Raw genomic sequence first — 72,089 nt, 5'->3', positions numbered from 1 at the left:
TTGCTTATATTAACCTAAAGTATTAGTTTCGTTAAAAAATCTGACAGAATTTGTACATGTGCGAGCGCTGCAAAGACCGGACAGACAAGCACACGGACAGCCAGATGGACACATGAACGGATAGCAATCAAAATTTTAAGCAGACCATGTTTAAATTAAAAAAAATTAAATTCTATTTTCGATTTTTGATACGACCGCAAAAATTGAAAAAAATTTGGTCGTATATTGGTATCACGTTGGCGTCGTCGTTGTCGTCCAAAGACATTTGGTTTTCGCACTCAAACTTTAGTAAAAGTAAATAGAAATCTATGAAATTTAAACACAAGGTTTATGACCATAAAAGGAAGGTTTGGATTGATTTTGTGAATTTTGGTCCCAACGAATTAGGGGCCAAAAGGGTCAAAAATTAAACTTTGTTTGATTTAATCAAAAAATGAATTATTGGGGTTCTTTGATATCCCAAATCTAACTGTGTATTCAGATTCTTAATTTTTGGTCCTGTTTTCAAATTGGTCTACATTAAGGTCCAAAGGGTCCAAAATTAAACTTAGCTTGATTTTAACAAAAATTGAATTTTTGAGTTTCTTTGATATGCTGAATCTAAACCTGTACTTATATTTTTGATTATGGGCCCAGTTTTCAAGTTGGTCCAAATCGGGGTCCAAAATTATTATATTAAGTATTGTGCAATAGCAAGAAATTTTCAATTGCACAGTATTCTTTATAGCAAGAAATCTTCAATTGCACAGTATTGTGCAATAGCAAGAAATTTTCAATTGCACAGTATTGCGCAATAGCAAGAAATCTTCAATTGCAGGGTATTGTGCAAAAGCAAGAAATATCTAATTGCACAATATTGCGCAATAGCAAGAAATTTTCAATTGCACAGTTTTGCGCGATAGCAAGAAATATTCAATTGCATAGTATTGTCCCGTTTTCAAATTGGTCTACATTAAGGTCCATAAATAAACTTTGTTTGATTTCAACATAAATTGAATATAAGGGGTTCTACAATATGCTGAATTAAACCATGTATTTAGATTTTTAATATTTGGGCCCGGTTATCAAATTGGTCCACACTGAGGTCTAAAGGGTCTAAAATTGAACATTATTTGATTTCATCAAAAATTGAATTCTTGGGGTTCTATGATATGCTGAATCTAACCATGTATTTAGATTTTGGATATTGGACCATAATAGGTAGATGTCAACTTTAAATTTTTTTAAGTTTTTAAGTTTAAGTTCTTAGACCACATTCATTCTGTGTCAGAAACCTATGTTGTGTCAACTATTCAATCACAATCCAAATGCAGAGCTGTATCAAGCTTAAATGTTGTGTCCATACTTGCCCCAGCTGTTCAGGGTTCGACCTCTGCGGTCGTATAAAGCTGCGCCCTGCGGAGCATCTGGTTTATTTATAAAAATACTATTTTTGATATAACAAAATGGTCTTAAATCAGTGGTTTTGATAAGATAATAACACTCTGTAAAGATTATACAAATGGGAGTTTTAATCTTGGTACAGTATTTCCAATTTCATTATCTATGGAAAATACATTGCCTTGTATTGTTTCTTTTGTGGACTAGTATACTATTGCGCAGAGTCTGATTATGTACACATAATGGCTGCTACTATTTACCTTCCATGTAAATCGACATGTATCGAAACCGTTATGCAAACACTTATTTGTCACTATGTTGATTTAACTGTGCTAGAATTGAAATTGAAGAAGAAGTACAGAACCTTTCTTTCTATTCTAATATATAATCATATAACTTATCTTAAAGATTTGAAATAAATGCGGAATGTGTCCATTGGACACAGATGATCCTCATGAATGCTCAGATGAATTCAGTTAGGTAAAATAATAGACAAGCTGTACTTTTCCACCATATACAATAGAAACATTGACAAATTCTTGCACAATTTAATGTAGATCGTTGGTATATATTTCCTCAGATAGAACATGTAGAATTTGTATGCCCCCACCGTAGCAAAGGGGGCATTAAGTTGTACCCTTGTCCGTAAGTACGTCCGTTCCAGAGTTATACCCTTATACAAGTGGAAAAAAAATGCTGACTTTTTTGTTTCCGTTCTCTAACTTAAGTTTGCCACAACCAAATGTTTTGAAACTTATACACAATGCTTATTTCCATCAAATTCAGAACAGTTAGAATGTTATTGGTGTAGCATGTACTGTCAATAAGTTATGCTCCTTTAAAAATGGAAAAAAATGCTGAATTTTCCGTTTCCGTTCTCTCTTTTTCGTCTGTCTGACATAGTTCATCTTACCCTGAACTCATTTTCTTAGAACATTGATAATGTAAAGTTAATATGATACTTGTATTAAAATCTTTACATAACACTTACAGAGTTTCAAAAGTAATTCAATGATAAATAAAACCAACCAGACATTTCAGGGAGAGCCTCCTTGCTTATCAGATCTTAGTCTAGGGTTAAAGTTTTTAAAGCATCAATCTGTTTCAAAAACTAAAATGAGTTGCATTAAATTGTTACTGTAACTTCTTTATAGCCATTTTGAAAGAGAAAGTATCCTGAGCTATTTTTTTTTTTAAATGTTCATTTAGATTTGATTTATAGATAATCATGTTATGCTCATTGTTGAAGGATATATGGTGATCTGTGGTTGTTTATTTCTATGTCTTTGCTCTCTGGTGGAGAGTTAATTGTTAATTGACAATTACAACACATCCTCTTATCTTTATACATAGACTTACTATTATTTAAGTTTTGGTTTCAACATTATTCTTTTTCACTGACAGCATCAGTCTTAGACACGACAACGGGTTATGCGTATTACCATTTTTTTTTTAAACTTCTGAGAAATCTTACATATAAGATTGAAGGGAGGTGGTACATATGTTGCCCTCAATTTTAGAAGTTGTGTTATGCTTAAATTCTTAAAATACTTAGTTCACAAGTAAACACAATGAGATACCACATTTTTTTCAACAAATTTTATAATTTTGAAAAAAAAAAAAAAAATCGAAAAGAAAGGGGGGTGCACCATACCCATATTGATGATTTTTTCATTTTGTACAAGTACATCTTCATTTATCATATATTCTCGTTTAAAATTAACAAATGTGTGTCAGAATTGCACATATAAATGGAATATTTTAGCTTTATAAGTTCAAAATGTTTCAGTATTCATCTGTTTGGTAATCTGAATTTTGGTGAAAATTGACAATTTTTGACTAAAATTATTTTTTTAAAGAAAAAAAAACACAGGACTTTCTTTTTATTTTCTGAATATATAGAATGTGATCTTTCAAAATTTGTCAATGACATGTCATTGTATTGTTGGTCTTGGGAGATAAACAGATTTAAAATTTAGGAGTTTTTGAAATTTTCATTTTCGAATTTTAACACATTTTTGAATGGTTGCTATGGAAACAAACTATTTAGTAAATTCACAATTTTAACGTTTTTATATAGTTTGGGGTTCTGTTTGTCAATACTGTAAATATACATATTGTTTGTATTGATTAACTTTATTTCTATGGGACTTCAAATTCCCTTATTTTATTTTCCAAAAAGGCTCTTTTTTCACATATTCAGGCAAAATGTTGATTTGATAGTTACCATGGCAACGGGCATAATACAGGAAAAATAAAGACAGAATTTTACCCATCTACCAAAGTTCTTATGATATAGGGCAAAACAAATTACTTCTGTGACATGTCATGAATCACCTTCTGCATGATTTTTACAAAGACCGGTACTTAAATAATCAAGTTTTAGTTGATAAGAATAAGAAGTGTTGGAATTAAATTCCATATCCATGTGAGCAATAAATTGGTTGCAAAAGCGATTAGAATTTCAAACTGCTAGAATAAAGGTATTCAGTTTTAATATGCAGTGTACTTCAGAACTCATTTACTGCAACAGGAGAGCAATTGTTTCCTAGATACACGAGATACTAACACGATTATTATGATACATTTTTATTTTAAAATAATTGATGGTATATTTAGAGTAATAAGTCAAAATTGAATTTGCCAAATAATAGTTATGGAATTATAAATAACTCAAGAGTGTAAAAGCTGAAAGTGTAATTAATAAGCCAATCATTTGACCTACAAATTAAAGTTGCAAACATTCTAATACTATTCAAGCATTTCACAATGATGAGTAAATGAGGTTGTTATTAACATCGAAACACTTGTGTAGAGAGGTAATTTGTGAGATAACTATAAGGTAATATCAATTTACGATCGAAATATTTGATAGAATATTTTACATTTTGAAGGTAGGTACACATAATTCAAGGTCTTATTCTCGTCAATGTTATACTCTTTGATATCTATATACCTTACATCTCGGAGCAAAATACCTGTTTATATCGGTATTTATTGAAATAGATAAAGTTTAAGACAGAGGCTAATTTTTAAATTGTTTGAACCTAATGCCAGATCTTTGCAAATATATAGTGCGAAATTCAAAAAAATATATATATAGTGATGGGTTCTTGCTTAACAACTTATGAAAATTCAAAGAAAACGATTTAATAGATTATAAAATTTGTTCTAATTAAAGTGTAATGTATCATCCCTTTATTTTAGAAAGTTCACAGACTGCGAATATCTGAAACTTCCAATATCTTTCTTTTTGTGCATTACGCAATACGTGTTGCCACTACTGTAATTATATCTATTTGTAAATCTACCTATTTTGTATTTTGTTATATAACATGTCGGTGTCTAGTATCAATTAACTTATTGAATATTATGATAACCCACACCATACAATTCAAAGGTACTAACTTATTAAAACTGTGTGTGAACTGATTAATTTTTGACATCGCTGCAACGATTGAAGCTTCATATTGTATGGGTTTAAATAAGATGGTACACTATTGTTTCGGAGGTTATACATGTTATACGATAACAAATTAGACGAAAAAAGAGTGTTGAAAAGGGGAATGTGTTAAAGTGACAAAAAACCCGACCAAAGAGTAGAAAACTGCCAAAGGCCATAATTGAGTTTTCAACACAGCGAAAAAATTCCGTACCAGGAAGCGGACTTACGCTTGTCTTTAAAAAGAAATGTGTACAAGTTCAGTGAATACGGACGTCATATATAATTCCGAAACATCTCAATGAACTCAAATTCAAAAAAGTACACGAATAACAGAGTTGCAAATGCTGAATCCATATTATAAGAATAAAAAAACATGGATGTCAACAAAAACATTCCTGAACGGCCAATCATTTTAATCTCCGAAATACGAAACAAATATTTCTGTTGAGGAATGGAGTTTGATAATACTCTTGTCTAAGATACACATATATACAAGGTAGCTTCTAGGGTATTAGAGGGATATAACCCATGCAAATAAGGATATATTCAAATTTTAGGCACAGTTAAAGATATATGGAAGTATTTAATGTTTCTCACTCATTACTGTTTGTTTAAAGATAAAAACATAAACAAATATAATCAAGTAGTAATAACACCTCTGGTTTGCCTTTTTTAAATTGACACTTTTCAAGAAAGGGTATGTATCTTTGTTTCAAATAAATTAATGAGAAAATATTATCCTGACCAGTACTTAAGTAAAAAAATACAAATTACATTTCAATGCATATACGATGATAACTATAACCGGAAGTATACCAATCAAATTTTCACCCTTTTTTCCTTTGTAACTTGTTTTAGAAACCATTCAACCTGTTCCAAAATATTTAATAGAAATAGCAAATAAAAATAGAATGGTGCTGTTAAACACCAAAGATAAATGTTTCTGACTCAGAAATTTGTTTTCTGAAAAATAATGCAGAGTCATTTCATACAACTGTAAAATTCAAGGGAATAGATATTTGCGACCCTTTTTTGTATGAAACAAGATGTAATTACGTACTATATGTGATGGTATTACACTTTAAGTGCAACAAAGTTTAATTACAATCCTTAAACACACTTGATAAATGAAATTCTTCGAAATTTGATATCATTTTAATATGTAAGTCTTTGGTTTGACTTGGTTCGTTTCCGAACTCATGACCTCCCGCCAAGGTTGACAAAAAATGGACAATACTAGTTTTGACTATGCCGGTGGTAAAAACCGGTAAATACTGGCAAATAATGGCAAATACTGGTCGATTGACATTTTGAGTGGACATTACTATAAAAACCACTATCTACCCGGTCAATTACTTTCAGTAATGAAGTAATGGAAGTGTTAATTTAAAAGTCATTCTAAATGTTCTTATTTCTATTTTTATTGTAAACTGATTTATAATGATTTTTTTTAAGATAAACATGTTTTGTCCCTGGTAAGGGAACTCATTTGGTGGCTTTTACACTGACTATAACACTATATACTCTTTGGTTAAACTATAATAAATTACAGAATATAGATATCAGAAATATAAGAGTAAGGTCCATAAGACCTTACATTTCCTGCATGTAGATGATTTTTGTTTCAAAGTTAATAGGGAGTAAATATTTTCTTGTTTAATTAAGTTTTTCTTCAAATATAATGTCTACGACTTTTAACCCATGTTTTATCATCATTAATTGGAGGCAGTTGTTTAAGGAGTTAATTTTCCCTCCTAGCAATGCCAGGTTATCACTTGATTTACCTTTTGTTTTATTTACCTGTAAAAATTATGCATTTCAAAAAAATATTTGTTTGATTGCAAAATTGTTGTAATAATTAATTTGTCAATCCTTAGTAATCTACAATATGGACTTATAAGGAACAATTTAGTAGGTATAAGTGTTGAAAATGAATAAAACATAACAAATTCATTAATTTATTTTAACTTAAACATGCTTAAAGATATAAGTGTGAATATATCTTACTTTTTATTAAGTTTCTACTACAATAAATAGTTAAAACCACAATTTCAATCGAACAGTAATGACCACTTGAGGAGTATTTACCGCCAAATCTTGCCTCCCGCACTCGAGGTGAACACAATACCACGAAACCACATATGCGATTGCGCTTATAAACGATATCAGTCAAATTGCTTATTAGATCTGTTAACTTTTGATATAATTCTTCGTCAACTAACGACGAATTAGGCATACACAACTATGTATATGTTGCATGCATTTATAGTTAATGGTTAGTTTGATTATTTTTATTGTCTACACGATAGCAAATATACAGCATTTGACTGGTTGATATTTTTGTCATTGTATAATATACCGTCGAATATCGGTGTCACCCGCTCAGCCATGTGATAGAGTAAATTAACACATTCCTATTAGCAAATAAAACTATGCCATTTTAACGTAAAATATAATAAAACTAGTTGACTTCTAACAATAAGCAAAGAGCATTTATGCGGGGTTCACACAGTGCCGATTATTGCTCCCGTTTCAGATCATACAGCGCCAAGACACGAAAATTAAAAAAAGTCGGATTAGTATCCTCAATGATCTGGAATGTCCTATTATTGCCTGAACGCTTTAGTTTACGTTCGTAACAGATTTACAGCTTAGCACCCCCGACATTTAGGTGCGTTCCGTAACATTCGCAAAATCTCATCCTATTTTGTCTATTTGGATTACAATCGTGATTATGTCGTGACAGATTCTGCTGTATCGGATCAAAATCGTAACAATGTTCTGCGTTTTCTGAACGGTTGACAGTGGAACGGACAAGATCTGGAGAGACTTGTTATTGCTGTTTATTTGCCGATAGAGTCCTGATTGCATCCCGAATGCAAACCATATTTGAAGAAACCGTTCCGGAAAAGCCCCGTTATTGATACGAAATTCGGCAATAATACCCTCGTATGAGTCCCAACAATTATAGAACACGATGCGACTGAGTCTAGAAAAAGCCGTTTCCAATGCGGTACAACATACAGTGATAGGATTGCGTTCCGACAGTACCTGATCATCCCAAATATGACGACAGTTTTTAAACGGATATCTTTCGTCACCGTCGGTTCACTGTCCAATCACAGACTGATGTTTGTCTGATCGCATTCGGCATAATCGGGACGTTGTCGGAATCGATTCGGTCGTTTTAAACAATGGGTAAGATGCAAATCGGATTAGAACCGCAATAAGAACGGAATAATCGGGACAAGTTTGGATAGAAACGGCTGAATTTGGACGCTTCCTGAACAATATCTAATTGTTGTGATTAAAATTTTTTTTACAAATTTTAATAAAAGTTTTGAGTTTCCAGCCACGATTTGCAAGATCTTGATCAGACTTTTTACAAATTTTTATCGGGAAAACTTCTAACAATGACGGCAGTAAAGTGAATGTGTGACCCCAGCTTTATATAACATGCAGATTATTGAATTGTTACCTTTAACAGATTTTCAATGCAGGATGAAAAATTAAACATTATTAATCAACACAACGATTTCAAAAATTAACTGTTTGTGACCAAGCAGATGTCAACTTGTAGAATCAATTATCTGGAATGGTCACATATCGTAAAATATTTCTAGTTATACACATTATCCAACCAATCAAATATATACCTTTTTTCAATATTAATATTAGTATAATGATATATCGATACTGATTATGTTATAAGACAAAGGCAAACATGATAAACAGCAGCCAATGACTACCTTCAAAATATTTTTTCTTAATATCACAAACATTAATGTGGAGAGGTTAAAAAATTTAGCGTTCACTCATTCCTCTCTTAACATAGGAACACAACAATACAAAATCCGGACAGAAAAATCACAATCAGCTAGAAAGGTTTCAACATATTGATAAAAAGCAGTAGCAACCCTGTACGAAAGGATAACATACACATAGTAACGATCTAAGAGTACTAACGAAATTCTAACCAACTAATACAATAAGTCATATTTACCAGACTGAGATTTCAATCAGTACACATCAAATAGATTTATTGAATAGACGTCTTCGCGATTCGAAAAAAAACATTAACTTTTCCTATGGAAATGTTGATAGGCCCAATAGTGGTAATAACGGTATTGCTATACATTTTTATATATATCTTGATTTATTAATAACAAAATCACCTTGGAACTGGTTAATATAATCTTATATAAATCTTCATGCACATGCTCTACTTACAACATCTCCCAACAAATGTGGATATGTTATTCCTTTTTTTATAAGTAAGTGTTATATATTAATACATCAAGACTCTCAAACCATTTATATAATAGTTAACTTTATATTGGTTATAAGACATTAGTAAGTACGACATTAAATTACTACGCCTGTAAACCCACACTTCTTTGATAATTAAATCCAGGCTAAAATACCTGTACTTACGTATTACCACCAGGTATACTTTTAACTCTGAATCAAAGACAACATAAAACACTTATTTAACAAATTCAAGTTTGTGCACAAAAACAAAGTAAATATGTACTTATTTTTTTGTATTAACACGTGGCTACAGATTGAATTCGTTGAAATGTTGTTGATGTAAATTTAAACAAGAAATCAATCCGATTTTAACCTAAATTAAATGTTGCCTTAAACTAAATTCATAAAACATATACAATGCATATACTTCTCAAAGATTTCAAACGTCTTCTCAACTTTGGTTTAAAATTAACTGGGAACAACTATATCAAAGCACGGAATTATACCTCAAAACGCCTACATAATAATATACAAAATTAATTAACAATGAAGTACGACACGAATTATCAAGTCTGTCAGTTCAAGTAAATTGTGTGAATAAATGTATTTTAATTTAATTCATTCAAATGCAGTGCGTACATTTTGTCATTACGAATACAGAAAGGTATGTAGCACCACTTTTTTGCTATCCTTTGAGTGGTCGCTTAAGACAGGTTTCACGGTCCTTAGTATTAAGAAACTACATACAAACATATGCCAAAATTAACAACTTGTTAGTTTTGAATCTGTTTCATGAATTTATTTCAATTGTTCATCATCAATTTCTTCGTCTGTTGAAACCTTTCAGATTTTTCTCAACACCCTGTTGATTTTATAAAGGAACATAACACCCCAAATACTAACCATGTATTCAAATAAGCTGCGCCTTCTAACCCCATATGAAATATACAAGGTCTCCACCGGTTTTTTTTTACCATTTATATTCCTAGAAATGGATAGTAGGTAATATGAGTGTGTATCATATGATGTCAACCATTTAGTGAACAAAATAAGATGGGAAATTAGTTACTGTTCATAATTGTTTAAAAAAACCCATAAAATCATTGAAATTACCCAAAATATAATGATGAAGTTTTTTGACTGGTTTAAAAATTATGAACGATGAGAAACAGCAAAAGCTCTCACTTTCCCTTTATATGCTGTGATCTATCATTCATGTACATTAATTATTTGACTTATCTTTAATCATTTTATTTTCGTAAGTCAACAATACACTTTTTGTTTTAATTCAGATAGGAAAATTCCGTTTTAGACCCAAGTCAATACATAAAACCTTTATACTTATCTATGAACAACTTTAAAAGGATTCAATAGAAACACAATCCAGATAAAATTGGTAGTAAATATGAACAACAGATAAAAAGCGGGACCATTTGGCTACATAAACATCCTTTGTACAGTCCAATCTACATTGAAAAGGACAAATTCTGTTTTTAGACTTTGTCATCTTTAAACAATGAAAATTACAAATTTATATAAAGTCAACATTAGAATTAAAATGTTTAGTTTCAGATAATTTTCTAATCAACAAAGACTAAATTCATCCAAAGAAACAATGATTTGCTCCAGGAGAATAAAACTTATTTAATAATATTTATCTTACCTCCTATAGATTTATGGGGATATGATTGGTTAACGGAATACACGTGTTGACTATATATATTTGGTATAGGATGCCCTAAAACAAATACATGGTTAGTTACCATATAGGGTTAGCAAGCTAATGGGGTTAGTAAGGAGTTACTTCCTTTTCAAACAAAAAAGAAATCCGAAAGGTTTAAATAGACGACGAAACGTATAATGAACATATGAACATTGAAATACATTAATAAAACAAATTTAAAGCTAAAATGTGTTACTGTTGGCATTTGTGTTTTATGTAGACAAATTCTCAAACATGTTAAAACTAAGTATCGAAGACTCAATCACTTTAATAGGCCACAATTGTCACAGGTGAAGACAGTCGGGAAGATTAATTCGTTACACGGTGTGCTAGTGAACTAATGCGATATAAATGGGGTCAGTAAATTCCATATGAGGATTCGAGCTTCGATCTCACCTCATATGGAATTTACTGACCCCCATATATATCGTCACTAACACACCATGTAACTAATAAGATCAAGATTTTTTTCATCACTACATATATTGCTATTGGCGTCTTTAACAATTTCATATGTCATATTATATATAAAATTGAGAATGGAAATGGGGAATGTGCCAAAGAGACAACAACCCGACCATTGAAAAAAAAAACAACAACAGAAGGTCACCAACAGGTCTTCAATGTAGCGAGAAAGTCCTTCAGCTGGCCCCTAAACAAATATATACTAGTTCAGTGATAATGAACGCCATTACATAGTTTACGTTTTTTGTATCCAAACTATCAAACAAAAAAAGCCCATTACACTTTCGTATATTAGTTTAAATATACAATGAAGTTTTAAATATACCCAACTAAACAATAAACAATAGATTGAATGATCTACTTGTATTAATATCGAATTCTTACATTCGAAGAGTCACATGTTATAGTTAAGTAAATCAGTAATTTGATTGTATAATACAAATGACAGCAATATTGAAACACAATAACTACACAATTTTAGCCGCATCAATTTAGAGTGCCAGCATGTCCTCTTTTTATTCAAAATATTGTATTGTAAACATATATTTCAGTAGTTTTGATACCTCAGTCTGATTCGTTAAATAAAATAATTTGTCTGCATTTACCAAAACTGACCATATTTTCACTTTATTATGTAAACCTTATAGTCACATAGTAAATCATTAATATTTTTATGTCAGGATTGATTGTATAATACAAATGACAGCAATATTTGAATCCAATGACAACAAGAGTGCCAGCATGTCCTCTTTTTATTCAAAATATTGTATCTTAAAAATAATGTATCTTAAAAAAATTTATCTTTAAAAAAAATCACAAAAATGTATCTTAAAAAAAAATTCAGTAGTTTTGATACCTCAAGCTGATTCGTGTAACAATGTGTCCGCATCAACCAAAATTTACCATATTTGAACTGTATTATGTAAATTTATAAAGCCTCATACATGTCATAGTAAATCATAATATTTCTATATCAGGATGGATGGTATTATACAAATGACAGCAATATTGAAGTACAATGTCTACAAAAAATTGTTTTCGTCAATTTAGAGTGCCAGCATTTCCTCTCTGTATCCATAATAATGTACTGTTACTGACATAAGTAGTTTCCATTTTGACGTAATTAACGTAATTATGGTAAACGTGAAAATTGAAGTTAACAAACGCGATATGTGCACGCGGCTATTTGAATATTTGAAGACCCTTATATTATATTTTGTAATAATAAAAAAAAAAACGGAAAATTTCGGAATTCTTTATTTTTCTGATAAAAAAATTTCATAAATACCTTACTAATATATATCGAGATGCTTTTTTCCACTACATTGATATTTGCGTCAATAACACGTATAAGTGCCACAATATATTTTACGCATTTTATACCCCAATTAGAAAGCAAAAAAGGCCAACTTCACATTCATATATTAATAAAAACATAAAACGTGGTCTTAATTTTTCCCAACTTAACAATAGATTGAATGAACTACTTGCATTTATATCGAATTCTTACATTCGAATAGTTGCAGGTTATCATAGCAATATTTTTGTTGTCACAGTCTCGGAGGTCAGTATTTCATTTATATTACTTTTTGCGAGAATGCATGTTTCTGATTTTCATTTGTCCTTACTATCCTAATTTGTTCTTGTTTTCGTCGCTCAAGGAAGTGATTACTTACATTAGAATATGATTTGATTGTCTCAATGAGATTTTACTTAATATGTCTTCTTTTTTAACTGTATACAGAAAATTTGATGATAAATTCGCAGATTTATGGACTATAATACTCCGCTTCCAAACATATATATGTATGTATACATCAATTCACCTTTGGAGGAGGGGTATTTCCATAGAATAATCCAAAACGTGTGTTGTATAGAGCTTTAATTCATTACTGAATCCCTGAGAACAATACAGGGATAATCAAAAATCCTGAAATGGTCCGGTTTTTAACAAAAAAATCTATCGTTATTGAAATAACATTGAACAAGTGAATGATTTGAATCTAAATATGTAATATAACTGAAAGCAATTTTAACAAAGTTAAAACTCATAATATTCTTTTTATTCTAAGCAATTTCAAGTGAAAGTTTGCATAGGTTATGAATAATTCTTTCCATTTTATATAAGAATGGGTTTAACATACAACTCATAGTCGTTTAAGACGCTCAATACATGTTTGGGCTGCTGACATGAATCCTGGTGGTCACACAATGTTTCAATAGAATGAAAAGTAGACTTCAGACGTGTTGGAAATTCATGGTAAACCTTGGCTTATAAACTCTAACAATAGAACCGAATTTTCACCCATGTTGTCCCATAAAATTACCGTAACGGCGTAAAATTTCTTATTTCTGAAGTCGAAGACAATTCTGATACGAGTGGTGCTCGAATAATTTTAGTACTGGATGATGAGGAATGAAGTGGAGTTTTTCAGGAGTGTCAGCTGTTTCATCCACCTTTTCTCTGAATCCATGTAGTTCCTGTTCTTGTATAATGCTCTGTATTTCTTCAACGTATCTTGGTTTAAAACTTGGATAGAGAGTTTTCTCATTGGCATTCATACCCCATCTTCTTATATCTATTCAAATGAGTCTTCAAGTGACGTTGTTTGGCCATGAACATAGCGAAATCTTTATTTTCACTGGACGTAATTGATCTGTCCTTATAGGTTTTGATATATGCACCATCTTCTTTTATCTCCTTACTATTGAGTCTAAATTCCGAAGTCTCTCCAGATTGTAATAGTTATCAAAGGTACCAGGATTATAATTTAGTAATAAACAGCAACATGTGAATTAAAACATTTAAAATGGTTTTGATCTCCTTACCGTATGCAGGTCCTGAAAGGAAATATCTCATCTTTGATTTCGTTACTGTTTGACCGTGTCCCCGTACTATATGGTCTTCTACAATATCATAGCAGTGATCGGCGCCTACTAGCAATGATATCTTGACTGAATATTGCTGTGTCATCGTGTGCGCTATCTTTTATCCAAATAAATATTCATACTTTGTATCAATGTTGCGAATGGATACCAGTACTTTGATTGGCAATACGTGTCCTGCATCGGATTTCAGATAAATGTATAATTTGTGTTCTTTCCATCTGTAAGTTCAGTTTATTCGCGTTAAAAACGATATGTACACTTCTTCATCAAAGAGAATATGTGTGTTGATGTAGAGCTAATTTGACTCTACTTTTGCTACGAGTTTTCTTAAAAGTACGTTCAGTGATTGCGATTCTGTCGATTGTGGATATAAAAGTCTAGTATCTTGTTCCGTTGTGTGACTATAATTTACAAGGTGAACGTTTGTAAAATTAGAAGATGGTGAGATTGACGGGTTGCTGCTCTGAGTATTGTTTGCATGGACAAAATTGGTATGTGTTGAGCAATTATCCCCGTTGATATGACTCTCTCCATGCCCTTGTTTTATATCATTTGTTTTATGTGCATTACATCAGCTTGTATGGTGTTTTTGTTCCAATGTTTACATGGATTATCAGATTTACAATCGTTTAGTCTGTGGTTACCAAGGCAGTATAATAATAACTTTTCACGTTTTCTTTGGTTATACGGGATTTTATATCGGTTATTTTACTGCATCGAGTAGGTGCGTGTATATGGTGACAGAAAACGCAAGGTCAGTCTCAACATTTTTATACGATTTGGACTTTGACAATAAATTATGCTCCAGCAAAGAAAGCGATCGTGTGTCGACTCTATCTCTTGCACTGCGTCCAATATATCTATCTCGTCTAATATGCTTTTCCCGTAATAACAATTTTTTTTCTTTTTTCTCGCGCGAGATGTTTTTTTACTTCCAATCGTAATTTGCATGTGTGAGTGCTAAACCTGCTATAGATCCTAATGCCTCGTGTTCTAGCTTTCAAGAAGTTAAAACTTTTGTATAATCGTAAGTGGAAGGAATAGATGTACGGTACGAGATCTCGAAGGTTTGCCATTGAAAAAAAGTTGACTGAGAAAGTTGGAAGTTTAAGTTTTGGTAGGCGGTGTCAATGATTACATGCTAACAAAAATATAATTTGTTTCCTATTGAATTCCTGACTGGCTTGGACAGACAGTTTAACAAACGACTGTGCGTTGTGTAGGTTGGCTATGTTTTGTGTTATGGATTTCATGTATGAGTTGTAAAATGTGATGATTCAATCTGACGGGAATAAGGGGTTTGGACATTTTGTATGAACTGACGTACATGTCGAATCTTCGTTTTCATATTTACCGAATATTCATCCGAATCAATAATTTCATGTTAACTTAAGAATTTATTCATTCTAGTCCTCAAACAATGTTTGTTTTTGCACAAGTTTGTCGAGTGTTGCAATGTAACTTCGTTAAAATAAATTACTTTTTAACTGACATGACAACAACCACAATAAACTAAAGATATACACGTATATATATATATATAATCAGATTTTTACATCCTTACATGATTTTCAGATTTATCAAATAGAGAAGGTTAAATCAAATTATCTTCTTTTTTTAATGAGGTACATGTAGCAACAGCCAACAAAATCACGTAAATTGTTCAACCTTATATTAGAAAATATATCTTTTATTATAATTTGGGATATATTATATGTGATCTATATCAAATTGAAAAAAGAATAGAAAAATTAAAGAAATTAATAAAATTAATAAAATTGTTCTTCTGATTAGTGTATTAAGTAGCAGTCTGGCTAAGAATCATGCAAAATGATGAAATAGTGATACACACTGTATCACAGAAATCAACAAGACTTTTTGTGTTGATAGGTCTTGTGAAGTTAGTACTAAATTTAAAATATTAAACCATTAAATATTGGGAAAATATGAACTTTCCCAACTTATTCCAGTTTAAGAATTTCACTATTTTCTCCCAAGACCGGATGCTTCAAGGAAAATGGTTATATGCAAACTAAAGAGAATGATTTTCTTTAAAACATATCAAAAAATAAAATATGTAGCCTAGTACTGATTTTGCGTAAATTTGATTTCTTTTTTTTTATTTAAAATGGTCTAAGGGAGATAACTCTTTTTGAGAAAGATAACTTCCAACAGTTGCCATGTGACAGAAAAACATTCAATTTAATTGATTTAAGGCTAGAAACATATTTTTGTACCATGTTCTGCCTTATTATATACATACTAAGTGGTTTATATTTAATGAAAATGTGTAAATAATAACAAAAGATTATATTTCCCTCATTCATCCCTGAACTGTAATGTTTACATTGACTCACTTCCTGCTTGAAAGATTCTCGTCTGCTGGGTTTGTTGGATTTCACACAAGTTTCATACCGTTTTAACTGTAATTTACTCTGTTTGATAAGACAATGAACACAATGTGAAGATAGTTTAGATAGTTTTACACAAAGGCAGGTCCTTTCACAACTTTGGAAGTGAAATGTCCATTCGTTGTAGTTTTGCTATTTACAACTCTGAATTATGTGGAATTTATAATAGATTCCCACTTGAAAACTAACCAGTCAAACTAGTAGATTGCAATAGACATTTTTAACCATTTAAGAACATTAAATTTGAGTGTGGGTAGTACTGAAAGAGGATGTAAAGTTCATCATGACATTTTGTGTGAGGCAGACTTGTTGTGTCGTCGTGTTGGGCTTTTCAACACCAATTATTCTTTGTCTGTGTGCCCACTTCACCGTGCCAAACTTGGAATTGCATTCAAACAGACAAAAGTATGTACCCATCCACATCACAATGGGAAAGGACGCAAATTCATAGGAGTTAACAGCCAGCAAAGTACAAAAAATGAAGTAGGAAGATCCAAGAGGACCATGGAGTGTTGCTCCCTGTTGGCAGTGGTAATACTATATTTATTGTAAACTAATTAATCTTCCTGTCATAGATTCAAAAGATTTATACATAAAACAGTTATGATGTTTGTTAAAGGACACACATGTGTACATCCTTGTCCAATTTAATTTTTAGTACATATATGTACATTATATCATTGATATCCCAAGTGAAACTATATTAACATCAAAAGACAAAAACAGCACTTACATTATTAGGTGTGACATAAGTGGAATAATGCATTGCTTGTGTAATAGTTTTACATCACCACTCCTTATTTTAAAAGTTTTTATTCTTGAAAAATAAATGGACTATTTACTTTTATAAATTGTGACTTGGATAGAGAGTTGTCCTATTGGCACTTATACCACATCTTCCTATATATAATATATACAATTTTCAAATGAAATGAAGTTCAGTTGATACTATGTGTATATGTGCATGATTAGGCGTTGTAACTTAAAAACAGATAAAGAAATATTTATTTCTATGAAAACACACAATAAACATGATAAAAGATGCATGATGTACATGTTTTATGTATTCAACAAGATGTGATTAGAGTGAACATGTACATAAGCATAGTCTATCTTAGCACCTGAAGACTGTGGTGTACAAAATTGTCATATTTATGTACATGCAACTGTCAAACCCTATGTCATCCCTAACCTTTTTTCTCAGACCTTAAAAATGTATGCATGTCATATTCATAATGCAGAAAACTTAAAAAACCTACAACTTTTTCCATTATTCTGGTTTTGATTAAGCATGCAAATGTCTTAAAGGTCTAAACACAAAAGTTGGAAGCCTAGCCATGGGTTCACTATAATAACATTTATATTATACAGGCAAATTCGATCTCTAGAGAAAAATGAACCAGATTCAGAGAAATGGGCTAAAGGTTGGGATAATGTGTCATCACCAAATATGAAATGTTGAGCAGACACACACCAACAAGCAAGCTTTACTAGTATAAACCTGGACTGTACTGTTACATGTTTTTTTTCTTTTTTTAAGGTGTTTGTTACCAGTGTTACACAAAGATTACCAAGAACATAAGTACTGAACAAGGTAAAGTATATACATTGTATATATATTTTTTTTTAAATAGGCATAGGAAAATAGAAATAAAAACATGTTTTATGTATAAAGACTCCACAAACTTGCATTAAATGTACATGTACAGTAAGATCACTTTTCACGGAGTGTCCTATGGTAATATTGAAATATTTGTTATAGACAATGCATATTTTAAGGTTTTTCTTGTCGTAGAACACACCGAGGGGTATCATGATTGATCAAATGAAAGACCGACCGGAGGGAGGTCTTTCTTTGAACAATCCTGACACCCTGAGGTGTGTTCTACGACAAGAAAAACCTAAAAATATGCATTATCTGATTTATATACCGTCAAAAAAATATTAATTTTATAAAGATTTGTAATTGAGTATCCTATTTTACCGACAACACTACAGTGGGATATTCTTTTATAATGCGTTCAGGTTTTAATACGCCCTGCGGCTCATTTAGAATGTGAAATAAAACTCACTAAATAATTTAGTTATAAACCTTTTTAAAATTATTATTCATACACAATAAAAATATTACTTTAACTGCATGAAGTAAGACACAAATGTATTGTTACCATCCGACAACGGTGTATGACAATTACAAGACACATTGTAAGTACTTTATTGTACCACTTAGCTTATGGAAAAGGGGGAGGGGGTATATATTTTTTTTCTATTTGTTATGTTATTTCTATCGCGGAAAAGTGGTTTTTTTTTAAACAATTTTACTTGAATCGAATGAAAAATTCAGAAAGATTGTCTTTTGAATAGCAATACATTTGATCAAAAGATAATCAGGATATAATTATATACCCTCCGCATCCGACCCTTTTGTGAGTTACGTTAATGTTATTCAATAGAATATAAGATTATCTTATTAGTTGATCATTTGATAAAGTAAAAGGTATACATAAATTTAAAAAAGTTAAAACCTGACACGAATACGATTATAAATACATGTAGGTCACAGTATGATTTTCTATTCAGTGTGTATTGTTCTGAACATGTATGAAATATTTGCCACTGGACGTTAAGCAAGCAACCAAAAATCAATCAACCTATTCAGTTTGACTCAGTAAGATTTTCAAAATGTTACACACGAATATGTTAAATCTGGATTTATTTTATGAAAGTCTACTTAAAAATATATCTGATATATATGATGTTTCTTTATTGTAGCAATAAATTAGCAAAACTTCAAGTTATTTGTCTCTAAAATTAAAATGCGGGACTACAATGACGGTTTCTTTTACACCTATCATAGATTGAACTTTAAAAAATAGATTTCCAAATCGGCAACAAAAAACTATTAGACGAATAAAGTTTTGAAGTAAATCATAGATTGCATTTTTATCAAGGAAAATAATGACCTCACACATGTCATTATTTTATGCCTTGGAGCATATATCATTGAAACATGGTATCGTCCGGGTTGATTCTGAAAAAGAATGACCTGTCGTTCTGAAAGAAAATAACTCCATATAGGTATATAAAGTACTGCTCTTCCATTATACAAACACTATTTAATATTTTTTTTGTACATGTATCTTACAAAAAGTTTATTACATGTATACATGTTTATCTTCTGTGAAATTATGGATTTTTTGCCTCCTAAGTCATTATGTTTATGCATGAATAAATGAACAAAAATTGTGAAATCTAAAAAGATTTTTTTGTAAATCAAACCGTTATACACTTGATACTTTTACTATGGAAATAGTACAGTTGCAGTTGCAGTAAAAGTTTAAAGCAAGTATATAAAAGTGAATAATGGCATGATGAAGTACCCAGCATTCAGTGGAAGATATTTTTGTAAAAAAGTATGTTATTTATATTTTCAGACACCAGTTACTCTGATATTGAACCACCTGCTTCACTGAATGTACAGTCTGAGGTATATTAGTATATAGATTAAAACAGAAAACAAGATATTTACAATTGATTAATTGCCTATGAAAAAAATAACTTTTTTCCCTAACATGCACCACCTATAATTATCCTATTACAGTTTTCAAACTTTGGCAATGAGAGTTAATAGTAAATTGATATCAAACTAAATATGATTTTGTTCTAAAATAAATTCCCACATAGCTACAGCTGTTTTATTCAAAGATCTAACTAATTTAACCCAGTCATATCCTTAAAAATAAATATTATTGATTGATTGTTGGTTGCTTTACGCCGCATTAGCACAAACAGGCTATATCGCGGCGAGGGAAAAAAATACACATATAAAGGTCAATTGAAAAATTAAATAAAAAAAAACAAAAGTCCCCTAGTAAAACTTGTACCTTAACTTTATTTTTATTCCAAAATACTGAATAAATACGCAATTTTGAATCAGGATTAAATTTAGATTCAGTAAGTACAGATTTATTTAGTAAACATATTACATACATCATATCAGGTATAAATGTAAGACAGTCCAGAAAAAAAGTAGTGCATGTACATATTTTAAACAATTCTCGTAGGTTTAGTTTGCTTCAGCCAATTTTTTTTTAACTTTTAAAAACACAGTGCTTATTATAACTAAATACAGCCCATATTTCCATTCGTTCTCTTACTTTTATTTATAGAAAAGAAGATGTGGTATGATTGCCAATGAGACAAATCTCCTCAAGAGATCAAATGACACATAAACTATATGTCACCTTATGACCTTTAACAATGAGCATAGCCCATACTGTATAGTCTGCTACAAAAGGCCCTTAAATGACAAATGTAAAACAATTCAAACAAGAAAACTAATGGCCTTATTCATGTACCAAAAGAAGAGTGAAAAGCAAATAAATGTAACAAATCAACAAAAGACAAACACTGGATTACAGGCTCATGACTTGGGACAGGTACATACATACAGAATGTGGTGGGAACAGGGTTAAACATGTTAGCGGGATCACAACCCTCCCCCTAAACTTGGGACAGTGGCATAACAGTATGACATAAGAACTCGTCAGATAGATGCAAATAGAAATACATCTTTTAAAACACAGACTGGACTTGGCCAGGTTCTTGTATTATCCCAACAACAAAAAGACACTAAGTATATATTGATCTGAGAGTACTAGCAGTTACTGACAGCTAGTACAAAGCCGTTAACAACAATGAACAAAGGACTCAGACTTAATTTAGTTTGCTTCAACAAAATGATATTAAAATTATGCCAAATGCTTATAACAACAAAACACATATCAATTTGGGGGCTTCAATTTTACCATTCTATGGTTATGTCCCTTTAAAAATGGGAAAACAATGATTTTTTGGTTTCCTTTCACCAAATATTATGAGACTTATACTCAGTATTTATTCCCACAAAATAAATTTATACTTTTGTCAGAATATAACTTCATGACATGCAGCACAAAGTGTGTCTCAGATTTCCAAAAACATCAATAGAACAAATTCTATACCCAATTGAATTTAGTGGTCTCTTATGAATTGATGTTGCAAACTTAATTGAAGATTTATGAGAGAATGAAATACAATAGGAAACATCTGAGACACAGTTTTGGAGGTTAAACTGTGTTGTGCAAGAATCTATAAAATATTTTGGGATGCTATGAATAACAAAGAAGTTAAATTCATTTAAGTATGGACATCACAATATGGCAACTAATTACATAACAATTAATTATGTAATAATTATGTCATAATAAAATTATCACAATTTGAAAGATTAATCCTTTTTCTTTCTTTTGGTACCTCATTTAAAAAAAATTAAAGAAAGATGAGTGGAATTACATCAGTTTAAAAATGTCTGATTGGGGATGCAAAATCTTTGTATTGTGCTACCTTAAATCCATTCTTGCTCGTTAATGTTATTTAGAAAAATGTTTAACAAACTGCTATTATTACTATGTTTCAGTATCAATTATTTGCTTATCATTGTAAATATAACTAATAAGATTCATATTGTGAGAAGATAAAGACAGTCTAAGCTAGGTCACTAAAAATGAACCAAAATGTTGTTGAGCTACTGACAGGTAACAAAAAACAAATGAAAGCCATTTTTCACTATTTTTTATTTTATTTATAAAGGATTTAAAATTGCTTAATAGTTTTAAGCATCAAACACAAGTCATTTAAATACAATGAATGTCTGAATAAAACATATCCCTTATTGAAAATAAACAGATTTAATTATGGTTTTTATTCCTTTTCAGCACAGAACATATGCTCATATCTTTGATGCAGCTAACTAGACTGGTTTTCTGTAGCTTCCATTTTAGAACACCTTATATGCACACTGAAAATTCAGATTCCAAATATAAATACAGTGTATTTAAGAAGTGATAACGCAGGATGCTACCATTGTGGAAATCTTTGGTTATCACTCATGGGCATAAGTGAAAGAACTGGTAATATATTTTAATGAAATATATATATAGACAAATGAGACGCAAAAGATAGGAAAGGGACATTTTAACTCAATCATTAGTAGAAAATAAACTGACAACGCCTTAGCTGAAAATGAAAGACAAAGAGACAAACAGTAAAACAATAGTATACAAAAAACAACATAGAAAACAAAAGATTGAGGAACACGAACCTCACCAAAAATGGTAACTTATTATGATGCACCTTTCTCATGTTTCTTTTCAATCATCAAAACTTAAAACAAGCTTTTTTATCAGCAGAAATAGAAAAAGGATCGAATCATTTGATAATTTTTTTTTATTGATAAAGGATGTGTGATTATTCAGTTAAGGTAATTTTGCAAGCAGTATAACTCTATATTATGTCACAATGTCATGCATGATTGACCTTTGATACAGTTTGTGATTGAGTTCATTTCTCATATTTCATTAAGGACATTGATTGTTTTGATAACTTTTTATCATATTTTTCAGGCATCCATATATCAAGATATGACTTCAGTGAAGCCCAGTGTTGCAAATCATATTGTGATGCAAAAATAGCCCATATGCGTGGAAGAATTAGACAGTATGTGGCCAATGGAAATAATGTTAGAAATGCAACAGAAATGAAAGCTGCCATTGATTCATTTGGAGGTTTGTATAAAATTTTGAAATCAAAGCTTATAATTAATGCTGATAACCCATAAACAGAACATTTCATGCAATTAGCTATAATGTTATGGACATTTTTATAGGTCAAACGATAATTTAAAAACCAATGTGAATATTTCATTCTAGTATATCTTTCATTTCAGAAATGTATAAATACATACACGACTCAGATACTTATATTTTAATTCTACCCATATACAAATCTAATGTAGTACTTTGTTTAAATCAAATGCCTTTTTGTATATGAAAAACAACAGGAAAAAAAAACACACAATGTATATCATGCCATTTAGCCACAAAAAATATAAAAATACTAATATTTAACTATATATATTGTGCCATAAAATCCTGTCCAATAAAAGCATACATTTTATAAGTGGTTATTAGCATATATAGTTTAGGAGTTGTCCTTGTCATCTCAGATTCAGAAAAATGTTTCTGACCTAGTGTGTATGAACAAAGCAGGATTAATATTCATGAACTCCACTTGATATGCTGCTTTATGCATATTGAATTTACCACTTAATGTGAGCAAGTTTGACATTATATTTTTTTATCTTTTTGTTGTAGGCATTGTAGGTTGCCAGGCAGCAAATGTTCAAATTGATCTCCAGAAGCAGACCTCGTTTAGCCATTGCTTGAAAGGAATCACTAAAATTGACAACATATCTTTAAATAAGAATTTATCGATGACCAATTGGAAGTCTTTTGGTATTGGGAAAGGCACAGTTCTATCAAAGGATGAAGTCTCAAGTATGTCTCCAGTAATGCAAGGAGACACAGGGCTAATCATAATAGAGGATTTTAAAGAACCTTGTAAAGTAGAGGGAAAGTGAAGCAGAAGAATGAAAGTAGATCAGATCATCATGATGATCAATTAGAGCCAAACACACCAATAGGAAATGTACTCCGTAATGATGATGTTTTGTATTGTCCTGAAGAGGGTTGCACTAGAGTTTTCAAGTCTTATGAGGCCTTGAAGCTCATCAGTTCATTGGAAAACACGCATTTATACTTAATAAAATATCAACCTTTGATGAAATTAAATTGAAATGGAAAGAAAGCTGTGGTGATGTTACTGGGATGGTGAGAATGGATAGAAATGAGGTGTCGCTTGAAAATACTAAGACCATAGATTTACCAATGGGATGGGCTCTTAGTAAAGACAAGAAAATTATCCGTTTTTCGGACAAAGTAAAGACCTTTCACAGGAGAATTTTTCAAGGTGGTGCACAGGTTGGCAATGTGGAAAGTTAATGCTGTTGATGTGGCTATTCATATGAGAGTATGTTTAGACTAGGAGGGAAATAAAATGTTTCAACCGCATGAGTATCTACAACAAGGCCAAATAGCCTCTTTTTTTCTCCAGACTTGCTGTTATGGCTAAAATTCCTCCAAAAAGAAGACAAACTGTTAATGATGCCGACCTTGCTCACTTAAACTTTATCGAAGCAATTGAAATTATCAATAATGATGTTTAATTTTTAAATTCAGGTATCCAAGCTTTGCTTACTTGGATGTGACAACCCTCCATTCTAATTTCTGTTTGAAAGAACTTTTATGAGCCTATGGTTTATTCATAGGTAGGCATTATATTTGTCAATACTTTACACTGAGCGTCAGCGAGGGGTAAAATTTGTTCAAACATAATGCTTACCCACTTTAATTAAATTGAGTATAGAGCATGACATGAAGGTATTATTACGATTCAAATAGGACAAATACAGTAATTTTATAGGTCAAAGCGCTCAAATTACCTGGAAAATGTTTGGCTGTTCTTGATTCCTCCCCATGGACTCTGTACATTACATTTTCATATTTTTAAGTTTGAAAACAAAACGCAGGGTAAATATATGTCGATTGATGCTAAATAAACAGTAAATTCTAATTCAATTTTTATGCAACAACTTTTTTCACTGGCTTAAAGTTACCATCAAATCCACAATTGACTGTCATATCCTGTTATAAGCAAAGCATGGATACAGAATATGTATTCAAGTCAAACTGTACCTATATAATTTGCATTTGAATAGTGTGCTCCTTTTGAACACATATTTGTGTTGTTGCTGGTAATTTAATACAATGTACTCAGCAAGGAATGAGTTAACGCATAATTTATTAACTTATATACAGTACCATTTCTATGTACCTGTAGAAAATGTAAAAGGGGCATACTTAGCCTTAATTATGATTGATTATATTTTGGAAATTTTAAAATATCAAATTCAAATGTTATTTCAATGAAATTGGTAAAGATACATTTTTATTTGATAGAATTTCAAAATAAAAACAGGATACACAAGGTTATGTTGACCTACATTCCGTTCTTGAGTAAATTTGATCTCACTTTGTGTTGAAATCAATATTTCAGTAACTAAAACTTACATGTTTTAGACTTTTTTATACTGCAACTGTGCCATTTTTAAAGTTCAATTGAATTTGCTGTATTGATAAAGATTTATAATCTGCAATCACAGACTGTTAAACAACTTGTTTCATCTACGATAGTAGAATGGCCTTATGTTTTCTGGTCTATGGCTCTGTTTGTCCGTTCGTCCTGCTTCAGGTTAAAGTTTTTGGATAAGGTAGATTTTAATGAGGGTGAAGTCCAATCAACTTGACACTTAGTACACTTGTTGCTTATGATATGATCTTTCAAATTTTAAAGCCAAATTAGACTTTTGACCCCAGTTTTATGGTCCATTGAACATAGAAAATGTAAGTGGGAGTTTCAGATAAAAGTTTTTGGTCAAGGTCGTTTTTGATGAAATTGAAGTAAAATCAACTTGAAACTTAGTACATATGTTCCCTATAGTATAATCTTTCTAATTTTAATGCAAAATGAGATTTTTACCCTATTTCATGGTTCATTGAACATGGAAAATGATTGAGTGGGGCATCCATGTACTTTGGATACATTCTTGTTTATGTTATGTTTCATGAGTGTTCCTGAAGATTGAATTTCACATTCTATGATTACGGAGGTCAGGGCATGTAAAGACACAAAAAAGTTTTTATAGCTATCACATGTTATTGTGTATAATAAAAGTTTAATGTATGCTTTTTGTCAATTGCATAACATTGTTACTTTACATCTACATTACTTTTTTTCTTTGTTTCGTCTTTCATTTATAGATTAACAAATTGTAATGTTTTTTTTTTCTCGATTCTATTATGTATGTTATTGTGATTTAATGCTTTATTCTATACCTGTTTTTATTTGAAAAATAAATAAATAAATGCCTTCAAACGACATGTGTAAATGGGAATTGAACATTTACTATTTCATTATGACTTTATAAATACATGTATCTAAATTTAGCAGAAAATGATTTACAGAACAGGATGCAACCCTCTGGCGCACCTTGAAAAGTAGTAAGGTTGTAAGTCCCTGGCGTAGATGGAAAATGCTCGTAAACTTGGTCTGCTGCTAATCAAATCATGCACATGTTGGGTTTTTTTATGTGAGGGTTTGGGAGGAGGGAACATTTCAATAAAAATTGGACTTGTATGCATGTCGTTGTGTGAGGTATATCAATAGTAAATTCATTTGTTTTTCTTGGTATTTACTCTTCAAACCTACAGACATTTCAAATAATTAGAAAAATATTCCTTTTTAAACTAAATTAATAACAAAAAAATTAGTAATTACTTATGAAATAAAAGGCTACATGTCAAAAGAAAATATTTAGCTTTTTTGGGGGGAATGTGTCAAAGCAACAACAACCCAACCATAGAGCAGACAACAGTGGAAGGCCACCAATGGGTCTTGAATGTAGCGAGAAACTCCAGCACCCGTAGGCGTCTTTCAGCTGGCCCCTAACCAAATATGCATACTAGTTCAGTGATAACGGATGCCATACTAAACTCTGAATTATACAAAAGAAACTAAAATTAAAAATCATACTAGACTAACAAAGGCCAGAGGCTGCCGACTTGGGACAGGTGCAAAATTGGGGCAGGGTTAAACATGTTTTTGAGATCTCAACCCTCCCCTATATCTATAGCAAATGTAGAAAAACAAATGCAAAACAATACTCACAGTAAAACTCAGTTTAAGAGAAGTCTGAGTCTGATGTCAGAATATGAAGCAAAAGAAAATAAACAAAATGACAATAATACATAATTAACAACAGACTACTAGCAGTTACTGACATGCCAGCTCCAGACCTCAATTAAACTGATTGAAAGATTATGTCTTCATTATATGAATATCAGGCACAATCCCTCCTGCTAGGGATTTAGTATTATACCATCATGAAATATATGAGAAGAACATTACCCGTGTCAAGTCTGGCTAGGTGTTAAAATATGTTGTTAATTGTGACAAAATAGGTGCCAAGGTTGATAACAACAATCTTTGGTTTTTGGAATTAATGGGGTGCTGGATGGATTTCGTAATTGTACTCCATGTTGATATCATGCAATTTTTGTGAAAAGCTCAGCCATTGGTTTTCAAATGATAACTAATGTTTTCTTGAAAAACATAGGTCAAGTTCAAGTCTAAATAATGATATCAGTGATTGGAAAACCTGGTTTGTTTACACATTTAGACAGTTTTTGGTTTGATAGTTTAATTTGCAGATCCAGGTATCATTAAATACTTTTCATAATAAAAGTAACTTCAATATAGCATGCAAGAACCATACTAGAATTTTGTATGTATCAATCACTTCTGGAAAAGTTACAGAATATTCTTTGCAAATTATAAAAACCATATCGCCAGAATTTAATAAAAATGTACTTTACAATATGTATCTAGTACAGTGTCTACAAATTTTCAATTGTTTTTTACAATTTTCTAAAGAAAATACATTTTCAACCAAATTATCTTTTATATTTGTCCCTTAAAAATAACCCCTTCTAACCATTGTTGTGTGTTTTCAGGAAGTGGGAAGTTGTGAGTGCAATATATTTTCCGCTCAATGTTGAATTTGTGTTTTTTTTTTCTTAATTTTTGAAGAAAATATTTTTTTTTTTTTAATTTCAACCCCCCTCCCCCCTCAAAAATCCTACCACTCCCCCTGACCAATTTTGAAATTTAATAAGCTTGTGCTTAGATAGCTTTACAAATGATAAGCAAGATAAATATTACTCTTTAACTGGAAGACAAAAGTGGATATGGTAGTATACAGGAAGCATAGTTCTAAAAATAACACAAAAAAAGTAACTAAATATGGTAAAAACAATGTAGTTATTTTCATTTTTTTGAAAATTTGGTGCTAGGCTACATATTTTTATTTTTGATATGTTGTAGATAAGTGTCAACTGCAATAGTGTCATTGATCAAATTAATTCTTCTCATCTGGTCTAGGGTGGTAAAGCAGTTTGAAACTACCATTTTTTGTGTTTTTTCATCAAGTGAAATATTTGGCAAATTCGTTGCCATGGTAACCAAGTTTCTTGGCTAGCATCCAACTGTTAAAATACTTTCTGTTTAAGGTGAACATTAAATATTATAACATTAAATATTTACTTCTAAAAGAGTTTATCTTTGTTCCATTATTTTTAATTCAAAAACAATACACATTTAGGGTCTTTTAGGCCATTCAACACCTTGTTGCTAAGGTAGTGTTGTTACCATAGCAACAACATGAATTTTAGAGTGCAAAATATCGTTTTTCATAATTTTGACTTGGGTTCAATCAATTAAACTATACAATATAAATATCCCAGACTATGGATTTATCACCCCTTGCATGATTCTTAGCCAGACTGCTACTTAATTAATACCTCCTGCTTGGAGCAAACTCATTAAACAAATCACACCTGGTCAAAAAGTATTAAATTCTAAATAACATTCATCCAAAATTGCAACATCCTGTTAAACTTATAATTAAATCGCAAGGCCTTTTGAATTCACTAGATAAGTAATACACGAGTTTAAATAAAGTAGAGTTTTCTTTTTACATGTAAAACACACAAGTACTGATGTAATTAAACCTTATTAAGTGCTTCTTGTAAGCCATGTCTTTCATTTTGACAACAAATATTTAAATTTAAATGAAATAAATATAAATTTATAATTACTGCAACTTTAGACCACATTTCCTTTTTTTAAAAGGTTACCAGGAATTGCTTTGGAAGTTTAATTATAATCATTATATAAATTCATGGTTTTACAAAACAAAGTTGCCATTTTTTAAATTGATTAAGTTACTTTATATACTATTTTACGAAAGTAGGACAGAAAGTCACAGGACAAAAAGTAACAGACAAAAAGTCACGGACAAAAAGTCACAGGACAAAACGTCACAATTCAGTTTTAGATTTATTTTTTTTAACAAGAAACCACTAATTCAAAAAAAAAAAAATTCTTGAACTATTATACAGAAAGTAGCCTTGTGATTAAAATTCGTTCAATAAATACCAATAATGATCAAATAATGTTTATGAAGACCCAATGTCAAAGTATCTTTGTACTTAAATGGCTTCATGGTACCAAGAAATATATATTCTGCATGATTTGAATTTAATAATTTTTCATTTATCAAGGCTTATGAACAATTTCCTAAACCTATAAATGAATATATGTAATGAAAGAAAATATTTCAAGATCTTATATATTCAAACAATTTTCAAAAAATTATTTGTGACTTTTTGTCCTGTGGCTTTTTGTCCGTTTATTTAATGTATTTTATTGAAAAAAACAAAAAAAATATTGCATTATTGACTTTCCTCAAATGACACCTATTAAATCTATACAAGGTTTAAGTTTAAATGATTGAAATTGTCCATAAAATATATATGAAAGATTCAAAATATTTGAATAACATTGAAAATATAAGTCACAATTCAGTTTTGAGATAATTTGATCAGCTTGTTTTATTTTCATGTTCAAGGTTATATATATATATGTGTGTAACTGTTGATAAATATGGTGTTGAAGTAATATTATGTTTATTGTTAAATTTTGGTTTAAATGCTAAAAATGAATACATTTATAATTTGAAATTGTTTTTCAAATTTCCAGTTCCTAAATTGATAAAACACAATGTATAGATGCAACAAAATAGGTCTAGATTGGTGACTTGATCGAGTATGGTCCAGACTAGGTTGAGTACGGTTCAGACTAGGTCAAGCATGGTTCGAACTAGGTCGAGCATGGTTCAGACGGGTTTTAAATGGTTAGGTACAAGTTCAGACTAATAATTATAGTTAAGACTGTAGTCGAGTATTATCAAGTAAATTTCAGACCAATTCAGACTGGTCGAGTAAAAATCAGTACAGTCGAGTACAGATTTAGGCCATTTCAGGATTTTACTGGTTTGTAGTGAGAACAGAATACTGTCTACATATAATATGAGGTAAACATTCATGTGTTTAAATAGACATATACAGTCATTTAGCTGACATAAATACACTGTTTCAAATTGTGTCCACATCCTCTAACCTGCAGCAGCATCGATCCTGTTACGTGTAAGAGCATGTGTTGCTTCAATATGGTGTATACAATTTTGTCAGAACTGAACACTTAATCTATCTGCATTACTTGATCCCTACCGACAATTACATTAAAGACGTGTAACACACCCTAACACAAACCCACATACGCACAAACACAAAAATAGAACACCATAGCTACCACTTTATTCAAACATATGCCAAATGTTTAAGTGAAAAATTATTATTGAAACATACACATTTTTTTTTTACCCATTTTTAAAAAGACTACAAATGAAAACCGAATTATCTTATCTCCCCATAATGATAGAATATTGGGAAAATCAAACAAAAGTTATTTACATGAATCACAAAGAGGGGCTATCAAACAATTTTAAATCATAGTTTAATTAACGTTCAAAAAATGTTCCACTATAAAAGAATGTTACTTTATTCAAATATAAAGACTTTATTAGCTAAATCTACTCATTTTATTAGATATTATGATTTTTTTTATGATAGATAACATGCTACAATGTGTATTTCAAAAACTGTTTTAGCCATTTAATCTAATAAAAAGGGACGTGTTTCCTCCAAGGCGTCAATAATGTACAAGTACTATACCACGGACGTTATGTTTTCTCGACAATTTCGACAAAGATGTTAGTTTTAAATGTTAAAAGAGGTGGATATCCACATTAAATCAGTTTTTATCCAAGATGAAAAATGAGTAAACATATCATTATGAATTCATAGATATTACAGATTGTTTACAGGCAACCTAAATGTTCGTCATTACATTTGAAAATATGCATAGTAAATTGTTAAACATTATAATACTAAGATTTGCTAATCATTTTTATGAAACAAATTTAGTAGGCATAAATGAATAATTGTATTTGGAATCAATGAGACGTATACATGTATTAAAAAAAGATGTTTAAACAAATAGTTTTACCTTTAACAAGTAGTAAACAAACTATTGCTGTATATATCATTGTAGCTGTTTCCCTGTTAGCTAGGCTAATCTGAAAACATATATGTTTGGTGCATATTACAATTTCTAATAATATTTATGTCTATGAATGCATGTAGACGTGTTTTTGTTTTGTTTTTATGTGTATATAATATTACAATTAATTGGCAATTTCATTTTCATTATGTACAGTATTCGTATTTTAATAGTAAAAATACGAATACTGTACATAATGAAAATGAAATTGCCAATTATACAAACGATTGATAGTATGCGTATACGTTGGCTTTGTCATATAAATAATGTGATATCATCAGTGTAACTTGTATAAGAAAACAAATATATAGATAGATTAAAATATGTTAAGTTGTATGTAGGGAATTGAACATTATTTATAGAATATATTAGGTATAATTTCGTAAAACAGAGGAACCGTAAATAAAAATCAAAACATGTTGAATAATTTCAAATTAGACAACTTTCAACCAAAGCTCAAATGAGGTAAGTGTGAGCCTCACACAATGAGAAACGTATTGTCAGCTATAAAAGGCCCCGACATAAAAAAAATATGAAACAATTTAATAAAAAAAACTGTAAGTCTGTATACACATTAGTCAATTAGGATAGAAACAAACTAAAGACAAAAAAGCAAAATGCCATCTTAAACAAAAGACAAAAGTGTCTATTGATATGCCAAGCTCTAAATCGTCTTGCACTATGTATCCCCGATACTGATTTACTTATTAACATCAGTGTAATGAAAGGTTTTATATTCATGAAAAGACAGGTTTTGTCAAAAAGGAACAAAATAATTCTGATAATTCGAATTTTAAGATAAAAAGAGAGAAACAAACGCGAAAGTTTCTCAAAATACATTGGAAACGAAATAAACGAAATAAACGAACAAATAAAACGTATCCGATAAGTAACTATTCTGTAAATATAGACAATTCAAATCCCTATAGGAAATCCTATTATGGCTAAAACTGTGCCACTTTTATCTTTAGATTTCGTGAAACAATTATATTCTTAATTGGAATTTTTAATGCACTACTCTTTTTGTAAGGTAGTTCAGGGGTACAGAAAAAAAATGACAGAATTTTCTTATACTTTGTGAAATTTAACTTTGAAGTATTGTAAATGAAAAAATGCAAAAAAAATTGGGGGTTACCGGCCATCTAAGAGATATTTTGACCTCTGAAAATGAGTGCAAATAGGTTACATGGAAATATAGGGAAAATGGACAAAAAAACAATTTGATTGAATTTTCAAAGCAAAATAAATGACAGAAGTTGCTCATTTTTTCATAAAGTAAAGCTTGATGTCTCTATTTTATAAAATTGAAATCAAATTTGGGGGTCACCGGCCATCCAAGAGATTTTTTTTTACCTCTGAAAATGAGTGCAAATAGGCTAAATATAGGGAAAACAGGCATAAAATATCTTTGATTGAATTTTAAGACCAAAATAAATGACAGAAGTTGCCTATTTTTTCATACTGTAAAGCTTGATGTCTCTATTTTATAAAATTGAAATAAAATTTGGGGGTCACCGGCCATCCAAGAGATTTTTTGACCTCTGAAAATGAGTGCAAATAGGCTAAATATAGGGAAAACAGGCATTAAATATCTTTGATTGAATTTTAAGAGCAAAATAAATGACAGAAGTTGCTCATTTTTTTCATACTGTAAAGCTTGATGTCTCTATTTTATTAAATTGAAATAAAATTTGCGGGTCATCCGCCATCCAAGAGATTTTTTTAGCAAAATAAATGACAGAAGTTGTTCATTGTGCAACGAGGGGTTTACCTCTGCGGTTGTATAAAGCTGCGTCCTGCGGAGCATCTGGTTATTATTGTGCTTAATACACCATATTTGTGACAACATATGAAAAGTGTGAGCTGACAGTCTGCTAAGTTTTTATCCATAAATCTCATTCTGACTTTCTATCTGAAAGGTTTTTATGTGTCAATATTTGTGTTTCAATATAAAAGGAAGATGTGGTATGATAAGTGATTGTTAATGAGACAACTCTCCGCAATAGACCAAAAGACACAGAAGTTAACAGCTACAGATCAAAAGCGGTTATTGCATAGTGAGCTGTAAAAGGCCCTTCAACTACTAATGAAAAACAATTCAAATGAGAAAACTGGAGGCATATTAATGTACAAATGATGAACAAACAAAAAAATATGTGACACAACAAAAGACAACCACTATCTGAATTACAGGTTCATGACTTGGGACAGGCACATACATAATGTTGTGGGGTAAATGTTTGAAGGTGACAACCCTTCCCCTTAACCTGGGACAGTGGTGTACATTGGTACAACATAGGGGTTTTATCAATTTGTATTAATCCTTTTTGAACTCTAAATCTAGCGAAAAGTAGATTATCACAGATAAATTTGCAGAATGAGTTGTATGAATAGTCGGGACCCTTGTCTTGCAAACTTTATGGAGCAAGAAAAATGTGATGAGATTTGTATGTACATAAAGTCTGTCATAAACTTAAAGATTTCAGTATATTCGCATTTTACAATATTTTTTGTAACTGCTGTATTTAACATGTTATTTTTCTTTTCTACTGTAGGATAGAAAAGAAAAGTAAGTGGTTCAAATATACATGTATGCCTCTTGAGACTAAAATTACATGCAATAAAAATCAGCCCCCAAAAAAGCAAATTTTAATAACTACAGCTGTAGTATGCATTTTTAAATGTAAATACAATGTATGTGTTAGGGGCCTAAGTTGACCCTGGATTATTTCAAGTGTTTTTGGCCTTAGAATTTTTAATACATAACGTACTATTAAATTATTACATGTAATATACTATGCCATTTGTAATTTCCTTTCTATTTAAAGTACATTTTAAACATATCGGAGGATTCAGAGGCAGCCCTGGGAAAATTTGGATAATAATATAGGGAATCACTGGAGCATGACCTGAGCGGGTCCCCTTTTAGGCAGTCAGTGAGCCCCCACTTATGAAAAATTCTGGATCCGCCACTGGGATTATTTATACAACAAAAACATTCACGAGGTTTTAAATTGCAGGAAAATATCACCTCTTTATACAAGCCCTCCCCCTTTTTCATTCAAAAACCTACTAAACATGCTAAACGGCACATACTCATACATTTTTATAATTTTGACTTTTGAATAATTATTATACATTCTACATGTCTGATACATGTACATCAAATTAGTCTTTAAAAGCATTTTGTCTATAACATATATCTTATAATTGCCATGAAACTTGGTCCGTAGGCTTTTAATTTAGTAAGCTCTGGTCACACAAAGTTGGTTAAGATCAGTTAGTTCCTACTATCCTATTAGATAGGAATATAGTTAATTTATTATCCTTTGATTTTATCTTTATTTACAAAATAAAGACTTTAGTTTTCTCGTTTGAATTGTTTTACATTGTCTTACCGGGGCCTTTTATACCTGACTATGCGGTATGGGCTTTGCTCATCGGTGAAGGCCGTTCTGTGACCTATAGTTGTTAATGTTTGTGTCATTTTGGTCTTTTGTGGATAGTTGTCTCATTGGCAATCATACCACATCTTCTTTTTTATATCTTGTGTGAACATTACAATGCGTTCCACATGAAAATCAATTATATAATCATTTTTATAAATTTGATTTCATACCTTGAATTTTTTTTCATACACCTTTAAAAAATATGCCTTTAAATAAAGAGGAAGTATTTAAAGAGTTGAAATTATACTGTAACTTTTGGTCATGAATGGACCAGCTAAAAAAGGTTAAAAAATGTCTGAAGCCACCAAGAGAATATGACAACCACTTAGTGCAGGTGTAATTTTTAACAGTTTGCTTTTAATTTCTTAAACATATTAAAGAAATGCACTTCGAAATAACTGTGTAGAGACCTAACAAGCTTTTAAATTTAGAAAAATATCATTTTATGACAAGACCGCTTTTCCTGTTTAGGTAGTAAAAGTTTTGTTTTCTCTCATGAAGATTCTGTAGGATCAAATATATTATAGGAGGGTAAGGAAAAGATTTAAAGAATAGGGAATAATGCATGAAATGTTCACAATACATTTGTAAATATAAAAGAAAATAGACATACATGTAACAATGAAAAAAAAACGGGTTGTTAAATTATAAGAAGTACAGAAAAATGGGAAAAAAATAGAGATAAATGGTATAAAGAATTAGATAGGAATGAAATGAAGGACCCTCAATCCAGACCATCGGTAAGAAAGGTAGTTTTGTGAAATGATTCATATTTAAAAATAATTTATACAGTCTAGATCCCGCTAACTTGTTTAACCCCACCACATTATTTATGTATGTGTCTGTCCCAAGTCAGGAGCCTGTAATTCAGTGGTTGTCATTTTTTTATGTGTAACATATTTGTTTTTCATTCATTTTTTTAAACAAATAAGGCCGTTTGTTTTCTTGTTTGACTTGTTGTACATCATGTACATTGTCATATCTGGGCCTTTCATTGCTGACTATATATGCGGTATGGGCTTTGCTCATTGTTGAAGGCCGCACATGTACAGTGACCTATAGCTGTTTATGTCTGTGCCATTTTGGTCTCTTTTGGATACATTGAAGTTGTCTCATTGGCAATCATACCACATCTTTTTTATATAGATGGGTTTTGTTATATTCTTACATGTCTAAATTTTAAGTCTGCATGCTTAACCAAACATGTTATAACTGGAATCCTAGCAAAATAAACTGCATTCACATTCGAATACTCCAGGTTTACAACAAGAAAATTCTGTTTGCATATACATGTAATTATTTAAATCCTCCACTTTCATGAAATTTTATCATGACCTTTTCTCCCAGAAACCTCAATGGTCTGAACCCTATGCAGATGACATATTTCTCTGGTCCACAACTTTTCAAATCTATTACATGATAAAAGTACCATGAGCTATGCCTGAAAAGGGGGGGGGTGTCATTGTTTTGTTGTTGGACACGGATATTGTTTTGAAATTTATTTACGCTTAAAGGTTATTTTTCAGTGGTCGTGAATCGCTCTTTGAACTTGTATATTCAATTCATTAGTGCTTACTTGTCAGTTTAAATTTCCCCCTTTTCATGATTTATTTGCATCATCTTTCGCCAGTTTGTCGGACCTTTTCTAGTGTAAGACAAGGGTGAAACTGCTTCATAAGCTACCAAAATGAAGATCGTTATCTATAATTTCGATCTGCATTACAGTATTCATGTAAAGTAGTCCACGTATTCGATAAATATGAGTTATTCTCTTTTCATTCTTCTCCTTCGTCAAAAACATGCTTCATATTTATTTTTAGAACGGAAGTACTATTTCAACAATGACAATTGTAAGAATAAATTTTATTAAGTTTTAAAATTGCATTTAAAAGTTATTCAACTCTTTCTCAATGCATTTGAATAAAACAGATTATTAAAATGATCATATTTTACTGTTATGGAAAATTACGACAATGTACATCACTTACGATATCAATGCGCAACTTTATGCGCAGACGGCGCGAAAATTTAAACCCCCGAACTACCTTAAAGGGTCGAAACATAGGGTTGTGTTGAATATTTTCGACATTTATACTACACATCCCTTTACTTCTTCATTATACAATTTTAACGCTATGTGTGTGTTATCAGGTAACATACCCAAATTATCTCTCTGTGAGATCATAATTGGGAACCGTACTGGTAAACAAAACAAATTTCTATGACTATAACATACCAAAAGAGACGTTGTTGTGAAACAGCTGTATTTACAAAGTGTAACCTGTGTTGTGACTGTTAAAGGAGAGTTAATCTGGAACTGAACTGATTTTCATTGTCTGGCAGGATGGTTTCTGAAATATCCAGATTGAAAGAGTGAACTTTATTGTAACATAAACACATATACTTGTTTTATAAAGTCGATCTCGATATATTACGCTAGAGCAAAACAAAATAGCTAAAAAAAAAAAACTTTATAAAAAAATTCTTCAGAAAAAAACAGAGATTCACATTTATCAACAGATTAATGAATTTAATTTTATTAAAGAAACCTAATTTTTTTCTAGGACTATCAAAAGTTAGATGTGAAGTTATTTATTTGAGATATAATCCCAGAAGCACAGTCAGACTTGCGTCAACGTATTAAATGTTCTCAAACTCGTACAGTTTTGTACGTTTCGAAACCAGTAGAATTTGTCGGGAAACTATATGTGGTAAGTATACTTTCATTAACTGTCCATAGTGTTTAAATGTGAGATTAATATCACGAGCTATCTTTCATTGATCATCAACAGCTGTATTTCAACTATTCTTCATTCGAAAAATCAAAAAAAAATTAAAAACATTTACATATGAAAAAAACGTTACACAAATCAACTTTGAGGACTAATACTGCACAATCTGCAAATTTATTTGGGTATACTAATGCCTTTGCATAAACATTCAACGATTAATATATTATATAAGTATTTTTTTGAAAACTCTATTAGCCAATGCAGTTGATCTTGTTAGTGTTAACACCGTGATGCATGGCATGATGACAATATTATCTGTTGGAATTTTTTTACACTTAACCTGTCATTTAGCTTATTATTGATTTTTTTTTATGTATTAAGCATAAAACGTATCACCCATACTAAAACATTAAACGATTAATAAAATATTGTATCAAGCATTACAATGCGAACTAAAAATAGTAATGCAACTTCTAGTTTTAATATGCATAATATTTTTATAATTGATGCTTAGATGCTTTCTGCCAATATTATTCATTCAATTTTTTTTAACCTTATTCTAAATACCTGATCATTTAATAACTTACATTTTTTAAATATGTTCCCACGTTTTAGAAACAGTATGGTATATATACTCACTCATTATACACAACTTATCGTTATGACTGATCATGTGCAGTGCTAGTATTTTAAAGCTTTTGTGTGTACAGGTTAAATTATATCCAAACGGTTTTATCCTTGTTTTCTGATACAGTCTATATCGATTTAAATTGTTGGATTAGATAATTTTCTTAACTTAGTAAGTATGATTTTAATGTATTGTGTGTTCTATAGAATGTCATTGAGTATTTGTCAGTGATTGTCTGCTTTTGATATTTGGTACCATCTTTGTGTTTATGTCATTGGCCTTTATGATGTGAGAACAACTGCTGAGTGTATTGAATCCCTGTAATCAATGATTTTATGACAAACAGGTTGTGAAATTTATTTGTACATGGTACCTGAACATGCTGAAGTTTTAGTTTTATTGAATTTGATATATGTTCTGTCTTGTTAACATTTATGTTTTGTTGTTTTTATTATTGAACACTTAAATGAATTAAAGATCATATGATACTTAATATGTTTAGATAAACATTGTATAAGATGCAGAACTGTAAATCTTCAAAGTATTCATTAATTTCATTTTGTCAAAATAATGCCTTGAATCATGACTAAATATGTTTTTTTCTTCTATTTTGACCTTTTGACCGGTCTATTCACTTTCTTAATGTGTCTTATCACTTACTTTTAGAATAAGTCTCAAACAAAATGAAACATCCAACAGCAGTCTGCATAAGACTCATCAGTGACGCTCATATCAAATCAGGAAAATAATGTATTGTCATTGAAAACAAGAATTCCGAACAGTTCGTTTAAAGTTGTCGAAGAAAAAACCTTTCGCGAAAAAATGGAATTAAAAAAAAACAAAAGTAATCAGCCCCCTTCATGAACTAAGTTGATACAATGAATGACTCCTGTCGATTACTTTTTTCGGTAAGGATAAAACATGTACTTTAGTTTCAAAGATAGTCTGTTGCCCCGTACACAGTACTACCTTTATCATTATTTGGGTAATGGTGGTCTACAATATATGTCAACCATGATGGCTATATATGTTACTCAATATACCCCTTGTTGTTTAAGTAAAACAATAGTATTAATTAAAACCTAGTCAATGACAAAATAAATCATGATTTCAATTTAATATAATTGAATAGCGTACTGGTAAAGTGTCCGAAGTCAGAAGCCTATAATTCAGTGTTTGTCGTTTGTTGCTATGTAACAATAGTTACAGATGTGTTTTTCGTTTATTTTTGTGTACATTAATTAGGCCGTTAGTTTTCTCGATTGAACTATTTTACATTGTTACTCGGACCTTTTTATTACCGTCCATATAAGCGGTATTGGCTTTGATCATTGTTGAAAGCCATACAGTGACATATAGCCGTTAATAGGGTTTTAGCATATTTTTACTTTTTGTTTTTGTAACATAAATACTGAGAAGGTAAACAATTTTCAAATATATTACACTTGATTTTGAGTGGCTAAATTTACATTAAAGAGGTTGTGTTGATAGACCTCAAACATAAGGCACAGTTTAAAATTATGTTTTTCTTATAATTGCGAACTTTTTCTATTCACGGTCACTTAATCTTAACGAAGTAAAGCATTTCTTTATAGAAAAGCCATAAGACGCTTAATTTAATTCTTTATGCCTTTTCATCATAACTTTCAACATTTTGTTCTTTGTTCAAAAATTTTACATATTTCTTTAACTAGATTTTTAATCAAGGACTTTTATTTTACCCTAGTCCTTACAATCCTCTTCCCTTTTCACGAATGTGACCTACCAAATTATACCATTTACCGGGTTTGTAATAACATGAGCAAAACGACGGTGCTACATATGGAGCAGGCTCTACAAACCCTACTGGAGCACCTGAGATCCCGCCAAGGTTTTTGTGGGGTTCGTGTTACTTAGTCTTTAATTTTCTAAGTTGTGCTTTGTTTGCTATTATTTGTCTTTATGTCTTTTTATTTGTTAGCCATAGCGGTGAAAAGAAATTAATTTGCTTCCCATAAAAAAAGAATGATAACATAGGTATTACATGTACAAACAAAAAAAATAATAACCTATAGAAATGAGTGATAAAAAATCTATTTCCATCTTTAAACAAAACTTCTTCGCAAGCAGGTAATTGAAAAGGCACAAGAACAATGTAAGTGAACAGGTAAAGTTTTAATGCATGATGTCCTTCACACACATTGTTTAATCCAATAAATCAAATATGTGCATCTATTTAGGTAATCAAACAGAATTGACCCCAATAAATGGTCACCATTTGAGGTTTGAAAATACCAGAAAGGGACTTTTTTTTAGAAAATGTCACAGGTTGTACTGTTTATCTTTCTTTTTTTGTGTAAAATTATAAAAAGCATTTAAGGTTTGCATTTTAAGAAAGATGAAGAATTTTTGTTAAACATATTATCAATCATACAGTTACTTTAAATACAATACATTATTACATTGTAATCTTTGTGCTATAATGTTCTACGTTCAAACTTGTTACTTCATCTGTTTTCCACTTAGATAATTGTTAAATTTCTTACATTCAGGCTATTAGATTTAAATACCCATAAACTCATTCGTAAACTGTTTACCTAATAATTCTTACCAGTTTTCATCAATTACCAATGATGCACAGTACGCAATTTACATACAAATAAAACCTGTTTTAAACCACAAGCAGATGAAAATAAAGTAAAATCAATCATCCATAAGGACAAAGATCACAATATCTACAAATTCTATTTGACATCAGGCATGTTTATAAAAATAGATATATGGGTTAACAATCAATACCTTTAAACCTTCATTCCATACGGAAGTCAATAATTTAAATTGAAATCCTGTGATCCATTGCACGATAACAAAATTACCTGGTTATGTGGGGGTACTCAAAAGGGCAAATATCATTTAACTATTATAAACTATTTCATGTTGGCATAAAATGTATTAAACGTAGATAATTTTACCAAAAAAATGTAAAATACAAAACAAATACAAAAAAAAACAACAAACAGTATAAGTATGACGCATCCTTGATATTAAACTTTGGAATAGTCGTGAAACTGCATTAAAATAAAAGGGGTACTTGTGAAAACAGTTCTGCAAAAGTTTGAGCATAAGTCTACTTATTTTCTCCTATACATATTATAACATTTTGATAACTTACGTTCACAGATCAATTCCCATGATATAGATGTACGAAAATATATGCTAAACCAACTAAATATATTACACAATTGCAAAAAATCAACTTTATGTCTGAGCATGCGCAAAAAATATCTTGTGTTGACAGGTTTGGGAATAAGACATTATTTTTACACTGGTTTTCCTACACACAGTATACATGGTACATATACTTATACATTTTGGAATTGAGTATTTTGTGACTAAGTGAGTATAAACTATATAGAATTGTTTATTTTATGGCAATGTTAAGACCAAACATTGGAAATCATCTGACCGTGAGATACAAAATTAGTAAATTAGTACTTTGGATATTCAGTTTCAAATTCAATTTAAAACTTCGTCAGACCTTCATCTTTGTTGGTTTCTTCTGTTCCTGTTTCGTTCAACCATTACGTTAAGTTAATGTATTTAAGATATATAGTTTATCAATGGTATTGCTGTTCTCTTCCCAACAATAGAATGAACATGATTTTGTAAAATTTTAGAGGCGCAAAAAGGTTATGTTTTTAAATGTTGTATTGGAATATAAAATGTAAAGTTTTTAAGCCTGTCAGTTTTATTATTATCATTATTACAATATAATTATAATTATCATAACATCATTATAATTATTATAATATCATTGTAATTATTATAATATCATTGTAATTATTATAATATCATTATAATTATTATAATATCATTATAATTATTATAATATCATTATAATTATTATAATATCATTATAATTATTATAATATCATTATAATTATTTTTATTATTATTATTATTATTATTATTATTATTATTATTATTATTATTATTATTATTATTATTTTTATTATTATTATTATTATTATTATTATTATTATTATTATTATTATTATTATTATTATTATTATTTATTTTTTTATTTTTACTTACTTACTAGGAGAAGACATATGCTCTTTTGTTTTTTAGAGCAATATTTTATTTTTTGATAAACCACTTATTATTGAAACAGAATATTTTAGGAATGAATTTATATATATTCTAAACATGCAAAAAATTATGTATTTCCTTTACAATAAATGTTTGTTTAGTATGAAATATTTTATTTTATAATTGTTCTGATTGTTCTTACCTTTAAAGTCTCCAAGCTGTCTTGAAACCCTCTCAATTGGCCGTTTCAGAATCTAATGCATCCTGGGTAACAATTTCAAAAGTGTACACCAAAATGTCGTGATTGGTTTAAAATGTCATAAACAATGAAAATTTAACCAATGACGTGACATTATTTTCCTTGGTTTTAAAACCATACCTACAAGTAATAACATGGATCAGCAAAAACAATTACCTATTTTACCACCAGACAGCTTACTAAACTGATTGGAAATTGTATTTGATAAAAATTTCTATAAGTATATACATATGCCCAAAGTAATCAAGTAATACACGAGGAGTTTATGAAAAAACATAAAACACATTGTATAATTTAACCAAAAACTATGTTATTACTATATGCCAGTCAGAAATGACATATCTCATTGATTTAAGTCAAAAGTTATGCAAACTTTAAACAAGGTAAAATTGAGAATGGAAATGGTACGGTGAATGTGTCAAAGCGACAACAACCCAAAGGTATATTCTTAGATCTACGAAGACAAAATGACAAAATAAAACGCTGAAATAAAGGAATCATAACGAATATATCCAAGAATAATTCAAAGATCTACAACTTCATTCCCAAATTTGATGGTCTTAAACGTTTCGTGATGATAATGGTATTCACATTACAGTTTTTTTTTTAGTTTTAAAGGATTTCGTTATCAATAAAGTTGCATTTACGCTGACTTCTACCTTAGTTTTTAGAAAGTCGATGAGATCCGATACATACAGAACCCGATTGGTCAAGACTCTGTACAATTAGCCTACCGACTTACCCGTATCATACCGGAGTTCCATTAGTTAACAATGCAAAATGAAATTTCATATTACAATTACTAGTAAAGAAATGTTAGCGAAAATTAACTGAATAAGACCAGCAATATTTCGTACCAATTGTTTCATTTGCTTAATTTCTCGTTAAATCCACAGCTGAAATGTAGTACCCCTGTTCATTTTTATTTTTTATGACGCCACATTGAACAATGACGTTGTCGGAATTTTAATTTATTTAAAATTCATAGGTTTTAATTTGACATTAAACGCATTAAATCTATTTGTAATGCATTCGAATGGGAATTTCTTCTTTGCAATATATTGTTATGCTTTATAAAACTCTAACCATTTTTATGATTGTTTATATGGTCGGGTACATATATTACGGCAGATATTGAATACGTTGGCATGTTACACAGAATCGTAAAATCTCGTTAAGTTTACCGGGCAATATTTTGCACGACATGATGTGACCGTACCGTTTGTTTGAGCGTAGGGTAAAACAAATTTGATGTACAGCTAACTGAATCAACAATATTTGATTATTACTTTACAGAAAATGTTAAATGAGAAATTGTATAGAAAAGTTCAAACTTTATGAACGTGTCAGTTAGTTAATTTTATTCCAATACACGTACTCTTGCATGAAACTATTTAATTGTTTTAAAACTATATTTTAATGATTGTTTAGGAAAGAAGCGACTGCCGTTATGCTGCTAAAAAAATTGAAACACACATGGATATGTTTTTGGTACTTAGCATTTGGTAAGTCAAATTATTATGAATTCATATGAATATGTCCCTTTGTTTACATAAAAATGAGAATGAGAATGAGGGAATATGTCAAACAGACAACAACCCGACCACAGCGATAACATATTTGTTTACATGAAGGTCAGTATTTCATACCAAAATTACAATTTACAGGGTAAAGCCTAAAAAAAGATAATGCATTGCTATATTATGTGTAGCGCTGTTTGGTACATTAAGTTTCACATAATACATTATGATAGTTTTAATTCGTATATCATCTTATATATAAAGTTTAGATATTAACCATTTGTTTTTTTAAAAACATGTTATATGACTTCTTTAAATGAAAAACAGGCTTTCGAAAGCGCAGCTGACGCAACAGGCCAAATATGCATGGACATGCATGGGAAGGTATATTACCATCAAATAGATTGAAAACAAATGACTCGTTTGATTACGATATCTGCAAAAGAAAATAGTCTCACGTTTCTTGAAATGAAAGAGTTTAAAGGACTCGAAATAGATATGAACTACATTGTGTTTGTTTAACACAAACAATAGAAACATTGCTATACGACAGAAGACTGCCTTTTAATCGAACAATGAATGTTACATGATAAATCAGTAATACCTTTTGAATTTGTTTTAACATTTAGGAAGGCATTTTATATACCGTTCTGTGTTTGTGATTCTTATTCTATGTAATAACATTTGGCCTTTTTTCCACTATAGCACGGCCAACCATTGATAAGTTTATTATCTATAATTTACTGTTGATAAAATGTTGAATTGACGAGCGTCTGGCTTTACACATTAATTATAATATATATAATCCAGGAATACTTGACAAACACTGGGTGTGTGCTGGTGACATTTTATCAATTTTACAGCACTTTTCAAAGGCATTGAGTATAATCATTTATATGTTCGTAAACTATATATTGACTGTAATTTTTTTGTTATTCAGTGCTCTTTTTCTTCGTGTTCCACTTGTCTCTTCAAATGATTTGATTAAAACAGATGTCTATTCAACTAGCGAAGTTTTTGTAAACCCTTTATTTGTTGCAAAATGTTATATACAAATAGTCAAAACTATTCATATCGATAGGTGAGGTTTAGAAATTTGTGTGAAATGTTTGCACTCCATTGTTTTGTTCTTTCAATACACAGTAAAATATTTTGCCCCATAACATCCATCTTTTCGAATAAGACTCCAAAGGCCCTTTACAAAAATTTTAGATATTTCTTGATTTCTGTTCTTTCTATTTGAGACTCAAATAATACCAATATATATAAGGTAAAAGTACAAGATAACCTTTTCCCGTCGTTTGCTAAAAATCAAATAACTGGAAATGGAGCTCCATAATCTATCAATATGTGGAGTTATTTTGTTCCTCTACTAATGGTCGTCTGACGTATAGTTTAAATTTGAAATTCTTGATTTAAGTTCATCCTTAAGTATTAAGAATGTGAAAAAATTCAAATTATGTCATAGGTTTTTTTCATGCAGCTGCAAACATGAAGTTGATACTTATAATAGGGTTTTATTGTACTTTTGTAACATGTGTAAAGAAACGATACTCTTTTTTTTAAGTTTTGTTTTTATATTTCAGTTATCAAATATAATGCAGCTTTTAAAAAATTCGAGGGAAAAATTATAAAGAGCACCAATACATCAGCAATTGAATTTACTTGTAAAACTTACCAACGACCAGTTGGAGATAGTATAGTGTTTCTTCTTAACGACAGAACCATAAATGTCATGCGCATCTACGAAGGAAATTGTTATGATAACTATGGAAAATGTAAAAACTGTACTTGTTCTTCTTCGCGCAATGAGATTACTTTCACGTGGACGTATATTTTGACTGTTCCCTGTCACAACTGTACATTTGGAGCTGACATGAGCTTTACTGATGAAAATACTAGAAAAACCAAGAACGTTAACGTATACAGGGTATACAACTGCAAAGGTATTTCTAAATAACGTTGAGATACATAATTAACATATCTTCAAACAAAGTAATACTTGGCCTTCTAATCCCATTTAAATGTTAAGGTTGAAAGATTCGAGACATGTGAATGAAAATTGTTTTACATTATAAATGACAAAAAAAAAGGAAAAGAAAAAATGGATTTACATATGCAATTCAGCGGTTTTCCCTGGGATTTTATAATCACAATTAAACACTTCTCAAGTATAGGATTCGTTTTAAAACGATACAATTATAATAGTTGGTAACACAAAGACCTTATAATGGGATATAAAATCATAAACAATGGTTCAAGAATGATAGCATGAGTATAATAAGAACTCAAGCGATTTCGAATTAAAATAATTTATAAAAAATCCGAACTGTCTCTATATCATTATACGAACACAATATTATATTGTATAAAAAAGAAGATATGGTATGATTGCCAATGAGACAACTATCCACAAGTGACCAAAATGACACAGACATTAACAACTATAGGTCATCTTACGGCCTTTCAAAATCAGCAAAGCCCATACCGCATAGTCAGCTATAAAAGGCATCGATAAGACAATGTAAAACAATTCAAATGAGAAAACTAACGGCCTTATTTATATAAAAAAAATGAACGAAAAACAAATATGTTTCACAAAACAAACGAAAACCACTGAATTACAGGCTCCTGACTTTGGACAGGCACATACTTAAATAATGTTGCGGGGTTAAACCTGGGACAGTGATATAACAGTACAACATAAGAACGAACTATAAAAATCAGTTGAAAAAGGCTTAACTCATCAGATGGACAAAAATACAAGTGTAATCTATTTGCAATTAACTCGCTTTTTGATTTTACAAACTAGTCAACTATGTAATTATGTCTTGAAAATATAATTACATGCACAACTAGATTCTACACAAAACAAATTAATAGCTAAGGTTAAGCTAAGTAAAGCAATTAAAAAAGGCATAAACAAACAAATAATAAGCATTGATAGCAAAACATATAGAAACAAACTTAACGATTGCCTCACACTTAAATGCGAAGGTTATCATGATAGTATCCCTTCATTGGAATGAATCAACACTACTCATCAATAAATAGAATTATCGAATGCATCAACGATAATTTAACATACGTTAGAAATCATAACTACCTCAATGAAAATATTGACAAAGTTAAACAATACCTGAGTATTAATCCTCAAATGGTAAGATTATGAATATTTGTGAATATCTCAAACTACCTGTCTTCATGCTGAGTATAATCAAAGGATAACTTTCTAATTACAAAGAGATTGGAGACCACACATACACATGTGATTAAAATGACCAATGAGAATGGAGAAAGTGACCAATACTCGCCATCAATACAATTAATAGACATTTAAAGGGTTCACATAACAGAACTCAGGTCATTTCTTTAATTGGCATATACATATAAACAAAACAGTATGCTTCATCATTTTATTATTGTAGTCAGATTTTCTTATGTACGTAACTAAAATAGATCCATTAAATATGTTACAATAAATATTTTATTATCAAAACAGTTATTTCAAAGTACAACCCTGAAAGTTAAAAACATATATACAAACTATTAAAAATGTACTTTTCCACACATAGATGAACATCGTTGATGAGTATCAAAAACAACGGAGCAATACACAACTGAAAATAAAGCTTTCATATATAGTAACACACATGCATATTGATGGTATATAATATACACTTACTATTCCTCTCACTATTGAGATAGCAAAATATAAAAAAGCTTTTAAATTAGAATGTTTTGCAAAATAGTTCAGAAAATAATAAAGGTATCTATGACATTGACCATGTTAATGTAACGATTCAATTTTTTATATATTATTTGATAATAGATTAAGACTTTAAATTATGATGCATTTGCTTTAGATTTAGGGCCTCTTCAATGGGATACACCCGAAGTTCAACATAATACAAAACAAGGAGAAGGTAAGAACAAATATATATGACAACATAAACACTATCATGAAGCTGGATTCGTCTACATTGATTTATCATGTGACAAACTAAGGAACGTTTATAATTCTAGTGATACAGGTACACGATTTGTGTCACAAAAAAATCATTTGAGAAGATAAACGATATACTTTATAGTTGTTATTGACTTTGAACTAGCATTCAGTTACTACGAGTATTATTGTATCAGCAAACGGTATTTTGTTTGTTTGGTCGTTTTGTTAGTTGATTGATTTTGCTTTTAGTCGTACTGTTGAAGTTTTTATTCGAAATTTTGAGAAAGTGTCGATGTTTAACTGTTACAACACTATCATAGATCAGAACAGGTTGTGTATTAGCAAACATGTTTACTTTAACTTCATTGTATATGTGCCTGATTATAGCAAGAAGCGTGCAATTTACACGTTTATTTTTGCTGTAAGTTATCAAATTGTTTTTCGTTGATTGTTTTGAACATTCATCAGGCTTTTGGATTTCCCAATTGAGTTTTTTTCGTTTTTCCTGTCAGGCATGTTTAATGATTAGATGGGTAACACAACAAAGCGTATTCTTACATCATATATCATTGATATCTGTATGTTTGAAAGGTCAAGACATTTTAATAGTTTAGTTCACATGATTTAAATTAGTATTATTTGATGAAATGAATTTCAGCTGAAAAAAATGACATATATCTTACTGACTTATGTTTAACCCCGCCACATTCTCTATTAATGTGCCTGTCCTAAGTTAGGAGCCTGTAATTCAGTGGTTGTCGTTTGTTAATGCGTTACAAATTTTTGTTTTTGTTTTCATTTTTTGTACATAAATAAGGCCGTTATTTTTCTCGTTGTTACTGTTTTACATTGTCTTTACGGGACCTTTTATAGCTGACTATGCTGTATGGGCTAAGCTCAGGTTAAGGCCGTACGGTGACCTTTAGTTGTTAGTTTCTGTGTCATGTTGGTCTCTTATAGTGAGTTGTCTCAATGGCAAGCAAACCCCACCTTCTTTTTTATATTTATCTCTGAATCACACACATTTCATTCAGTTAGTTTTTGACACAGTTGACACCACAATTACATGTAGAACACTAGAATATTTCATATTTGTATTTTATAAATGAGATTTTAAAACGGTTAAACAAATTCCTTATGATTATGCAGGTATGAAAGAAGATGGCTTTGTTGTTCCAATAATCTGCGCCACAGCTCTAGGCATATGCTGTATATGCTGTATATGCTGTATAATCACGGTGCTGAAAAGAAAACAAATAAGCCAGTGTATTCGACATCGAGGTAATTTAAAATGACAGATAACAACAAAACACTAGCAAAGACGAAAACTTCAATTTAAATACAACTAGGATTACATAAAAACGCTGTCAAGCTTATGTTTGTATCGTAAGTTATTTGTTGAATTTTCCACAAATATATTATTCGACAAAAAGGAATTGTACACGATGAAAAAAACACATGAGATAATAATACTTAATACAATACATTCTCTCTCTTGATCGATCGATCCATCGTTTGATCGAATAAATGTAACCATTTTATTAGATAAACAATCGATATATTCGTCTTCGTTTAACAAACACTCGCATACACAGAAAATATATGTTTTCATATTTTATATCATTCTCAAAAGCAAGACTTGAAAGTGCCAAATACAAAGGTATCAAATTGAGTTTTACATTGGATAAAGTTGCACTCATTATTTCAATATATTTAATACAATATATGTTAAGTTAGCAAAAACGAAGGTGTCATTATTGTGAATATCAATATATCTTTTTTCCAGAAATTTTACAATTTTTCTGTTGCACATGAATTAATGAAACATGAACTAAGCCAAACAACACTAGGCTATAAAATATTGACACTAAGTCAAGTCTGTGTCTTGCTTTTGAAAATTGTATTAAGGAATTTGTGAGTCAATTAGTAAAATAATATAAATTTGTAATAAATTGATTTTTACTATTTGATTGTACCATGTTTTCAACAAACATTTAAAGGACTGTCCACATTATGTGTAAACTTATTTTATTATGGATTTTAAGGGTTTTGTGTGTGTCTCTCTCTCTTGTACAATGCAACATTAACTCAAATTCATTTCTTGAAATTGAATACAAAAATATGCTTTTCTTTCTGAATGTAGTAACAAAAAAACTGATGTCGAGGAAGACTTACAGAACAAAACATTATTTGATTAATAAAGGGCTATCATCTCAGTAAGGGTCAATGAAATATAAGTAACAAAATTAAAAAAAAAAAGAACAATTGGTACCAGTTATTAGTGATAAAATACTTCAAACATACAGAAACGTATATTCTGCTGCATTTGGCAAAAGTTTTCTGAATTTTTGGTTTTGTTGTGAATACTTTTCAACTTCGTCTTTAGTTTTAAATTTGTTGATTCGAGTGTCACTGGTGAGTTTTTGTAGATGCAACACGCTTCTGGTCTACAAAATAAAAAATCTGGTATATATAGTTTGTTAAATTTAGTTCCAATTCTTCACAAACTATATACATACTCTGTGAGTGGATTTGTTTTAATTCTTTTGCTGTTTGTCAAAAACGGATGTACAGGTAAAATGCAACTCTTATTTAGATATCAAAAATATAATACAAACAAACCTATATTTTGGTTGATATTTAAAACTCCAACCGTAAAATATTCGAAATCACAATTTGATAACAACTTAACCCCGACCCATCCATATACGAGACTCGGAGTCATTTCAGTTTTGAAGTTTGAAAATATTTGATACCTTTGGATCAAACCAATCTGATGATATTGATAAGAATTTTGAGCCATGAATGTTAAAAAATTTGAAGACGGTAATAAAACGGGTATGCTATAAGTCATGGTGTGCTTTGCATTAGGTTGGGAGACATATGACTGTATAAAGTCAGAATTTCCAATAATTTTATTCATTCAAAGGAAAGTACATTAAACTCATCTTAAGAAGTAAAATGTAAATCATTGACATTGAAAGTGCTTTGAAACTAAACAGCAGTTGCAGATTTCTCTCGTATAAACATTGAACTTATACCAAAAACTTGTCCAATCGAAAGTAACCAGAATTTGTGCATCAAACAAAATTTTTAAACTAAATTGTTTGGTCATACAACCCCTTGATCATTTTTTTCTCTCTCTCTCTCTCTCTCTCTCTCTCTCTCTCTCTCTCGATTGATCCATCGTTCGATCGAATAAATGTAACCCTTTTATTAAATAAACAATCTTGAAAGTGCCAAATACAAAGATCCCCAATTGAATCTTACATTGGATAAATTTGTACTCCTTTCTTCAATATATTCAAAACACTCTATGTTAAGTAAGCAAAAAGAGAGGTGTCATTATCGTGATAATGAATAGATCTTTTTTTTCAGAAATTAAACAATTTTTCTCTTGCACATGAATTAATGAAACATGAACTAAAAATTATTTCGTGAAATTGAAAACAAAAATATGCTTTTCTTTCCATAGTAAAGAAACAAGATCCTGAGGAAGAGTTACTAGCCAATACAGGTATGCTGATATTAAATCCAAAGATATTTGTATGTATTAAAGACGATTGTTTCAGTAACTTTATATAATGGATAACAATCGATAACATAATTTCATAGAGTTAAGAAATAAGTTTAATTTTGGGAAGTTTTGTTACCCGTTTCGACATATATAATACCAAATAAAGAAAGGGAGAAGTTCACAGAATCTGTTAGATTTCTTTCACTTGTCTGCTCTAGTTATCAAAGGTACCAGGATTATAATTTAGTACGCCAGACGCGCTTTTCGTCTACATAAGATTCATCAGTGACGCTCAGATCAAAATAGTTATAAAGCCAAACAACACTAGACTATGAAATATTGACACTAGGTCAAGTCTGTGTCTTGCTTTTGAAAATTGTACTAAGGAATTTGTGAGACAATTAGTAAAATAATATAAAAAGAAATACATGTTGTTATTAACACAAATAGAAAACATTGGTACCATTTTATAAGTTGTATAAGGTATTCTATGTCCAAAAATTTGTAATAAATTGATTTTTACTATTTGATTGTACCATGTTTTCAACAAACATTTAAAGGACTGTCCACATTATGTGTAAACTTATTGTATTATGTATTTTTAAGGGTTTTGTGTGTCTCTCTCTCTCTCTCGTACAATGCAACATTAACTCAAATTCATTTCTTGAAATTGAATACAAAAATATGCTTTTCTTTCTGAATGTAGTAACAAAAACTGATGCCGAGGAAGACTTACAGAACAAAACATTATTTGATTAATAAAGGGCTATCATCTCAGTAAGGGTCAATGGAATATAAGTAACAAAATAAAAAAAGAAATAGAACAATTGGTACCAGTTTTTAGTGATAAAATACTTCAAACATACAGAAACGTATATTCTGCTGCATTTGGCAAAAGTTTTCTGAATTTTTGGTTTTGTTGTGAATACTTTTCAACTTCGTCTTTAGTTTTAAATTTGTTGATTCGAGTGACACTGGTGAGTTTTTGTAGATGCAACACGCTTCTGATCTACAAAATAAAAAATCTGGTATATATAGTTTGTTAAATTTAGTTCCAATTCTTCACAAATTATATACATACTCTGTGAGTGGATTTGTTTTAATTCTTTTGCTGTTTGTCAAAAACGGATGTACAGGTAAAATGCAACTCTTATTTAGATTAACCTATATTTTGGTTGATATTTAAAACTCCAACCGTAAAATATTCGAAATCACAATTTGATAACAACTTAACCCCAACCCATCCATATACGAGACTCGAAGTCATTTCAGTTAAGATCAATTTCAGATTTGAAGTTGCAAATATTTGATACCTTTGGATCAAACTAATCCGATGACATTGATAAGAAGTATTGAGCCATGAATGTTAAAAAATTTGAAGACGGTAATAAAACGGGTATGCTATAAGTCATGGTGTCCTTTGCATTAGGTTGGGAGACATATGGCTGTATAAAGGAAAGTACATTAAACTCATCTTAAGAAGTAAAAAGTAAATCATTGACATTGCAAGTGCTTTGAAACTAAACAGGAGTTGCAGATTTCTCTCGTATTATTGATATAAATATTGAACTTATATCTTTAGTTGTCCAATGGAAAGTAACCAGAATTTGTGCATCAAATAAAATTTCTAAACTAAATTGTTTGGTCATACAACCCCTGGATCATTTGTAGAAGTTATCTAAGGACTCTTGACTATATTCTATAAAAATTATGAACCCTCATGCTTACTATAGAAAAAAAATGCCGTGTTTGATGAGTTATTGAATATCAAAGCATTTGACTTCCATATGTTGCACGACGCGTTGATCAAAGTAATTCAAATAATAGTACAAAAAGTAATATTTCATATAATATATACTAGTATTACGAATATTAACTCTTGTGCAAGATTATTGAAAAAAACAACAGATTGAAACCTTGACTTTTGAATTCGTAGTACCATTTATGATTTGTAAAGACCTCGTTTCATCATTATGACCTCGTTTCATCATTATCAGGAGGACCCTGTAATATGTTTGTTAGGTTTAATGTTCTGGTCATATCTTGTAGAAAACTGCCTTTTATATTTGAAAAAAAGACATAAAGCAAAAGTACAAGCTCTGTATCAATGGCATACCACCTAAACCATACATGTATAACTCCATTATTTAATCCTTTTGTTTGAATTGTAATGTGCTACCTTTTTTCATCTCTTGCTAATTTTTCCTTAAAAAAGAAGTTCTTTAATGTTATGCTAGATGATGTCTAACATGTACAGTTTTTCCCGGATTTGATTGCTTCATTCTCACAGTCAAATTTAAACAACATAAATGCTTGATCATTGTATAAATTATTGCTATGTGAAAACGCACAAGCGACTTCGTGTAAGAGATGTACCCCCTTAAGGAGTAAGATAAAAGACTGGTCGACTTGGAGTAAATTTATGTTTTTGAGAGGATGGGACTGACATGTACTCTTGTTAACTTTAAATATCACTATTATCAAAAGACTACACTGCCAATATAAATATCTGTCTCAAGGAAGTTTTTTGGTAGATAGCTAGAATTCATTGTGGTTAAAATGGTTTCATGCGTTCTCCCTTTTTTATATGCTTTTGACAAATTTTCTTCTGTCATTAATTTTATGCATTTTTTTACGCCTTATAGTATCCTTTTGCAGGTTATTTTTCTAACTTTTTGAAGCGCACATTCAATTGTATTTTTGCAGCAATGTCAATATGTTACTTAAGTGCAGAACAAGTTCATGTAATTGTGTGTCAATTTCTATTACATCTGATAAAGATGGTGAAAATGGGAGGGTTTGTCTGCACGTACATTTGGTTAAACCCGCACTTAGTTTTGGTCTGTACAAGTTTTCTATACAGACATATTTAATAATATATAATCATGAATCTAAAACTGCCTCCCAAATGTTTCCATATAATTAGTTTTGCTTGGAGATTCTTGACCAGTGCGTGCATAGAATGTTTGAAAATCTCAATAGTTCATAAAGAACTAGGGTATATTTTGAGAAAAAAATATTAATATGTTAAAACTTAATTCGCAATTATAGTACCTGGCATGTTTGCAAATCGTTTATGTAAGATCTGTCCAAATAGATAAGACAAAATGTAAAAGTAACAATTTAGTAAAACATATACATGTAGATACAGTTTCAAGGTCTGGGAAGAAATACGATCCAATGTTAGTTTAACTGTTAAGTATTTTTTTCTTAATTTCCTTTGTTTCATTTTCAGGTATACCACACTTGTCTTGTGCCTTGTGCAAGCCTGTGCAAATTACAGTACAATTAGCAAGGCAAATAACGTTAGACAGCAAATCTGATGTTTTTGGATTAATTTCAATTTCGAAATCCAAATTAGTAGTTGCTAATAATTTTGAAAATACGTTAGATATATATTTGGATGGCCAGTGCAATCTTAAACGTAATGTAATTTATAGAATAAATGGAGTCACCCGTGTTTCTGAAGATGTTATTGCAGTGACTCATATGAACAGGAAAGAAATTGATCTCTATACTCTTAAAAATCAAGGATGTGAAAAATTGGATAAAATTGTAGTTGGTTTCAACATAGTTGATATAGCATCGGACAAAGATTATTTAGTTTTCGAACAGAAGAATGAAAACACAGAACAGACATCTTTACAACTATACAATGTCAAATCAAAAAAGAACGAGAAGATCATAAATGTCCCTTATTCAAATCCTGGTTCCAATAAACTGACACTTGACATGTCCTCAGAAACAATCTACGCATGCGCTGGAAATAATGTGTATGCTTTAAGCTTTAACAAGGATAAAGTTTGGAGCATGCCGCTCCTAGATCCAACATCAATCGTTCTAGTTGAAGCTGGTGAAAAGAATCGGATGATTCTGGTATTGTCCAAAAACCAACACGAAATATATCGTGTGAGCGAAAATGAAGTTATTCGAGTGAAAAAAATAGAAGAAAAAGAAAAGAAAGAGAAAAGGAGCGAAGGAAAAAAAGTCGAAGAGGAAGAAGAAGGAGAAGTTAAAATAGAAAAATTATCCACGTTGAATCGTATGACCTACAATGCCGAGCTTAAGCAGCTTTTTGTGCAGACATCCAAAAATGTTATAAGCGTATATGACACAACATATTGATCGATATGGTTTAGTTAGTAGTCTTTTTTTATGATTATATGTGATGTTAACTATTTTTCATAATTAATATTTAGAATTGCTTTATTAAATGTAATGAAATATTTGTCCATAATCCTTGTGTAAATTCATCTCTAGATTCAATAGGCTATAAACAAGACAAAACAGAAATATGATCAGTTGGTCGCAGTAACACATTATTTTCTCTTACGATATAATATTTTATTCAACTTTATTGTAACGATTTCTTCGATTTAAACAACATATAAATACATGTTATAAACATGTTATATTTGGTTGATACACTCAACAATACCTACCGTTATCTGGATGATATTTTTTCGTTAGATAATCCAGAGTTCTCTGATTATACTTCCGAAATTTACCCAAAAAGAACTTACTTTAACGTAATCTAACATAAACAGCAGCAGTTGCCCTTTTCTAGATTTAGACATTTCAATTTCTAACGGGACACTACATACTAAAACTCATGACAAAAGAGACAATTTTCCAATTGTTAATTTTCCTTTTTAGACGGCGATGTGCCTTTGGCTCCATCATACGGTGTTTATATATCCCAACTCTTTCGGTATGATGTCATAGATTTTAACGAACGTAATCAATGCATCACTGGGAAATTATTGTTAGAGAATTCGATACCACAAATTACTTTAAAATTTTACTAAATTCTTTCATAGATACATGTACAAAGATTTGATTTGATTTGAAAACGTATTGAAGATGGTATTTCACATCCTAAATTTCACAATATTGTACTTAAAGCGAGGAAATCACAATGTGATCCGTGTAAACTCATCGAACCTTTTAACAAACTAAAAGTAAGGGTTATTGTACCAATATTGTAATTAGATCTCTGAATATAGTTAACATTGGCACTAATATCGATTTTGTCAGAAGGAAATTAAAACATAACTTAATTGTATCTTCTTTTGAGGCGGGATGTAAAGAGACACACACACGTTAATTTTTATCTCTGAAGAAGTAGCTCCTCACTATCCCACTACCTGTCGATACATTTATTTTTGGCATTGCACTAGTCATGTCTTCTCTAAAATACTAAATCCCTGGAATGTGTTTTACAGATATAGGAAGATGTGATGTGAGTGCCAATGAGACAACTCTCCATCTAAATAACAATTTATAAAAGTAAACCACTAGAGGTCAATGCACGGCCTTCAACACGGAGCCTTGACTCACACCGAACAATAAGCTATAAATGGCCCCAAAATTACTAGACTGAGTGTAAAACCATTCAACAGAAAAACCAACGGTCTAGTTGATTTTTGTCTCTGATGCATGATTTTTTATTATTAATTGTTTTGGCTTTTAACTAGCTGTCAGTAACTGCGAGTACTCTCAAATCGTACTTTCTTGTTATTCGACTTGTTGATACTATTTGTAATGTTTTTGGTTATTTTATATTAATATAGATCATGTCTATACACCAGCTTTTATTATTTGGAATATCTATTAATTTTCACTTCTTCCTACAACATTTGTATGAATATCAAGATTATTCTCCTTAAATCTGTACAGGAAAGTTTTAGCTAGCTCTAATTGCATAGTTTTATTGTTGATATTCACCCCATATGTATCTAGTGTTAAATTTGGTATTTAAATGAAAGAACTTTCTGGGTATTGCTAATTATTAGAAGATTTTATATACATAGAAGTAGTATACCTTAAATGACAAAGTTATTTTTCATTTACCTGTATATATTATGCAAACCGGTTTTTTTCAATAGGGATTATTTTGACGGGTTGTTAAATATTTCGCGGTGGTGTCTTGTCATGGCTTTGTTTTGACTTGCTTGTTTGCGTTTTGGCCTTGAATGTTTGTCCCTTATATTTTGTCGACTACGTATTTGCATTCAGGTATCGCAGATCAAATTTATTCGTTCATAGTGTGTTAATTTACGTGTTTGATTGAGTTAAGCCTTCCAATTGATAATTTATCGTGTGTTTTTCTATGTTGGGATCTAATACTATTGCTAGTAGCAATCAAGAATCCATGGCAGTTCAAAATAACTAAAAAAAATCAGTAGAAGGATTTTCTGGTAGGAATTTATAAATTGATTCTAGTAAGAATTTATCAATTGATTCTGGTAGGAATTTTGTACATTTAGTAGGAAAATAAATAATCAAATCTGATTTTCAAAACATAAAAAAAAACACCATACAGACTTTAAAAATTCCACCTAGGTAGTAAGATTTTGGTAGTTGGAATATAAAAAAATCCAGTCAGAATTTTGTTCATTTTCCATGTCCGCCTCCTTTCTATATAGAGTGTTTGTTCTACTTCATTCCTACTATTGTCTAGGTGGAATTCTCTACTCATTTCGTACGGGAAAACACACCTGATAAAGCCTAAAGCGTAAATGTTTACAGTCGGATATAAACAATATTCGTATCAGTACGAAAGTACAAATTTTGCTTTTATCCACTATGAAACCAGAGAAAAAATCAGCAAGCATCGCTTTTAATTTCCCTGTGTTTGTAACGATTGTATCAGAGACATATACAGTAATACAACATCACATATCTGTGCTTGTACACATACATTTATTTTATTGCTACAATGTTCATCTACGAATATGGAATATACATATGTGCATTTGTAGTGTGCATTCTTACAATAAGACTTATTAAGACAATTTGAAGGTGTAATACCACCAAATCATGGTACGTCACATCCGGTTGTATACGAAAATAGGTCGAAAAAAAGGTTCCCTTGAATTTGACAGGTAATTAATCCTAGTACATTTTATTGCAGTAAAACATTTCTGTTTCATAAACATATATCTTGGGTATTTCAAATCACTATTATTTTTTTATTTTGGGTTTCTATAGAATATTTTGTAAACTTGAGGTTACATGGTTCCTAAACCTTGTACACAGGTCAGATAAGGGGAGAAATTTGATTGGTTAACTACCAGTAATGTTTATTTTATTGAATGCAATGAAATTGCATGTGATTTTTTTTTCTATAGCAGTGGACAGGATACAACTTTACTCATGCCAAGTATTTCTTTCTTTGAAACAAAGATAACTTCTGCAAATATTTTGAAAAGTGCAAATTGAACAAAGACTTATAGGAGAATTAAAGTACCCTATGAGTACTCTCATGTGTTAAAATTTCTTGCTGTTTAAGTGAAATATTACAAAATATAAATATTCTCAGTAGATTAAGTCTCGTAAACACATTTTATGAGAACATTTCCTTGAAATAGGACTCTACCATGAATATTCAGTTGACAGAACAAGCCATACATAGTGTTTTGGGGAGCTTTTTCTCCTTATTTGTTATATTCTGCTATGATAGAACACTTTCCTAGGACATACTATATTAAACATATAGTTATAAGTAAATGAAACTATTTTCAATGCTGTAACAACAAATTATTCAATAAAAGAGAAGCCTTTTAAGTCCCTCTTAGGAACGCGGCGTAAATTTAATTTTTACGTAAGGACTTAATGAAACTTCCTTTGAGACAGTAAACTTTTATATGGATTGTTCATTCTACTTGAATACTTCAATTACTAATTTTGTATAACATTTCTGTGATAAATGAGTGAAAGTTGCCCCATTATTTTTATTTATTGGCCTGCAAAGTTGAAATTTTTGAGGGAATGAGAGGTATAAATTGACCAGAGGAGACCTTATAAAGAAGACAAAGAAGTCCATTAGTGGTATTTATCTTCTTTGAATCATCTTGTGTATCCTTTTAACTGTGTATAAGCAGATGAGATACATATTTGCTCATTTATTGGTCCACACTATAGTCTATCTTAATGTGGATTGGTTTGGATTTGTCGAAGAAATATTGCTCGAATCGCTGTCGATGTCGTCTTTCACTATACTAGATTTTTCTCAAATTACTGAACTGATTATGACAAAACTTGACAGGAATGCTTGACATAACCATCATTACAAAGTAAAAAAAAGTCACATTCAGTTCATTAAACAATAATGTCTTCTTTAATAAGGAACTGAACACATTTACCCAAGATAAGATTCTGACAGTTAAAAGCATGCAACAAAATAAATACTTATGATCATCTATATATTTATATCTTTTGACTTTGGCTTAGAAACATATTTATTAAGACTCCTATCTGCAGATCGTAAAAATATATCTAAGCTGCGATGCTGCATCCTAAAAATACCAATTGAAACAGGAAGGTGATATGGAATTCCTATTGATGAAAGACAGTGTCATGTCTGCTCCTTGTCATTGAAAATGTGAGTTATTAATGTCTGTGTCATTTTTGTCTCTTGTGGAGAGTTGTCACCTTGGCAATCATACCACATTTTTATTTTTATATGCACCACTTATTACCAATCTGATCTTGTTAAAAATATCAGAACAAAATATATTTCTGAATATTACCGCATTTGTCCATGTGTTGAGAAAATGAAGGGACTGCTTTCATTTTGCAATATCAAAGTTATTAAAAATGTATCATTGTTTATTAAGAAATTAGTTCAAATATTGGAGCTTATATGATTATATGTTAACATTGTGTTGTAGTAACCATAATAATGACTATGTATTTTGCCTTTTGTTGCACATGTCTGAGTGTTTCCAAATAAAGTACATTGTTGTTATCGACAGTCTTTATTATTCATCTACTACACAAGGCATACAATTCGACAATCTACATAATAAGAAAAAAAGATATGGTATGAATGCCAATGAGACAACTCTCAACAACAGACCAAAATGACACAAATTAACAACTATAGGTCACCGTACGGAATTCAACAATGAGCAAAGCCCATACCGCATAGTCAGCTATAAAAGGTCCCGTAATAACAATGTAAAACAATTCAAACGAGAAAACTAACGGCCAAATTTATGTACAAAAACAAATATGTAACATATTACAAACAAACGACTACCACTGAATTACAGGCTCCTGACTATGTGGCGAGGTTAAACATATTAGTTACATTTTACAGTTACAAATGTAAGAATGCGCGAATGACAGTTATTTTATTAACCGATGACCATCAATCAGTCAAGTTGGGGAAAATATAATTTTAATAAACATAAATGTGTTAAAACAAATGATACATATATGGGTTAGTTTATACTTCATCTAGATCATGTCTTTCTCTCTCCAGTGGTAATCAGAATTTCAAGGTATAAGTACTATTTTCATTTACATTTTTTATGCCCCATTTATGGGCATTATATTTTCTGGTCTGTGTCTCTGTCTGTTCGTTCGTCCGTCCGTTCGTCCGTCCGTCTGTCCCGTTTCGGGTTAAAGTTTTGGTTAATGTTTATGTTCGAGGTAGTTTAGGATGAAGTTGAAGTCCGATCAACTTGAAACTAAGTAAACATTTTCCTTGTGATATGATCTTTCTAGTCTTAATTAAGAGATTTTATTCCATGTTCACAGTCCACTGAACATAGAAAATTATAGTGCGGATGGAGAATGCGTGTACTTTGGACACATTCGTGTTTAAACTAAGTTGGTTCACCTGTAGTTTTAGTTTTGATAGAAGTTTTTGTTTTTATTTACTAGTACTTATTCGAATAACCATTTAGACCACACGCTAAAAGTACCAACGATTTGACGTTTTTATTGATAAATTTACATAGTAAATGTACTTTTTTCACAACACAAGTGTAAGGAACGTTTTAACATTGATTGTGTATATCATGTAAATAATCTAGGCAATACATTTATTTTATTTTCAATCGAAATCAGAGTAATATATATTCCGAAATCAGCATGATTCGATATCAATGCAACAGTGTTATTTGATAATTATGGAACGCCAAAACTGTCTTGTTTTGACCATTTTTATTATATATGATGTGCATTAATTACCTGTAAATATGATGTGTACTTGTCATAATATAATGTGCAAACACCTTTATATGACGTGCACATATACTTATATTATGTGTAAGTATCTATATGAGATCCAAACATCTTTAAATGATGTTCAAACATCTTTATATGTAAAAAAAATCTTTATATTATGTCCAAATATACTTATATTATGTCCAAATATGGTGTTAATGCATTTATTGCACAGATTTACTTGCATTTGCATGATTATGAATAGAAGGTTGAAGTCTAGCGGAAAATTCATATATATATATATATAAAAGGCCCCGACAACACATCAACAAACGTCAACCACTATATTACAGACTCCTGACTGTTTTGTACTACACCGACATCCTGAGCCGGATTTTTAACATGCTAATTCAGCAATACATTTCACCTTACTAGGCCTCAACATTCTGATTCCGAACCGAATCTTTGGGGCATATTTTATTTGGTGAATGTTCGATTCCAAATTTCTTGAAAGATATTTTATCTTTTCAGAAGGGAATCAAAATAATTGTTTCCATTGAAAAGGGGAGAAAAATAAAAAAAAATAATGAAATAAATAAAATTAACCATGTTATTTAAATCAAAGTTTATTTTTTATTAAAGTCGATAGATATGTTTGTCCTGGAACAAGGAAGTACAATAGCTCTGGTCCACACTAGATGAAGAGTCGGTGCCTAACCTATCTGATCAAGATACAATGTAAAGATAATCTGTCTAAGCTTTGATTGCAATGATCTGACAACACTTCATTTGCATCGGAATGACCGTGAGGGCATTCCAATATATTGTCGCTCAAGAGATTTACTTTCGTTTTTGAATGGTAACCGATCGTATAAAAACGCAAACATTATCGAGTGCAAAATAACATTCCTTGTCGCTCCAAGGAACACTCATTACACTTTTATTTTAGAACATATTACATTAATAATATGAAAATGTTGTGTCGTTAGAATTACGTATATACATTTTGTTAGTAAAAAACATTAATATATATGCAGAAGTACAGAAGAATTGTGTTAAAGCAAGCGGAATAATATCTCAAGAACATTTTTGCGGGAAAATCTGAATGTCTACTTAAATCCAGTCTATTAGAAAATTCGAATTATTACAGAAGAGTTTTTACAGTGCACTTGCACTGCACTATTATTAGAATAGTAGAAAAGAATGATATGCAAATGGATGAAAATTACATCTACATGTACATGTAACTGTTATATGTATATGCAAATGCTAGTATAATATATACAACAAACCAGAGAATACTGATTTTTACACTTATACACGATATAATAGTTATTAAGGTGAGGTTGAATTCACTGTTTTTTTTTTCATCATCCACGCACGACCTTTTCTCAGAAAAAAAATATCTCTGTAAATTAATTAACCTCACTTCCAAGTACAGAGATGTTACTTTTTTATTAGTTTTAAGACAGGTGCGTGTGACCATCCACAAGAACTTGCGGTCATCCGATGTTCAGTACTTCAGTCCTTTCGTCAGCCAATGAAATCCAGCCTTCACATTTTAATTTTGAAGGTGTACATAAATCCGACAAAACCGAGAATCCCAATGGTCTTTAAACAGAAAATAGAATGGAGCGTTTTCAGTTCCGCATAAGCATAGCTTGGACACACAATATCTGTAATGTAATTATATTGATGTCTAAATAAACATAGAAACAACGCATTTATTTATTGTTTATTGAGGACTTGGTGTCTTTGACAGATAGAGATTTATGTTTTAAATTTGTCAAAGTGAAGAATTACGGCGGTGATTTTTTAATAATTTGCGTTTATCTTAAGAACTACAATAGATTAAAAGAAATAGTGCAATCAGCCTGAATATATTCTGTGGTATTTCAGGTCCCATTTGGGCACTTTTGGATCTTATGAGTTTTGCTGTTGTATTGCCTATTATCATGATTATCTTGATAACTTATCTATAGAGAAATATTTTCTTTGCAAAATGGTATAGACAAAAACAGATTTAAAAACAAGTTAGTTATAAGTATTGTAATTTGCATCATTAATAGTGGGGACGTGGCCGCAAACATGGGAATTTCTCCAATTTTTTCCAAGTCATTACCATGAAATAGGGGAAAAAACAATCAAAACCCTTTCTAAAGACATAAACTCCCCCCCCCCCCTTAAAAAAAAACGCAAGAGCACAATTACAAACACCTTTCTCAATATTTTTGTTCGTAATAACAAAAACAAATCAATACTCTTGTGCATTATAAGTTTAAAATAGCAAGTCAAAAGTGGATCTACAGTTTCAAGTGTGCAAGTTAATTTGGTTATACCGTTTATGGGATCATTGATATTTATCACACCTCCATTCAATATTACTAGCTTCAGATGAAACATACTTTGCTAGAAGAAATTAATTGTTGAAAATCAGTATTTAGATTTTAACAATTGAGGCTAGCGGAGCTAGGCGTAAAAATTTACGTCTTTCGAGTAAAAACTGTTTTTGTTTACTAGGGGTGGGGGTAGAGGGTGAGGGGAGTGCGACAAGGGTTGAACCTTTAAGTACCGGTCTTTGTAAGAATCATGCAGGTTCCTGTTGATGGGCGATTCATGACCCCTCTTCAAATGTCTTTATATTTTTTTTATGATGAAGGTATGGTATGAAAATAAGTTTTCTGTATTAATTTTTTCTTTTCAACTTTGGTTGCCATGGAAACCATCCTTACAAAATTTTGCCTAAATACGTCCATAAGTAGCCTTTGAAAATTGAAATATAATGGATTTTAAAGAACCATAGAAATAAAGTTAATCAATACAAACAATATTTATATTTACAGTATTGACAAACACAACCCAAAACTATACAAAAACGTTAACATTTTGAATTTACTAAATGGTTTGTTTACATAGCAACCATTTAAAAATGTGTTAAAATTCGAAAATGAAAAATTTCAAAAACTTTAAAATTTTAAATCTGTTTATCTCCCAAGACCAACAATACCATGACATGTCATTGACAAATTTTGAAAGACCACATTCTATATATTCAGAAAATAAAAAGAAAGTCGTGTGTTTTTTTTTTTCTTTAAAAAAATAATTTTAGTCAAAAATTGTCAATTTTCACCAAAATTCAGATTACCAAACAGATGAATACTGAAACATTTTGAACTTAAAAAGCTAAAACATTCCATTTATGCGTGCATTCCTGACACAAATTTGGTAATTATAAATGAGAAAATATGATTGATAGAGATATTTTTGTAGAGAAGGACATTTTTTCTTTCTGGGCATGGTGCCCCCCCCCCCTTTTTTTTCAAAATTCAAGAAATCATTAATAAATTTAAAAGATGGAATTCAATTGTGAACATTTTGAGCATTAAAACATGAAATTTCTTCAAAGGGTGAGGGCAATAATAGAACCCCCTACACCATTTTTATATATTAGATTTTTTTTTAGAAATGGGGAATGTGTCAAAGAGAGAACAACCCAAACAGAAATTTAAAATCTTTAGATTCTATTTCATGGTCTTTAAAATTTACTCTAAAGAACCTGAATCGATCACCTGTAATTTTTGGTTAAATCTTGCATCAATGATTATTTGTCCCTTCAATATATATCAATGAGTGGCTTAACAATTCCATTTAAATGTTCTTTGTATCTGTCGTTTTTTCTTCAAAAGCAAAAAATGAATTTTACCCCTATGTTCCATTTTAGCCATAGTGGCTAAGTTTCTTGAAGTACAAGGAAATAAAAAACTAAATTTATACAAGATTATAACTCCCAAGTTGGACTGAAATTGATTAAGCATATTCAATATCAAAAGAAGATTTTTTTTAAAGGAAGCAAACTAGATGAACAAATTGTGAAAAATTTCTTTAAAGGGCTATAACTCCATACGGATTCAATTGACAATTCTGGTCATATAAACTTATTTGTAGGTCCTACTTTGCTGAAAGTTGTGCTGTTTACAGTTTATCTTTGTCATTAATAATATTCAAGATAATAACCAAAACTGCAAAATTTCCGTACAATTAACAATTAAGTGGCAGCAACCCAACAATGGGTTGTTAGATTCATCTGAAAATTTGCTCTTAAAAGGCTTTAGTGTTTGAGATATGAGCTACACACTGCATTTAACCCCTATGTTCTTATTTTACCCATGGCGGCCATGTTTTTTTACAAAATAGAAAATAGAACACAAACTTAATTCTAGATATCCTAAGGATCATTCAGTTTATAAGTTTTACTGGAATTGGTTAAGTAGTTTCAGTGGAAATGTTTCAAATATTTTACACCGGACAGACGACAACGGAAGCAAAGTGATGGCAAAATTCACAGTTCCTTTGAAACGGTGACCTAAAAAAACTACGTCCGTTCTATCAGAAATAAACTGAAAATAAAAAATAAAAAATTTGTACCATCGAGAGCGCTAACAAGGCAACTGTCCATAAATTTTAATATTTTTAAGGGTCATAACTCTTTTAAAAAAGTCAATTGTCCATGATTATAGAACTCATCCGAGATATTGTTGATATTAATCTAGTGTATAAGTTTTATTAAAAATCTGGCAAGAATTGTACCTGTGGGAGCGTTAAAGGGGCTATTTTCCATAAATTTATTATTTTCAAGGGTTATAAATGTTTTTATTAAAGTCGATTGACCACCAATATCTAACTTGTTCGAGATATTGCTTATAATAACCTAAAGTATTAGTTTCTTAAAAATCTGACATAATTTGTACATGTGCGAGCGCTGCAAGGACAGCCAGATGGACACAAGGACGGATGGCAATCAAAATTTTAAGCAGACCATGTTTAAACGAAAAAAATTAAGTTCTAATTTCGATTTTTATTAATTGAAAATTTTTTGGTCGCATATTGGTATCACGTTGGCGTCGTCGTCGTCCGAAGACATTTGGTTTTCGCACTCTAACTTTAGTAAAAGTAAATTGAAATCTATGAAATTTAAACACATGGTTTATGACCATAAAAGAAAGGTTGACATTGATTCTTGGTGTTTTGGTCCCAACAGTTTAGGAATTAGGGGCAAAAAAGGGCCCAAATAAGCATTTTTCTTGGTTTTCGCACAATAACTTTAGTATAAGTAAAAAGAAATCTATAAAATTTAAACATAAGGTCTCTATGACCACAACAGGAAGGTTGGGATTGATTTTGGGAGTTTTAGTCCCAACAGTTTAGGAATTAGGGGCCAAAAACAGGTCCCAAATAAGCATTTTTCTTGGTTTTTGCATAATAACTTAAGCATAAGTTATTAGAAATCTATGAAATTTTAACACAAGGTTTATAACCACAAAAGAAAGGTTTGGATTGATTTTGGGAGTTTTGGTCCCAACGAATTAGGGGCCAAAAGGGTCCAAAATTAAACTTTGTTTGATTTCATCAAAAAAATAATTATTGGGGTTCTTTGATATGCCAAATCTAACCGTGTATTCAGATTCTTAATTTTTGGTCCCGTTTTCAAATTGGTCTACATTAAGATCAAAAGGGTCCAAAATTAAACTTAGCTTGATTTTAACAAAAAAAGAATTCTTGGGGTTCTTTGATATGCTGAATCTAAACATGGTCATAGATTTTTGGTTATGGGCCCAGTTTTCAAGTTGGTCTAAATCGGGGTCCAAAATTATTATGTTAAGTATTGTGCAATACCTCTGCGGTCGTATAAAGCTGCGCCCTGCGGAGCATCTGGTTTATTTATAAAAATACTATTTTTGATATAACAAAAATAAAAAAATAAAATAATTTTTTTTGTCTTAAATCAGTGGTGTTGATAAGATAATAACACTCTGTAAAGATTAGACAAATGGGACAGTTTTAATCTTGGTACAGTTTCCAATTTCATTATCTATAGAAAATACATTGCCTTGCATCGTTTCTTTTGTGGACTAGTATACTATTGCACAGAGTCAGATTATGTACACATAATGGCTGTTACTATTTACCTCCCATGTAAATCGACATGTATCGAAACCTTTATGCAAACACTTATTTGTCACTATGTCGATTTAACTGTGCTAAAATTGAAATTGAAGAAGAACTACAGAACCTTTCTTTTTATTCTAATATATAATAATCTAACTTATCTAAAAGATTTGAAATAAATGCGGAATGTGTCCATTGGACACAGATGATGCTCCCGCTTCCATATCATAAAAGTCATAAACGGACATGACTGAAGACACTTACCAATTGTGTACTAATTTTTATGGTGATAAGAATTGTGTAAAAGTTTCGTAACATTTGGTTGAGGCAAACTAAAGAAAGAAATACAAAACAAAAAATTCAGCAACTTTTTCCCTCTATAAAGAGGCATTGCATAGAACAGTGAAAGTTACACCACCAAAATTCAAAGTTGATCTGCATTTGGTGGTTTTAAGCATTGTGTATAATTTTAATAACATCTGGTAAAGACAAACTAAAGTTAGAGAACAGAAACGGAAATTCAGCAATATTTCTATATGTAAAGGGGCATAACTCTTGGACGGTTTAAGTGACACCACCAAACTTAGTCTTGTTTTATGGTAATAAGCAATGTGATTAGGTTTCATAACATTTGGTTGAGGCAAACTAAAGATAGAGAACAGAAACCAACGTTGGGACATACTGACGGACGGACAAGGGTTAACATTAATGCCCCCTCCGCCACTGCGGGGGCATAAAAATATGTAAATATAACAATTGATTAAATTAGGCAAAATTCAAGAATGGCCATTGCACATGGTTGTCATAAAGGTTTGAGAATCAAAAAGTATACAATAGTTCGGACCAGCAAATTTTCCTCAGGGCCACAAGGATAATATTTTTGAGAACCATAAAAAAAACGCGATTATTCTGCGGTATACAAATAATAATTCAGTTAGGTTTAAAAAAAATAATAGACAAGCTGTCCTTTTCCACCATATACAATAGAAACATTGACAAATTCTTGCACAATTATTGTAGATCGTTGGTATATATTTCCTCAGATAGAACATGTAGAATTTGTATGCCCCCACTGTAGCAAAGGGGGCATTAAGTTGTACCCTTGTCTGTAAGTACGTCCGTTCCAGAGTTATACCCTTATAGAAATGGAAAAAAAATGCTGACTTTTTTGTTTCCGTTCTCTAACTTAAGTTTGCCACAACCAAATGTTTTGAAACTTATACACAATGCTTATTTCCATAAAATTCAAAACAGTTAGAATGTTATTGGTGTAACAGTTACTGTCAATAAGTTATGCCCCTTTAAAAATGGAAAAAATGCTGAATTTTCCGTTTCCGTTCTCTTTTTTTCGTCTGTCTGACATAGTTCATCTTACCCTGACCTCATTTTCTTAGAACATTGATAATGTTAAGTTAATATGATACTTGTATTAAAATCTTTACATAACACTTACAGAGTTTCAAAAGTAATTCAATTATAAACAAAAACCAACCAGACATTTCAGGGTGAGTCTTCTTGTTTAGCAGATCTTAGTCTAGGGTTAAAGTTTTTAAAGCATCAATCTGTTTCAAAAACCAACAATGAGTTGCATTAAATTGTTACTGTAACTTCTTTATAGCCATTTTGAAAGAGAAAGTATCCTAAGCTATTTTTTTTTAAATGTTCAGTAAGATTTGTTTTATAGATAATCATGTTATGCTCATTGTTGAAGGATATACGGTGATCTGTGGTTGTTTATTTCTATGTCTTTGCTCTCTCTGGTTGAGAGTTAATTGTCTCATTGACAATTACAACACATCCTCTTATCTTTATACATAGACTTACTAGTAATTAAGTTTTGGATTCAACTTTATTCTTTTTCACTGACAGCATCAGTCTTAGACACGACAACGGGTTATGCGTATTACCATTTTTTTTTTTTAAACTTCTGAGAAATCTTACATATAAGATTGAAGGGAGGGGGTACATATGCTGCCCTCAACTTTAGACGTTGTGTTATGCTTAAATTTTTAAAATACTTAGTTCACAAGTAAACACAATGAGATACCACATTTCTTTCAACAAATTTTATAATTTTGAAAAAAAGAAAAAAAAAATCGAAAAAAAAGGGGGGTGCACCATACCCAGAGTGATGATTTTTCATTTTGTACAAGTATATCTTCATTTATCATATATTCTCCTTTAAAATTAACAAATGTGTGTCAGAATTGCACATATAAATGGAATGTTTTAGCTTTTTAAGTTCAAAATTTTTGATTATTCATCTGATTGTTAATCTGAATTTTGGTGAAAATTGACAATTTTTGACTAAATTTTTTTTTTTAAAGAAAAAAAAAAACACACGACTTTCTTTTTATTTTCTGAATATATAGAATGTGGTCTTTCAAAATTTGTCAATGACATGTCATGGTATTGTTGGTCTTGGGAGATAAACAGATTTAAAATTTTAAAGTTTTTGAAATTTTTCATTTTCGAATTTTAACACATTTTTAAATGGTTGCTATGGAAACAAACTATTTAGTAAATTCAAAATTTTAACGTTTTTATATAGTTTGGGGTTTTGTTTGTCAATACTGTAAATATACATATCCTTTGTATTGATTAACTTTATTTCTATTGGACTTTAAATTCCCTTATTTTATATTTTCAAAAAGGGTCTTTTTTCACATATTCAGGCAAAATGTTGATTTGATGGTTACCATGGCAATGGGCATAATACAGGGAGTATAAAGACAGAATTTTGACCATCTACCAAAGTTCTTATGATATAGGGCAAAAAAAATTACTTCTGTGACATGCCATGAATCACCTTCTGCATGATTTTTACAAAGACCGGTACTTAACAGTTAGGGCAATCATGGGTTTGTGACACATGAGCATTTTGACGTTTAAGATGCTTAAACCCGTCTTTTAATTTTTCAACCGCTTGTTCTTCAGTGGTAATGCCCTCAAATTTAAACAGAAACACATCTCTGTCTATCGTCTTCTTTGTATCTATAAAGTTTTCAACTAAATATGCATGAAGTTGTTCATGACTTCGTTTTTGTACTCCCTTTGTTTTCTTTGTCATGATTACTTGTTTTAAATTACTCTTTGGTTTCCTCGGAAACGTCTTGGTTGGTCCTTCCATCACAACCTTGTTTAAAAAAGTAGTCATATTCATATGAAAAGCCTGATGTTCTAAAATAGTTGCATTTTGTTCATCCGTCCATGTGTACTTTTGTGTAGCAATCATTATTTGAGTATATGATCAAATTGACGAAATTCCAATAAAATGTTATAACGGAATCTATTCACAACACAAAATCGTAGAATGAATAAACACCTACAGATGGTTTTCTTGTGAAATACACCAATGTTTTTACCCTCAAGACGTATATCTGTCTTGGAACATTACATACTATTCGACGTTTGATGTACCACTGTTCACTCCAGTGCAATTTATGACAATACCACTGCATCAATCAGAATTATTATTTTTTTTGCAGTGTTTTAAGAATTGATTTTGCTTTGTTGTCGCGTATTATTGGTGAAACATTCAATGTTTTAAAAAGGCGAATTTTCTTTATAAAGTCAATGATTATGTTGATTTTTGAAGGCCAAACTTTCTACAGCCTTAAATACGCTAATGAAAGATCCAAAAACTATACCAATACATAACGACATGTTTATGAAATTATAACAAATCTATTGGTTAACAAATTTTTACTCGTTATTGCAAAATAATGAACTTAATATATCTGACATTTTCTCCCTACCCAGTTTACCCCTATACATTTTTATGATGTGGACTGGTCATTGTTATTGAATCGTAGGCAATTTGATTGGATTAAGTTGTTATTAGTTTACTGAAAACTTGTTTATGCTTTTCATACATGACTATTGATTAATAAGAACGTGCATGAATGGGTACGGTAACTAAAATGACCTTCAAACTGGACACTGGACGTGTCAATATTATGTTTTATCAATGAAAGTTAAGGTATGAAAGGTAAGAATTGCCACTTATTCGATTTTCACAAAATTTTCGGAATATACAGTTGAAAGGTTATTTTTTAAAAGCCTATTGTGAAGAGTAAAGAGAAAGTTTACAAATAATACGTTTTCTTCCATTAAACAAGTCATTTTCGTAAGAGAAATACCGAAATATATGTTACGCACGACTACGGCAGGTAAAATTATTATTTATCATAATAAAAAAAAAAAACATTTTTCAGTCTCATTGGAATATGTTGATTACAATTAATCCCAAACTTAAGAAGTAAGTAACTAAAGTCTAAATATGTCCGATCTGCCTATATCTGCACATCAAAAGTCAATACGATCGTTTTAAAGTCAATTTCGTCTACCTCACAAAATCTTGTTAGGCATTATAATCTTCTCTCCACTGTCAATAAACGTCTGCTATATGTTTACATCACCCAGGCAACATGTAAACACACTCTTGACAACCATATAAATATTTCCAATGATCGA

At 30.6% G+C, this 72,089-nt stretch overlaps 1 protein-coding gene and 1 long non-coding RNA gene across 2 annotated transcripts; one reads left to right on the top strand and one right to left on the bottom strand.

Annotated features, from left to right (window-relative positions):
• Positions 1–31,527: 31,527 nt before the first annotated feature.
• On the bottom strand, positions 31,528–41,609 carry LOC143059768 (uncharacterized). The gene is made up of 3 exons (XR_012973600.1): positions 41,543–41,609; positions 37,268–37,382; positions 31,528–31,598 (listed from the first exon to the last, which is right to left on the bottom strand). It is a non-coding gene; the product is annotated as an uncharacterized LOC143059768 (long non-coding RNA).
• Positions 41,610–41,650: 41 nt separating this feature from the next.
• LOC143058779 (uncharacterized) lies at positions 41,651–60,420 on the top strand. Its single transcript, XM_076232221.1, has 7 exons — positions 41,651–41,766; positions 44,153–44,226; positions 45,828–46,187; positions 48,108–48,167; positions 49,340–49,471; positions 51,666–51,707; positions 54,943–60,420. The coding sequence occupies exons 1-7, from the start codon at positions 41,720–41,722 to the stop codon at positions 55,830–55,832; spliced, it is 1,605 nt and encodes a 534-aa protein (XP_076088336.1). The 5' UTR covers positions 41,651–41,719; the 3' UTR covers positions 55,833–60,420.
• Positions 60,421–72,089: the final 11,669 nt, after the last annotated feature.

This window comes from Mytilus galloprovincialis, chromosome 14 (assembly GCF_965363235.1).
Source record: "Mytilus galloprovincialis chromosome 14, xbMytGall1.hap1.1, whole genome shotgun sequence".
Taxonomy (NCBI): domain Eukaryota; kingdom Metazoa; phylum Mollusca; class Bivalvia; order Mytilida; family Mytilidae; genus Mytilus; species Mytilus galloprovincialis.
The sequence above is the reverse complement of the archived record's forward strand: the minus strand, read 5'-3'. Positions and strand labels throughout refer to the sequence as shown.

Excerpts from the sequence above, each read along its gene's own strand:
- LOC143058779 (XM_076232221.1), top strand. The coding sequence starts at position 41,720 with ATGGTACATATACTTATACATTTTGGAATTGAGTATTTTGTGACTAA. Across the intron at positions 44,227-45,827 it reads TTTTTGGTACTTAGCATTTG|TTATCAAATATAATGCAGCT; the intron begins GTAAGTCAAATT and ends TTTATATTTCAG. Across the intron at positions 48,168-49,339 it reads TAATACAAAACAAGGAGAAG|GTATGAAAGAAGATGGCTTT; the intron begins GTAAGAACAAAT and ends ATGATTATGCAG.